The sequence below is a fragment of the Lathyrus oleraceus genome, chromosome 1, assembly GCF_024323335.1.
Source record: "Lathyrus oleraceus cultivar Zhongwan6 chromosome 1, CAAS_Psat_ZW6_1.0, whole genome shotgun sequence".
Lineage (NCBI taxonomy): Eukaryota > Viridiplantae > Streptophyta > Magnoliopsida > Fabales > Fabaceae > Lathyrus > Lathyrus oleraceus.
Genome location: NC_066579.1, coordinates 29,885,705 through 29,957,793, shown reverse-complemented (window position 1 = coordinate 29,957,793; position 72,089 = coordinate 29,885,705). Strand labels below are relative to the sequence as shown.

At 38.2% G+C, this 72,089-nt stretch overlaps 1 protein-coding gene and 1 long non-coding RNA gene across 2 annotated transcripts; both read left to right on the top strand.

Annotated features, from left to right (window-relative positions):
• Window positions 1–15,799: 15,799 nt before the first annotated feature.
• On the top strand, window positions 15,800–17,017 carry LOC127115398 (uncharacterized). Its single transcript, XR_007800712.1, has 3 exons — window positions 15,800–15,861; window positions 16,539–16,761; window positions 16,926–17,017. It is a non-coding gene; the product is annotated as an uncharacterized LOC127115398 (long non-coding RNA).
• A 4,465-nt stretch (window positions 17,018–21,482) lies between these two features.
• On the top strand, window positions 21,483–24,514 carry LOC127088614 (uncharacterized). Its single transcript, XM_051029324.1, has 9 exons — window positions 21,483–21,770; window positions 21,865–22,182; window positions 22,266–22,382; window positions 22,484–22,801; window positions 22,895–23,152; window positions 23,397–23,692; window positions 23,785–23,967; window positions 24,056–24,166; window positions 24,241–24,514. The coding sequence occupies exons 1-9, from the start codon at window positions 21,483–21,485 to the stop codon at window positions 24,329–24,331; spliced, it is 1,980 nt and encodes a 659-aa protein (XP_050885281.1). The 3' UTR covers window positions 24,332–24,514.
• Window positions 24,515–72,089: the final 47,575 nt, after the last annotated feature.

Genomic DNA, 72,089 nt, shown 5'->3' with positions numbered 1-72,089 from the left:
GTACTTGCATCAGATGAAAGTTCACTTCACAAGCACTAGGTTTTAGAAAAGTTGGTATTGGCCAAGTCCTTTTGCATAGAGAGTGTTGCCTAATTATAAGTCCAATAGCTCAGATTAAAACCAACAGTCCACATAAATATTTTGTAGGGTTTTTATTGTGCATTAAGGTTAAAAGACCACAAAACCAAACAAGATACACAAACAAGTATATGCAATCACAATATAATCACAAAGTAAGGCTCAAGTGAGAAAAGTGAAAATGGCATTAAAATAAACAAGTTAAATGATATGAATAATGACAAATGAATAAAGACTTGAATTTAAAGTGCATAAAAGTAAAGAGCTTGAAATTAAATGTTAGTTAAATGTTAGTTGATTAGAAGATAGTATTGCTTTTGCTTTTTGTTGTTTAAGTCATTCTTTGGAGAACACTCAACCCACTATTCACAAGCATGGATCCTTGAACTAATACATCTTCCAAAGGAAGGAAAAGGGGCCAATTTTCCATACAATACCATGAAAGAGGGGGGGGGGGACTTACTATCTCACTTACCAGAATGATGTGCCTTTTGTGTCAAAATTTAGCGTTATGTTAAGCAATCGTAATTGGACTTATGTAGAAGTCACAACTATTTGAGATCGGGCAATAGAAATTTTAGTGTTAATGCATGTTACAAATATGGTATTGTGAATCATACTCCTAAAACATACCACACTTAAAAGAAAATGGAAAACGGGTGGACCTAATCTCATTCATACTTATGTTAATTTTGCAATCAACTAGCCTTAGGATATAGAGATATCATAGGTCAATAAAATGGATGGGGATAGAATGGGATTGAGATGAAGAGGGAGGGAAATTGAAATCAACACAAATTGGTCAAAGGAGGACTTTGATCAAATTAAAATCATTCATTCATTTTGGGAGATGAAATGTACATTTCATCAATCCCTTAAATCCAATGATTTTAATTCACCAAAGTCAAATCAACTTTGACCAAGGCCCAACAACAATAGTCTAACTCAACAAGTCAACTCAAATAGCTCAACACAAATTATTTGCAATTAAACAATTAAAAATCAATTAAAAATGCATTAAATTAAATTATGGTTGGTCAAAATCCTAAAACCTCATCAAAATACCAAATAAATGGCCATAAGATTTATCATAGGTCAAAAAAAGTCAAAGGACCTTGGAGAAAAAAATTCATTATTTTTAATATGAATTAATGAAAATAACTCAAATAAAATAAAAGTCAGAAAATGCTAAAAACGTGGACCACTTGATCTCCCTCATTAATTGAGGTGGCAGATCAAGTGGACCGGATCACGCATTCCATGATGGACTTTAGTAAATGTGCCACACGCGTGGTAATCAATTTGGACGCTTAAGATTAAAATAAAATAAGAGGATCGTGTGGTCTGGAGACATGCCAACGCATCGCCGGAGCCAGAGCTCTGGTCTTCTTCTCCGGTGGACCTCACCGGACTGGTCCACCCTCAACCATCACCAAAATGAAAAAGGAGGACATGAATTTAAAGTAAAAATACTTAGGAGCTCGAATCTGGCCTCAATTTTACCTAACTCCAAGTATATATAAAGATACAGGGAGTTGAATTTTGAGGACCATGATCTGAGTTGCTTCGATTTGATCTCAAAGTAACTCAATCTTGTTGCCTACATTGGTAGGACTTCAGACAACCAAAAAAACAATAAGAGTTATGGAGAGTTGAGTGAGAATCGAAGAGATAAAAAAATTCAAAACTTCACCTTCACTGCAGGTTCAGATGGATACGATCTTGCTCTCAATTGTGCTTGGCCTTGCTCTGGATGCTTGATGAAGTGGAAATGGATTAAGAAAGAAGCAGGACTCTTGGAGATTTGAATCTCAAAACAGTGGAGATTCAAACTCGATATTCAATGAAAACCCCTAAGGTTATCCTTTGAATGTGAGGGTTTAGGGTTAGAGATTCAAAACTGGCGCGCAAGGGTCCTCAAGTTTGATCATAGACACTTCTATTTATAGGCCAAGGCAATGATATTTGCACACTTCTTTTCAAAGTTCAAAAATAGTAAAATGCCTTTGCATGGATGCATGGGTGTGTGATAGGCCCATGTAATGATGAATTTAGGTCCAAAATCATGTGCAAGCAATGCTGAAGTCATGTTAACAAGCCATGCATTCATGTATGGAAAGTGGAAGTTCAAATATGCCAAATGGTCATTCAACTTTAAGCCATGCGCACATCACTCATACTTTATCCAAATCGGATGAATTTAAACTTTTTGGAAAGGTTAGATCAAGAAGAACAAGTTTCATGTTGAAGACTTTTTCATTTGAAGCTTGGATCATGATGAATTTTGAGGTGGAAGTTTGGAAAATCAAACATATCAAAAAAAAATTCTAAGTACCAAGCCATATGTTCACTTCTTCCACCTTGAGTAACTTTTTCTATGGACTTCAAATAAGAAACATTCCTTCATAAAAGTTGTATCTCTCTCAAATTCCTTCACATTAGTCACAAATTTGCCCTCATTTGGATTTATCATGAAGGAGTTATGCATTTTAGAAGTTGAGGAAAATCACTTGTTCAATGGTATTGGTCCAAAATTACCTATAATGTTTCCTCATATCACATGCATTTAAAAGTTGAATTTGCACTTCCTCCAAACATAAAAGTTAAATTAGACATATTTAATTTTATCATGCAACTTTAATGGATTTCATATCATAAAACTTGAGAAAGTTATGATCTTGGGAAGTTGACCTCCAAATTAGGGTTTAGACAAAATGACCAATAATCTTTTACCATAAAAAATGAATTTCCAAGAAAAATTAGCTCTATACCTCAACATGAAAGTTGTTTGGAATGTCATTTAGAGTAAATTTTATCTTAGAATCATTTTCATATGATAAAAATTGTAGGAGATAGGGTCTAGGGAACCCCAGTTTTGACTAGTTGAATTCCTCTGGTCAACCACCATGAACAAACTTGCTAGATTGATATTCTTTTGAATTTTGGGACTCATGGAGGATCATATATGCATAAGATAATGAAATTTGAAATATCCCTTGAAATATTTGATCAAATGTTGAAGAAGCTTGTTGAAGAAATCACATAAGATACCTAGATGAATTAGGGTTTCCAAGGCAAACCAACTCCAAACTCTTGATAATTTCTTGATCAAAATAACATGTGAAGATCATGGGGATTCATATATGATACTTAGAGCCATAGTAAACCAAATCTTGATTGAGCTTGTTGCAATGAGGGTCTTATACCCTAGATATGAGCTTGATAGATCAAAGGTGAGCATGTGCCCTACCTACAAAAGAGTTAGATTATAAAATGACATATTTTTTTTGGTATTTTGGTTAGTGAATAAAGAATAAACAAAGTATGATACAATCAAATGTGCTTGGTGATCTCTCCCAATGCAAACCCAATGAATGAGGGGTAAGGAGGATGCCAAGTTGTGATCCCAATGCTAATGCATATGATGATAAGAGCATGAGGGATCTTAGGGTCAAAATTGGGGTTTTACAACTGCCCCTATTTAAGGACGTTCTAGCTGAGGAGATGAAGGTTAAAATCTTCGCATCGACTCAGTAGAATGGGCTTAAATAATAACATATAGAAACAAATTTTGGTTCCTAAGAGACCTCATGATGCATATGATATGAATGTTAAAATAATCTCTGTGGGGGAAATGTTGCCACAAAGGAAAAGAATCTGGAGAGACTGAAAGTCCGCAGGAGCATAATGCATTTCGTAAGGAAAACTCACTGGGGAGACAAAGACTCTGAGGAAAAAAGTTGTATGTAGGCCAGGATACGACTTTAAAAACTGATGGGGGAACAAGGGGTTCCATGAAAATAAATCAATGGAAAGACTCAGTCGGGGAATAAAAGGACATGCGGGAGAAACAAATAGATCAACACAAAACTGAAATACTCGATCCAAACAAGAAAATGGAGATCTCACTGAGGAAATAAGCACTCAAACTCAACTGGGGAAGAAATGATCTTTAACACAGGAGGAACAAAAATATATTATCCATTACCGGCTACTGGGTAAAGAGATAACAAAATCTGACAGGGAGGACATTTGTTACCAGTTAGGGTAAACATATTAAGGATGACTCGCTGGGGATAACCAGGAGGTGCATTCGTTACCAGTTACTGGCTAAGAATGAACTGTTGGAGAAAAGCCAAATAGGATTTACAACTATCGGTTACTGGGTAGAAGAACAAAGAAAGAAGAGAATATTTGTCATTGATTAAAGTGAACATATCAAGGATAAACTCAAAGGAAAGAAAATCCTTTCTCGGTTAGGATGAACATATCAAGGATAAACTTGCCTGGGGACATTAGAAAGGATATCTGTGACCGGTTAAGATGAACATATCAAGGATAAACCGCCTGAAAAAGTAGGAATTACATCTATTGAATACAGGATAGAAGACCAAAAAGAGAATATCTGTCATCGGTTAAGATGAACATATCAAGGATAGACTCCAAGGGGAGAGAATAGGAATTATATTTATCAGTTACTGGATAGAAAACCAAAAAGATAATATCCGTCATCGATTAGAATGAACATATCAAGGATAGACTCCATAGGGGGAAGCAGGATTTATGACTACCGGTTATTGGGCAAAAAACCACAAAGAGAAGGAAACTCGTCACCAATTAAGATGAACATATCAATGATTAACTCGTTGTGGGATAAAATAGGGATTACAACTACCTTTATTGGGTAGAATACCAAAAAGAGAATATTTGTCATCGGTTAAGATGAACATATCAAGGATAAACTCCGAGCAAGGGAAGAAAATATCCATCATCGGTTAGGATGAACATATCAAGGATAATCTTCCTGGGAGACGTGAAAACAAATCCGTTGGGGAGAAAAGATTACTCTTGCCGGGTATTGGACAAAAGTGAAATACTTGCAAAAATGAGAAGAATATTACCAGTTACTGGGTAATAAACCCTCAGGGGGACCAAACGCATCTATCTAGGTAAGATCTAAAAAGAAACGGTCAATCAAAGACTCAACCCAATGAGGATATAACTCAAGGGGAGTGATTCCATCCAGACTATCAACTGGGGAGGAAATTGAAATAATAATCATCCATGAGGAAACAACTTAGTGGAGAATGAGAAAGGTTAAATTCTTTCTGCTTAATGGGCTGAGAATCTATAATTGAAAGAGGACAAACAAACCAAATCTGCATTGGGGGAAAGTATACCATCATAGCAAAGGATCAGAAAAACAATGAATCACAAAGTGTAATAATGCAATAATGAAATATATGAATGTATATGTATATGTATATATGATGATTATGTTGACAAAACGATCATAAAGGATACAAATGTCACTGGTCTGAATCATCGATACAATTCCTAGCCAATCCACACAGGAAGGAAACAACTGGAGTGAAACAACCATCTCGAAGGCTCAACCCAGGCTGGGGAGAAGGAGAGGATCTCCTGAGGAAACTACTACATCAACTCTGCAGGGAATTTTAGGTCAACACCATATAAAATGGGGGGGACAACCTTGCAGAGGATAACCATAAAAACTACTATGAATCAGGGATAGTTCTGACGACTTGCGGTAAAGCAAAATTCTGTCGAATCTTATGCAAACTACTAGAATGACGCGCCTACAACTCAAGGGAGGCCAATCACAAACTCATTTGGGGAATTCAGCAAAATTCAGATGTTGACATGCTGTTGGGGATGAAAAAGGGGTCACACCAAATGCTCCACATTTAGGGCTTACCGTTTTTCAAACCGTTGTTGATATTCCCTTAAATGATATTGATTGCTTTTTAAAGTAACTGCTTTTATATTTTTAAGAAAACATGATTTCGATTTAAAATTTAATTTCAAAAATGATCATAATAAAATTCTATCCTATTTAGCTGAAATAAATTAGAGTAGAAACAATTAGATAAAAACTCAACTTTATTTAATGGAATGGTAGTCTGTAAATGACAAGACTCCATTAGATCTTTACAAATGTTGAAAAATGGTAATTTACATGGAAAAGGGCTACATTGAATACAATGGTCACTAATCCTTCTACCAACTTTGATGTCCATTGTGCTCTTGGCGTCAGCTGGGAATGATGAATCAAAACCGAACGTTGTGCTCAAGAAAGTCTTCAAAATTGAAGGTCAGCGGGATGCAGTTACTTGCCATAATCCCTATTTTTTTTTGCATAAATTGCACCAAGGTGGGGTACTCAATTTATCGGGATAATTATTTCTGTTTTAATGTCTTTAACTTTTTCCTGGATCACCCTTTCGGGTTTTCAATCCACCGAGACACTCCTTTTTGGCTAAGCCACCCTTGCGGGTTTTCAACTTAACGAGTTGTTCTTTTCTTTTTAGGCAAAGTATTTCTTGAATGCATATGTGTTCACAGAACGAGTGAACTCTTCACCATCCATAGTTGTAAGAATTAAAGCACCTCCTGAAAAGGCTCTCTTAACAACATATGTGCCTTCATAATTAGGAGTCCATTTTCCCCTAGAGTCTGGTTTGAAAGATAGAATCTTTTTTAGCACAAGGTCTCATTCTCTAAATACACGAGGCATAACCTTCTTATCAAAAGCTTTCTTCATTCTCTGCTGATATAGCTGACCATGACACATGGCAGTTAACCTCTTCTCTTCAATCAAATTCAGTTGGTCATACCTGGTCTGACGCCATTCAGCTTCAGTAAACTTGGCTTCCACCAAGACACGCAATGATGGGATCTCAACTTCTACCGGGAGCACAGCTTCCAAGCAATAAACAAGTGAAAAAGGGGTTGCCTTTGTTGAAGTGCAGACGGATGTACGATACCCATGCAAAGCAAAAGGAGCATCTCATGCCAATCCTTGTATGTTACCACCATCTTCTGAATGATTTTCTTGATGTTCTTGTTTGCAGCTCCAACAGCCACATTCATCTTCGGTATGTAGGGAGAAGAATTATGATGTGCAATCTTGGAGTCTTTGCAAAGAGCTTCCGCCATATTATTGTTCAAGTTAGATCCATTATAAGTAATGATCTTACTTGGCACACCATAACGACATATAATTTGATTCTTGATAAACCTCACAATAAATTGCTTGGCTATATTCACGTATGATGCCACTTCAACCCACTTCGTGAAGTAGTCAATAGCCACTAGAATGAAACGATTTCCGCTCGAAGCTTTGGGCTTAATCATGCCAATCATATCAATTCCCCACGTGGAGAAGGGCAATGGGAAGGAAATGATGTTCAACAGTCTCGGAGGAACATGAATCTTATCTACATAAATATGAAACTTGTGGCATTTGTTCACAAACTTGCAACAGTCAGATTCCATTGTCAGCAAATAGTAACCTGCTCGCAACATCTTCTTAGCCATAACATGTCCATTGGAATGAGTACCAAAGGAACCTTCGTGGACTTCAGTCATCAACAGGTCTGCTTCGTGTCTATCCACGCATCTGAGCAGAACCATATTGAATTTCCTCTTGTACAATACATCACCATTCAGGTAGAAGTTGCCAGTTAATCTCCTCAAAGTCTTCTTATCTTTCAAGGATGCCCTAGGCGGGTAGATCTGACTTTGGAGAAAACATTTGATATCACAATACCGCGACTTCTCGTCTTTGACTTCTTCAATAGAAAACACGTGAGCTGGCCTATCAAGATGCATTACAGTCAAGTTGAGAATCTCATTCCAATACTTCACCACAATCACTGAAGCCAACGTTGCAAGAGCAGCTGCCATCCGGTTTTCATCTCAAGGGATATGATGAAATTCAACCTTTGTAAATAAAGTTGAAATCCTTCTCGCATAATCTCTATATGGTATCAAATCGGGTTGATTCGTCTCCCATTCACCTTTGATCTGGTTCATAACCAAAGCTGAATCTCCATATACGTCTAAATACTTGATTCTAATATCAATGGCCTCTTCAATCCCCATAATGCAAGCTTCATACTCAGCCATATTGTTTGTACACATGAAAGACAATCTAGCTGTAAACGGAAAGTGAGTTCCTTGAGGAGTAATGATTGATTCCCTAATTCCCTTACCATATTAATTAACGGTTCCATCAAATACCATGCCCCGACGGGAACCAAGTTATGGCTCTTCTTCAAGCAATGGTTCATCATAATCTTTCAACTTCAAGTACAAAATCTCTTCGTCAGGAAAATTATACTGCACTGACTGGTAATCTTCAATTGGTTGGTGAGCCAAATGGTCAGCCAAAACACTACCTTTGATTGCCTTTTGAGATCGGTATTCGATATCATACTCTGATAACAACATCTGCCAACGGGCAATCCTCCCAGTTAAAGCAGGTTTCTCAAAAATATACTTGATTGGATCCATTTTGGATATCAACCAAGTGGTGTGATTCAACATATACTGACGCAGACGCTTAACAGCCCAAGCCAATGCGCAATAAGTCTTCTCTAGTATAGAATACCGAGTCTCACAATTGGTGAACTTCTTATTGAGGTAGTAAATAACATACTCTTTCTTTCCAGTCTCACCTTGTTGACCAAGAACACAACCCATACTCTCTTCAAGCACAGTCAAATACATGATCAACGATATTCCTTCAACAGGTGGAGACAGAATCGGAGGTTCAAGCAGATACTCTTTGATATTGTCAAAAGCCTCCTGGAAATCTTCGATCCAATCACAAGACTAATCTTTCTGAAGGAGCTTGAATATAGGCGCACATGTGGCAGTCATGTGCGAAATGAATCTTGAGATATAATTCAAACGGTCGAGAAAACCTCTGACTTGCTTCTCAGTTTTGGGCGCGAGCATCTCTCATATTGCTTTGACTTTGGCATGATCAACTTCAATACCCTTCTCGCTGACAATAAAGCCCAACAACTTACCAGAACGAACACCAAATCTACATTTATTGGGATTCAAGCGGAGTTTGTACTTCCTCAATCGCTGGAATAACTTTAATAAATACTCAACATGTTCTGCTTCATTAATGGATTTAGCAATCATATCATTAACATAGACTTCGATGTCTTTATGCATCATATCATGAAAAAGAGTAGTCATTGCTCTTTGGTAAGTTGCACCAACATTCTTTATACCGAAAGACATCACTCTATAATAGAATGTTCCCCAAGGTGTAATGAATATGGTCTTCTCCATATCTTTGGGTGCCATCTTGATCTGATTATATTCGGAAAATCCGTCCATAAATGAAAAGACTTTGAATTTAGTTGTATTGTCTACCAACATATCAATGTGTGGCAAAGGGAAATCATATTTTGGACTGGCTTTATTCAAATCTCTATAATCAACACACATAAGGACTTTTCCATCCTTCTTTGGAACAAGCATGATATTAGCCACCCACTGCGGATATTCAGCAGTAACGAGGAAACCAACATCAATATGCTTTTGCACTTCTTCTTTAATCTTCACTGCCATGTCAGGATGAGTTCTTCTCAATTTCTTCTTGACTGGCAGGCATTATGGCTTCAATGGAAATCTATGCTCCACAATCTCAGAATCCAGACTAGGCATGTCTTAATAGGACCAAGCAAACACATCTGAATACTCTCAGAGAAGATCAATCAATCCCTTCTTAACTTCTGGGCATAATCGTGATCCAATCTTGATTTCCTTCACATCATCCTCGGAACCCAAGTTGACTAACTCAATCTGTTCTTCAAATGGATGAATGGTTTTTTCCTCGTGCTCAAGCAGACGAGACAATTCATTAGATACTTCTTCATCACTTTCTTCCTCGGTCTTAAACACAGGGAATTCAAAGTTTGGAGAAGGAGTAAGATCATTGTATTCAATGGGTTTAGGAACCATCATGCATAATGATTTGATATTTTGATTTTAGAGAAGTGAATTGTGACCAAATATTATGCAGATGGACAATTATATTTATTTATTTATGTTTTTGTGATTACCATTTTTCAGAAAAAGCAAAAAGTAAAAATAAAACATCATAGATGTGGATAAATAGAATTGCATTTTATTAATGATCAAATTTGAAGATGCCAAACAATGTTCACTTCTCCCTTAGGCATAGGAGAAGGATTTTCAAAAAATAATAAAAGCAATTACTTTGAATGATGCACAATAACAGGAACATCGACATCGGTCCAATTGTTGCAAGCTTTTCCATGCATCACAAAATTGGTGCAATCTTCATCTTCATCCCCCTCGATCACGGCAACTAAGTGTTGTTCATTACCATGAATGAACCCTCCACTACGGAATCTGGGTTACACATCTTCAACCTTAATCACAGACTTCCCTTGTAGGAATCCCAAACCAGCTCTGCTCTTGTTCTCGGTGACCTCTACCATCCGGCCCCACTGATCAGAATTACCGTCTTCAACAATCTTCTGCGCGTCTTTGAAGGAAGACATGGGTGCCCCAACTCTCCTTTCTTCCGCAATAGATAGAGCTTGGAACGGAGTTCCAATCTCATCCTCAACTTTAACATACGAGAAAGACAACATGTGGCTCACCAAAATAGTCTTCTCTCCACTAACGATAACAAGCTTACCATTCTTCACGAATTTCAACTTCTGATGCAGAGTTGAAGTAACAGCTCCCGCCTCATGTATCCATGGTCTTCCTAACAAGCAACTATAGGCCGGATGGATATCCATTACTTGGAAATTAATTTGGAAATCACTCGGACCTATCTTCACAGGAAGGTCCACCTCACCAATTACAGTTTTGTGAGAACCATCAAAAGCTTTGACGATCACGCCATTGTACCTCATCGGAGCTCCTTGATATGATAATCTGGAAAGAGTTGATTTGGGGAGTACATTCAGTGAAGAACCAGTATCAACCAACACATTTGACAGCGCATCCTCCTTGCAGTTCATCGATATATGTAGTGCCAGATTGTGATTCCTACCTTCCTCGGGGAGTTCTTCATCACAAAAGCTCAGATTGTTGCAGGAAGTGATGTTTGCCACAATATGGTCAAACTGATCCACTTTTACATCATTTTCCACATAAGCTTGATCCAATACTTTTTGTAATGCTTCTCTGTGCGCTTCATAATTCATAAGCAGAGACAACACTGAAATCTTTGAAGGAGTTTGGAGAAGCTGCTCCACCACATTAAGTTCACTTTTCTTTATCTATCTCAGTACCTCATCATCATCATTAGGCTTCAAATTGTTGGATTCATCAGACTGACATCTTGGAGCACTAACCGGATCTACTGCAGGCACATCAACCTTCTTACTGACATCCTCTACACTCTTTGGGAACACAAACCTAAAAACACGACCGCTACAGATCACTTTTGTCACATCAGCAATACTCACGACAGAACTGGTTGTAGGCAAAGGAACCTCTTGACCATTATCCAACATAGTAGCATTGTATTGATATGGAACAGCTCTATCGGATGCATACGGGACTAGACCCGCTAACCGTATTACCAATGGCGATATCGGTCTATTGATACTGTTACTGCTGCTGCTTTCAAATTAAATTACCACTCTCTCTGGAGTCTTGAACACGGGAACTATAACATTCACATCGTCACCTAAATGACGGGACTGAAAAATCTGGATCATACATTCATCCATCAACCTCTGGATGTCTCTCTTCACAACCACATAACCTCGGGGGTTCACACTGCAAATTGCACAACCATCATGGTCATGCTCACAATCACTCACCATACAGATATATTTGTGCATCGTCACCAAGGACCTTCTAATGAAACAAACATCATATACCTTGAACTCCCCAGAATAATCGTCCACCATATTGACAGAAGGATTACCATGAGCGGGTAATGGGTTAGCTTTGACATTTGGCGTACGGTCCTCAAAGGACACCATACCACTCTTGACCAACTTTTGGACTTCATACCTCAGGGGGTAACAGTTCTTAATATCATGGCCAAGAGCCCCTTGGTGAAAGGCACATTGAAGCTCTGGCTTATACCACCATGGAAGTGGTTCTGGAATCTGTGGAGGATTTCTTGGTTGTAGAAGATTCTTGAGAACCAGAGATGGATACAATTCAACATAAGACATATGAATAGGGTCAAAAGAGACTTTCTTCCTCTCGAAATTCCATTGTTGTTGATGATTATTGTTGTTGTTGTTATTGTTGTTTGTTCTTTGATGTGGTTGTTGTTGATGTTGTTGTTGAATTGGTATTGATTGATTATTGGAAAATACTTGAATAACAAATGATACTTGATGATGGTATTGACGGGGTTGTTGACTTCTTCTGACATGAGGCCTCCTCTGCCTCCCAATGGATACTGCATTGGTCTCACCTTCTTTCTTTCTAGCAAACCCGCTGCCGTACTTCTTGCTTGACGAAACCTCCTCTTTAGACAACCGTCCCCATGGACACCTTCTTCTAATCTCATCCAAATATTCAACATTTCGGTAAAGTCACTGGGGGAACTAGTAATCATTCGCTCATAGTAAAATGAGCTCAGGGTCTTGAGAAAAATCTTGGTCATTTCTTTTTCTTCCAAAGAAGGGGTGATCTGAGCAACAAGCTCTCTCCATCTTTGAGCGTACTCCTTAAACGTCTCCTTGTCCTTCTGAGACATCGACCTCAACTAGTCCCTATCCGGCGCCATATCCATATTATACTTGTACTGCTTCACGAAAGCCTCACCCAAATCATTAAACATGCGGAGCACTATCCAAACCCATGTACCACCTCAAAGCGGCACCAGTCAGACTGTCTTGGAAATAATGAATCGGTAACTGATCATTATCAATTTGCATCGATATCTTTCTAGCATACATGACGAGATGACTAAGTGAACATGTATTCCCTTTATACAATTCAAAGTTAGAGACTTTGAACTTCATCGGGATCTTAACATTGGGAACCAAGCAGAGTTCCATAGAACTCTTACCAAACAAATCCTTTCCCCTAAAGGTCTTCAACTCCTTTCGCAGCTTAAGGAATTGGTCTTTCATTTCATCCATCTTCTCATAGAAATCCGGACCCTTAGATGACTCAAAATGGTAGATGGTATCCTCAACACGAGGCAGGGTATGAACAACTGGAGGCAGAACAGACATGACCGGACTCGATGCCGACATGGAAGCAAAAGTAGGCGCAAACCCTTCAGGCACAAAGTTCGGAGGCATTCCCCACGGGAATCCGGCAGGCATAGTGGGAGTGAACTGAGTGGCAGACACGATTGAAGAAACAACCTTTGAAATGACAGTCCTTTGAGGAGGGGGAGTTGCATGCGTTGGAGAAGATTGACTTTGAGTAGCTAGAAATGACTCCATCATGGAAGTTAGGTATTCAATCTCATCTTTCAACTCTTTGTTCTCTTGTTCCAAGGGTTCCATGATTCTTGGATGATTGGCGCGGATATTGTATCGATGAGTCAGCTTGGTTGAAGCATATAAGAATAACCAATGAGACATCTGGCAGAAGAAAAACATGCTATGTAAATGATGCATGAAATGTAATGCTTTAATTGTTTTTATTTTCAAGGAATATACTATTTTATTTGCAAATATATGATAATAACAATTGCACAATCTTGATTGACCATAAAAATCTCTTTTATTTATATAATTGGAAGGATTACACTGAGTACAATTTCAGAAACTAAAATACAAATACAAGAAAAAGGGAAACTAGTTATCCTAAGGATCCCCTAACAACAGTGGTGTCAGATGATCTGGCTGCAGGCGCGTACTTCCTTCGGATGCGTCGGATCTCGGACTCAAAAGAAGTCTTCATCTGAGCCTTCTCAAGGACAAGTTGATGAATAATCTTCTTCCAAGCAACGAAAGGCTGAGCTATACTCGAGGAAGATGGACCCTCTGGCTCTCTCTGTCTCTTCACTATTCGGTCTTCAAGAAGCTCAATAAGTGCATATTTATCCTTAGACTCAAGTTGTAACTCCTCATGCTTTCTGCTCAAAGCATGGAACCGCTCTTCCCACATATCTCTCTCTTGCTTCATCTTGGAGAGCGCGTCTTCCAACTCCTCTACATATTGGTTAGGGAGAGTTAATGGCTCAACCACAACCAAAGACATGGGTCTTTCACAAACATATGGCATCTTCAACTCCAAAGCTCTCTTCTTCATCCAAAGAGTGTAAGCTTCCAATGTTACACAGTTGCACGGACCAAGCTCGGACCTTCCTTTCCTATGCACGTTATGCCGAGCATGTACCCTCTTCTGCTTCAAATGTTGGGGATCTTTACTCTCTTGATAGAAAATACCTTCTAAGTGAGTGTTATTAGGTTTGTCTCTCAAGGGGAACCCAAGTTGACGACGGGCCAGAGCAGGGTTGTAGTTGATTCCTCCTTGTGTATCAATGAGAGGCACATTATAGAATTCACCACAACTATAAATAATATCCAAGCTACTCAATCAAGAATCATACCAAACTATATAATCATTAGTGAGAGACATAAGTCCCTAAGACCACCGTAGACATTGTTTGTTCTCCATAAAAGTAGGCGTATGAGGAAAGTGCGAAATAAACCACTTGTACAGAAGAGGAACACAACACACAATAGTTCCACCACCTTTAGAATTCCTTAGATGCAAAGAGAAGTACATATCTCCTAACAGAGTAGGCACATGATTCCCAATCAAGAAAATTCTAATGGCGTTAACATCAACAAAACCATCAATGTTAGGGAACAAAGCTAAACCATAGATGAGTAACACGAAGATAGCTTCAAAATCGTCCACACTACCGGCTTGAGCAAAGGTAGTAGCTTCCTTGATGAGGAACTCAGAAGTCAACCCAAACATTCCTCCTTTCTTCACCCAATGAGCCTCAATCTCAAACTTCTTCAGATGAAGGGCTTCGGCTATAATATGAGATATGGGAATCTCCTCTAATCCACTAAAAGGATCTTTTTTAGAAACAGGTATTCCCAAGAGATGAGCATACTCCTCTAATGAAGGCACAAGCTGATAATCAGGAAAAGTGAAGCAACGTTAGAGAGGGTCATAAAACTGAGCCAACACACTCAAGAGTCCTTCAACCATATCAGTAGATAATACAGATAGAAGATTCCCATCACTACGCCAAAAAGTGCTTTTGGCAGCACCAAAAAGAAAGCGCTTTTTAAAAAAAGCGCTGTAATAGCTTGAAAAAAAATTCGCCTATGTAAAGAAAGCGCTTTTAAGGTAAAAGCGCTCTTATAGGTCTCCACTTATGAAAGCGCTTTTAAGGTAAAAGCGCTCTTATAGGTCTCAGTCTCACATCTATGAGTTTCACACTTATGAAAGCGCTTTTAAGGTAAAAGCGCTCTTATAGGTCTCAGTCTCACATCTATGAGTTTCACACTTATGAAAGCGCTTTTAAGGTAAAAGCGCTCTTATAGGTCTCATGGGTTTCACACTTATGAAAGCGCTTTTAAGGTAAAAGCGCTCTTATAGGTCTCAGTCTCACACACTTATGAAAGCGCTTTTAAGGTAAAAGCGCTCTTATAGGTCTCATGGGTTTCACACTTATGAAAGCGCTTTTGAGGTAAAAGCGCTCTTATAGGTCTCATGGGTTTCAGACTTATGAAAGCGCTTTTAAGGTAAAAGCGCTCTTATAGGTCTCAGTCTCACATCTATGAAAGCGCTTTCATGGTAAAAGCGCTCTCATAGGTCATTTATAAAAATTATAATAAATCTAATATTACAAAATCCCTGACTTTCAGAAATCCCTCTTTCACTCTCTCTCGTTCGAAGCTCTCGCTGCCCTGGAAAAAATTCCACAGAGTACCTGGAAATCTCAACGATAAACACTGCAAATTTGAAAGAGACTGCATTCGAAAGAGAAGGATTCAATACCTGGAAATCTCATTGCGTTTTAAGGTTAGGTTTTCGTGTCTTTCTGTTTTGCCCTAGAAGTCAAAGAATAGGTGGTCGATTTTGGTTTGAATGGACTTGCATTGCTACATTATGGGTTATTTATTTGTCAGTATCGATTATTAGAGTTTGTGACTATGTTTGCTTAATATTCTGTAACTTACCGAAAGTTTCATCTTGTTCTGATATAAATGATATTCTGTAACTTGCATCGCCATTGACTTAGAAATAATGTTGGGAGTTCTAATAGAATCAGTGCCTTTTCAACATTTGTTTAAATTTGCTGAGAAAGTAGGAAGGAATGAACTGATATGTTTGCACCATTGTATCCTCATATTCTAACTATTACTGAAATTTCAGAAAGTGATTTTGATGTTAAATGTTGGATACTCAAATGGAATAACTTTGTCTGCTACAGTGATATATGTGATATGGTTTCAAGAACTTAGAGCAATGTCTCATATTTTGGCAATCCTATTACATGTTGGTTTGAATGAACAGTTAAACTTCAAAATGTACATTCATATTTTGGCATAACTTTGTTTGCTACAGTCATATTTTGGCAATCCTATTTAATGTTGTAAAATGATGTTTTAATATTATGTGAATTTTTAAGATGGTCACTGTAGTGTAAAATGAACCCTGATGGACTATATGTACATTTTTCATGTGCTTGTCTGCAGGTTGTTGAGTATCGTGGTGAGCAAATAGGAGGTCTTGAGGATCTGAGGGAACCATATATGTTGTTTTCTTCCTTTATAGATAAATTCTTGCTTAGCTTTTATTACATGGTTTGCGTCTAATTGAAAACTTCACGTCTTTGCCCATTTCAGGTTCTTACAAAATCGGTACTGCGTCTGAATCTGTTAATGCAGCTTACATATTTTCTAGAAAAGATCTTTCTCGGTATGTCTTTCAGCTTAGATATTATACAAACCCAAAGCATGTGTTTAATCATTTAGTATCTAGAATGAATCATTATGTTCAATTATTCATGTTAAGCTAATGAATCAAGTTACCAAAATATGTTAGTTATGTATGTTGCTTTATTATTTGACCTTGATATGCAGGCCTGCTATACAGATTCCCTGCGCAAGCAAAGCTGTTGTAGCTGTCCGGTTCTGTCCTATATTTTTTAATCTCAAAGCGACAAACTCAGGTACTTGTGCACTTAGTATAGTTCTGTTTACAACCAGTAACTATGTACAACCAGTTATATGTGGTACTGTTCCAATTAAACTGCCTGTGTGGGATGTATTCCGTCTTAAATCTATATGACCTCTTACTAGTAAAGATCATGAGTGGTGGCCTAGAGGTTCAAAGTGATTGGTCTGAGCTAATTAGACAGTTTTATATTATTTAGCTCTAGTTATGCATTAGGAAGCAGTTATGATATTTGGAACTGTGTTTTGGTCGCAACAAGCTCTTGAGTTCTTGGAAAGGAGACAGACAAAAGACTCAAAATAGTGGAACTTAGACGAGTTTCACCCAATAAAAGAGTGTTAGAGTTGGTATTGTTAGCACTCCTTTTATTAATATTAGTCCACGTAGTTTAACTATTGATATACCGGTTCGTCCATTGACACACTAACCTTATATCCCCATCGAGTTGATAATTTAATAAAATTGATAATGTGAATTGAATTTCTTGGTTCTTGAATTTCTTGGTTCTTACTTGTGAATTGAATTTCTTGAATGATCGATTACTTGGTTCTTGAATTGTTCATGTGCATCATATAAGTTTCTTGAATTGTTTTATACGTTATGACTTATCCTTGATGTTGTTTTATATGTACAGCGCTCATTCCCTGTGTTTCCGTGAGTTTGACCTTCTCGACGTTGCTGTTCGGTAAATCCGAGGTAAATTTCTTCCTCAAATTACTGGTACACTGTGATGAATTTGTCTGAAATTGCGTGAATATGTTGTGTTTTCTTGCTCCGTATTCATTCCGTGTATACTTTGGGTTTTGACAGAAACGCGTTATACCGTTTTGTACCCTAATTACTTTGCGTTAAAACCATGGATAAGACATGGATGTATTCCAATCGATTGTCGAAAGAGTACGAGAATGGGGTATCGAAATTTGTTAAGTTTGCTATTGCGCACGCCAAAGACCCCAATCGAATGACATGTCCTTGCTTGAGTTGTTGTTATGGGAGTCAGGTTGACGCGGTTCAGTTGGCATCGCATTTACTACGGTATGGAATTGATAGAAGTTATACATGTTGGAATTTGCATGGTGAGAAAAGTAACGAGAATGTTGAATCGGGGTATAATACGACCTATGCTTCAAACGACGATTGCACAGATACATATGATTATGATCGAGTCGAAGAGATTGCAGAAGCGCTTGAAGAAGATCTTAAGGACTGTCCCAAAATGTTCGAGAGGTTGGTAAGCGATGCAGAGAAACCGTTGTATAATGGTTGTACAAAATTCACAAGATTGTCTGCGTTATTAAAGTTGTACAACTTAAAGGCGGGCAATGGATGGTCGGATAAAAGTTTCACAGAGTTATTAGCTCTTATGAAAGATATACTACCAGAGGATAATGTTCTTCCCAATCGAACGTATGAGGCCAAAAAGATGTTGTGCTCTATTGGCATGAGCTATGATAAGATACATGCCTGTTCAAACGATTGCGTTTTGTTTCGAAACGAGTATGCATCGTTAAATGAGTGTCCTAAATGTGGTGCCCCTCGATATAAGAAAAAGTTGTCTCCAGCAAAAGTCTTATGGTATTTTCCTATAATTCTGAGATTTAGACGCATGTATCGTAGTGAAACCGATTCAAGACACTTGACTTGGCATGCAGATGAAAGAATTATTGATGGAAAGTTTCGACATCCGGCAGATTCACCCCAGTGGATGAAAATTGATAATGATTATCCTGAATTTGGAAAAGAAGCAAGAAACCTTCGCTTGGCATTGTCTACTGATGGAATGAACCCACATGGTATTCAAAGTATCTCGCATAGCACATGGCCTGTGATTCTTATGATTTATAACCTACCTCCATGGCTATGTATGAAGCGTAAGTACATGATGTTATCTATGTTAATTTCTGGGCCTAAACAACCAGGGAATGACATAGACGTATACTTGACACCCTTAATCGAAGATTTAAAGTTTTTGTGGGAGAACGGTGTGGAGGTTTATGATGGGTATAGGAAAGAAATCTCATATTGTTGAAAAAAAAGAAGGTAAACAGCTAATTGGAAATAAAGTTGTGACAGTATCAAGGGTCGAACGAGATCAAGTGCATTTGTATGTTCTGCACAATGAGATTGAGGTTGAGCCGTATGTTGAAATGCACAAGGGTGTTCTTCGAGGTTTAAATCCGAATAGAAATGAGAATTGGATAGTACGAGAGCACAATCGAAGTTTCATACCATGGTTTAAGGAACATATTTATTCAAAGTATCGTTCAGATCCCGCTTCAATAACAGAAAGGTTGAGATGTTTAGCATATGGTCCAAGTTTGGTTGTGTTTTCTTATAGCGCATACGCAATTAATGGATACACATTTTATACCAAAGAACAAGATGATAAAAGTACTATGCAAAATAGTGGTGTCACCTTGGTAGCTGAAGCAATGCACATATCAAGTGTGAAGGACTTAAACCCGAAATTTGCAAATCTGTCATATTTTGGGGTTATCGAGCGCATTTTGGTGTTTGATTATGAGAAGTTTCAGATTCCTATATTTGGTTGCAATGTTGGTGTAAGCCCTAGAGGCCAATACATTTTGGTACTTGTATCGAATAATAAAAGGCATTCTCTTTATTATGGTTGATTAATAAAGTCCCTGGAATAGATAGTCCATTTAATGTATTAAGTGTGACTTAATCATGAGAACACATTAAACATAAGGACACTATTCCTAAAGTATCCGTAGTCGAGCTTTAGTGTGAAGTGGGATAACATTAAAGCATTAAGACTATTATGTTTGTAGACTGATGATCACATCTCATGGATCATGGATAAAGAGTTATCAAGTCTTAAACATAGGTATGAATATTAAGAGTAATATTTATACCGGATTGACCCGCTATGAGAATACTATATAGAAAGTTATGCAAAGTGTCATAAGTTATTCTCATGGTGATAATAGTGTATTCCACTCTTCGACCTGAAACCACTATGGATCCTAGATGTAGAGTCGAGTGCTTTATTGCTGATCCAACGTTGTCCGTAACTGGATAACCATAAAGACAGTTGATGGGTACTCCACGAAGCATGCTGAGGGACATGAGTGACCTAGATGGAATTTGCCCATCCTGCATAACAGGATAAATGTCTATGGGCCCAATATTGAACTAGACAAGGATGACACGGTCTATGCCTTGTGTTCAATATAGACATAAGGGCAAAAGGGTAATTATACACATAATTATTATCACAGATGGTTTTGTCAGATCACTTGACATTTTCGTGTCTTGGGTAGCAGTGATGTGTTGCTAGATACCGCTCACTGTTTATTATATTAAATGTGTGATTTAGTATAATTGCCAACGTCACGAAAACCTACAGGGTCACACACAAAGGACGGATTGATGAGAGATAGAGTAACTAAGGAATACCGTAAGGTACGGTGCCCTTAAGTGAGTTATAGAACATCGTAAGGTACGGTGTACTTGAGTAGAATACGAAATATGGTAAGGTACCATGAGCTTAAGTGATTTTGGGCATATTATAAGATATGGGCCAAAATACACTTAAGTGGGCTTTTAGCTTGAAGCCCACACAAGTGGTTCTATAAATAGAACCCTTGTGCGGAAGCAAAAATTTGCGGTTGCATTATTTTCGTTTTCTCACTCACTCTCTCTCTCACTCAAAGCCTTCATTCATACCAGCTAGCACTGAGATTGAAGGAATCCATTCGTGTGGACTGAGTAGAGACGTTGTCATCGTTCAACGTTCGTGATCGTTTCGTGGATCTGCATCAAAGGGTTTTGATCGCTACAAGAGATCTGCACCAAAGGTTTCAACCGTCACAAGAGGTAAATATTCTGTCACTGATCATGACCATTCGTAAGGATCTCTAAAGGAGAAAATTTTAATTTCCGCTGCGCTTTGGGTCGCAAATTCTCCTTCATGCAAGTGGGTTGAAAATAATAATGGCATACGAGTGGATAAGTCAGGATTTTTGCAAGTTGATCTTAATAGGGTGGGTTACACAGATGAGCCTTTCATTCTAGCCTCTCAAGCTAAACAAGTATTCTATGTCACTGATCCGACAAGTACGAAATGGTCTATAGTGCTTTTATCTAACAAAGTAATTGATGAAAGAATTGGAGATCAAGGTGATATTGATGTTGAGATTGAATCTTTTACCATAAATGATCAAAATGAGAATGAATCATGTATTAGAAATGATCATAATGAGGGTATTTGGATCAATCCAACCGTCCGCGTTGTTAAAAGAAAAGTAGAACATATTCCTACCAAGAAAAGAAAGAGACGTTACTGAAAAAGGTAATAGTATAATTATAGCCTATGTCATTCAAGAAAATTTAATTATAGCCTATGTCATTTTATATTATTCAATATATATATGGATTATTGATTATGGATTTTTATATTTTTCATTTCATTTTTATATTTTTTCTTTATTACAGGTTAAATGGCTAGTGATCAAGAAAACTCACAAGATGCAAATGCTCCTGATGATACTTCAGAAAAAGAAATTACACGAGGCATCACTATTATGAAGAGTATCATTCGTGATAGAGATAAAGCAGTAACATATAATGTAAATTGGAATGCTGATAACCAACTAATTGGGTCTAATGCTGCAAAGTTGGCAAGCTACATTGGTACACTTGTTCGTATGCACATTCCAATCACTGCTACAAGATGGAGTAATAAAGAGTTGGGTAGCGCTAAAGATAAGATTTGGACTGAGATACTGGTACAATATATGATTGTTTATATTTTCTTTATATTGACGATAATGTGTTTAAATTACTTATACTAACACACTCTATTCCAATATTTTTTCGTAGAGGTCTTTTAACATTGAAGATACAACTATCCGAAAAAAGTATATACTTCAATTGGCCGGAAAAAGACACAGAGGGTGGAGAACGTTTTTAACAAACAAGTATCTTAAGGACAAAGAAAAAAATTTTGTTGAATATGATCCGGAATATCCAGTGAAGTATGCGATCTTCATTACAGAAGAAGAATGGGTTGCTTTTGTAGCCCAAAGAAGAGACGAAAATTTCAAGAAAGTGAGTGCCACAAATCGCGAGAGAGCGTCAAATCCCACGTATGCATACAAAAAAGGGCGTTTGGGATATGCACGCTTAGAGGAAAAAATTGTAAGTATACAAAAATGCTACGATCTTATTAATTGTCTCAATGTGTTATAATTGATTATCTTATTATTTGTGTCAATGCGTAGTTAGACGAGACGAAAAGTGACGCAACATCACTTCCGCCATATGTTTTGTGGAAAGAAGCTCGTGTGGGAAAGGATGGAACTGTTAGGGATGACGTTCAACATATTTATGATGAATGTGTAAGTAGAACATTGTGTCTTTAATTAAATCAAAAGTTTAATAATATATAATTAATTTTTTTATCTCCACTAATAATTTCCGATATGTAAATGAATTTCAGGAGACCCTATCTCAATCGATAAGCACAGCTGAGGACCAGGAGAACAGGAGCGTACTTAGTAGAGCACTAAATGTTCCTGAGTATCCCGGTCGGGTGAGGGGTAAAGGGCATGGTTGTACTCCAACTTCCTTGTATAAGAATCCAAGGAGAAGAAATCCTAGCAATCAAGAAGTGATGGAGACGTTGCAGGCATTACAAGCGCAAGTTCTTCAATTGCAAAAGGATAATGAGAGATATAGGTGTATGGAAAAGTGCAGTTCACAGTTGAAAGAAACTAGTGAGAAAGCCAGTATCAATTGTCAAAATAAATTTCCCGAGGTAATTATATATGTTATTTTGAAATTAAAATAGCACATTTATGTTAATTGAAATATATACACATTAAAAGTAACATATTTATTATTGGTTTAGGGCATTTCATCTTGTCAGCTATACTTATCGTCACCGACTTATCGCCTAGTTGGCAAGGGAAAAGTGCACAACACTTCGGGAGATTTACTTCACCATAGACCGCTCCCGGATGGACACCTTAAAGTATCGGTTGATGTTGTATTAGATAAGGATGCGTTGCTACCGATACCTGACATTGTTTCAGAGACAACATTGCTGCGAGATGCAATAGGATCATTTGTTGCATGGCCCTTGGATCTCATTTTCATTGATGATGAGGTATGTTGAATTCAAAAACCACTATGAATCTTTTAGTATTCAAATGTCAATTCTGAACCGTTAAGTTAATTTTTTTTACATGGTAATTTTAGACGCCTACAAAACCCGCATCTAAGGATAGAGGGATTTTGCGGCACAACGAGTCTGTTGCATCACAAAAAAAGGTATATTAAAAGTGTTAATTATATGATCCGAATCAAAAAATGCATGATTTTATAATTTACCTATGTTATATGATTTATAGGTATTTGCTCAAGGGTCACAACAACTGAGCCAGAAAATTGGTAGTCGACAGAAAAACAAAAGGGATCTTCCAGTGACTTATTTGCCAAAAAAAGGTGCTTTTGTGCCTCGATACCAGATATCTCTTGAAACACTTGTTGACTCATCAGATATGGCAACAGCTGGTGCTATTCGCTTACTGGATATGGAGGAAGATATCTTTGGTTATTCATGCACTGAAACAATCGGAAAAGAAGATCTGGAACATATTTTTCGGCATCAAGAATTAGGCGTCGGTGTTATACACACATACATCCGGTAATCCGATCTATATATTATTTAATTACTTGAACAATTTATTTACACATTTCAATAAAAATAGTCTAATGTTTATTATGTTTTTATTGAAGGTTCTTGTATGACAATTTCATGCGCGGGAATGATCAATTGTCAAACAGATTCCGTTTCGTGTCTTCCTCCCTGGTCAACAAAGCATTAATTTGTAGGGAACCGGATTCATGTAGAGAGTACTTAGTCAAGAGATTCATGGCCAGCAGTACAAACAACTTGTATCTTTGGCCGTATAATTCAGGGTTAGATTTTAATTCTAAGTTTATTCTAATCTTTAATTGTTTCTTTTACGTAAAAAATTTCCATATAAACTTTTGTTTTAATTTATAGGTGTCACTGGTTGTTGCTTGCTATTGATCCTTTAAAAGAAGTGGTATATTTTCTGAATTCGATAGATGGTGAATGGACAAATTATCCGGATATGAAGCAATTAGTTGATACGTAAGTGAGACTGTTCTAAATATTCGTGTATATTTATGTGAGATTGTTCTAAATATATGTTTTTATTTTGTTAGATCAATAAAAGTGTTCCGATCTCAAAGACAAGCTCGAGTACCACGTACTAAATCCAGCAACATTACGTGGATAAAAGTGCAGGTACTTTAATTTTCACAATTTTGCTTATAATAGTGATGCTACTTGATAAGAAAAGATAACTATACATTCTTATTTTTTTTTCTATGTAGTGTCCTCTACAGCGCAACGGTATCGATTGCGGATACTTTGTAATGAGGTTTATGAGGGAAATCATTAATATGAATCAAATAGAGATTCCAATCACGGTATGGATTTATAACTTAGGATTTGTTTTAATATTTATCGAATATTTCATATTATTTATTACTTTTAACTAAATCATGCATATTATGTTTTGTTATGTAGTACTTTGATGAATACAAGTGTGCTCATTACACGAGACTGCAGTTGGAACAAATCAAGGAGGAATTGTGTCAATATTTTATTGAGAAAAGATTAATTAGTATATAATGGTTTCAAAATAACATGAATACTTTGATGAAGAATGGTTTCTGGTTGGCAAGTGTATAGTTCTTTATATTTTTAACAGATTAGTTATGACTCCAAATAGGCCGTATAACATATTAGTTTTGACTTGTGTATAGTTCTTTATAATTTTAGTGATATCTTTAATTTCATGGATAGATTAATGTGTTCATTCTTGTGTTGGTTTGCTTTAAAAAATTACAAATGCTTGAATTATGACTCCAAATGTGTTCAGTGCCTATCTATCCTTGTGTTGGTTTGCTTGAATTATGACTCCAAATGTGTTCATTCTTGTGTTGGTTTGCTTGTGTTGGTTTAAAAAATTACAAATGCTTGAATTATGACTCCAAATGCTTGAATTAAAGAGGCTTGATTTACAGGTTTATGGGATTATTCCCAAAAAATATTACAGGTTGAAATGGTAGGCTTAAACTGAAGGCAGCGTTTTGTTATTTTACTAGAGGAAAAGACAGCGCTTTTTAGTAAAAAGCGCTGCTAAAGGTTGTCAATAGAGAGCGCTTTTTACTAAAAAGCGCTGCTAAAGGTTGTCAATAGAGAGCGCTTTTTAGTAAAAAGCGCTGCTATAGGTTGTCAATAGAGAGCGCTTTTTACTAAAAAGCGCTGCTATAGGTTGTCAATAGAGAGCGCTTTTTAGTAAAAAGCGCTGCTATAGGTGGTATATAGACAACCTTTAAGAGCGCTTTTTACTCAAAAGCGCTGCTAAAGGTTGTCAATAGAGAGCGTTTTTTAGTAAAAAGCGCTCTTAAAGGTTGTCTATATACCACCTTTAGCAGCGCTTTTTACTAAAAAGCGCTCTCTATTGACAACCTTTAGCAGCGCTTTTTAGTAAACAAAAAGCGCTGCTAAAACCTATAGCAGCGCCACCTACGGCAGCGCTTTTAAGCGCTTTTAAAGGCCAAAAAAAGCGCTCTCATAGGTCTTTTTTGGCGTAGTGCATGACGTTGCTTGAAGTCCAATGGATCTAATATAAAAGATGATAGCTTCCTTAATTCTTTCAAGTCTGGACATCTGAAACTGTACTTCTTAGTATTCCTTCATCCACAATCCATGGTCTGAAAATATTTGCAAATAAAACCTCAGTTCCTTAAAGTCATTTTTAGTGTGATGAATGTTATGATGCGCATGAATGCATGAATGCAACAATCACAAATAAGGGATCATATACAAGGCAAACAAACAAAAGTCAAAGGATGAATCAAGTCATTGTCAAGATCAATCATACATTTTGGTGGATTATGGTTTTCACCTTATCAACACCCAAGTTCCATTGATATTGAAAAGACTTGATTGGATCAACCAAGAATCAAGGGTTTATTGTGAGTCACGAGCATGGAGTCTGGTTAAGGACCATCCCAAAGGAGTGTACTAAGGATAAAAACATGTAGATCATATTCTAAAAAGTTCCCAGAGTCTTAATTCCATCTATCAGATATTACAGGTTAGGATGACTGACTCATCAATCCATAATATTCTCAAGAGAAACTCGTCTGAGTGTAGTATCACGTAACAATTGTTATCAAGTCTACACTTGAACAGTCTCTGTACTACGTCCTAAATAGGCCAAGATGGGTTAAATGTTCTATGGCCCTCAGCTTCTCGGACCCCAAATTAGAGAAAGTAATGCCTAACCACAAATAACTTGTGTGATATTAATAGCTCCAAAAGGGTCTCCACTGAGTAGATGGATCTCAAGCCAACTTGTTAAGGACTACTCCACACAAGTCAAACATGACTATACCATCCTCCTATTTTAATTGCACTCAAGTTCAGGTTAGAACTTATCTCACCACTCAGAGATCACCAAGCACAACAAGCAGATTATATCACACAAACAAATATACAAACATCAAATATACAAATATATACACATAAAAAATTAGGCTAAACCCACTGAGGACTACTCCCCAGCAGAGTTGCCACTTAATTTCTGTAGCGGTAAATTCATGACCATTAAGATATGGATAAACTTAATGTCAATAAAACCAAATTCGCCAACACACTTTTATTGTTTCCAAGGGAAAAGGGAAAAGTATGAACAGAACCCAAAGATAAGAAGTTTTCAAATCAAAACTAATAAAATGCTAGAGATTACAGGTAAGGGGGTTGGTTACACAGAGGGAAGGTGTTAGCACCCAAAATGTCCTAGGTACTCATAGGGAGCCCTTTTTGTGTGTACATGTGTTTTGGTATGAAAAGATGTTTGCAATAAATAGAGTGTGGGGATGAGAAGAGAATTCATTAATTATATTTTTGTGTTTGACAAGACCTTCAGACTTGTGCCTACGTACCAACATAAAATGAGGGATCAAAATCCCGTAGCTCGTGGTAACAATTTCAAAGTGAGTGCATTGCTTTTATCAAAATTTTAAGTTAAATAGAAAGCAAAAGAGCCTAAAAGGGTTTGAATGAGTGTTAGTTCTTTTTGTCTTTTGAAATTTTAAGTCAATATGGTTAGATTTATTTACAAGTTTGATTAAGAAAAGAGTTTGAAAATGCAATGGCATAAGGCCAAAGTTTCTAATTTGCAATAAAGTCTAAGTTTAGAAATCACAAGCAAAGAAGATTTTGAAAGGGGGGAGAGATTTGAAATTTAAGAAGTGGGAGGAGATGAAGAGACTAATCTAAGCAAAAATTTAAAAGTTAAGAGTTGAAAATATCTGACCATTGGGATGCAATCCAATAGACAAGAATGTCATATAGAAACCCAATTTTCCCTTAGACTTTAGAATCAAGCAATATCAATACACAAATATCAAGATGAAGAGCAAGGCATCAAATAAAGATAGCCATATCCAAGCTTAGTAACTTCATGATCTTCTTCATAATTTCCCATGTATCAGATAACATAATCCTTGAATGGCTTAGAGATAAGCATTAGACATAGGTTCAAAGTAACAACTTCAATAAGACCATGTAGCAGATGAACTCAAATGGGATCTCAATACTTGCATCAGATGAAAGTTCACTTCACAAGAACTTGGTTTCAGAAAAGTTGGCATTGGCCAAGTCCTTTTGCATAGGGAGTGTTGCCTAATTCTAAGTCCAATGGCTCAGATCAAAACCAACAGTCCACACAAATCTTTTTTAAGGTTTTTATTGTTATTATGCGCATTAAGGTCAAAACACCACAAAACCATAGAAGATACACAAACAAGTATATATAATCACAAAGTAAGGCTCAAGTGAGCAAAGTGAAAATGACATTAAAATAAACAAGTTAAATGGTATGAATAAAGACTTGAATTTAAAGTGCATAAAAGTAAATAGCTTGAAATTAAATGAGTTAGATGTTAGTTGATTAGAAGTTAGTATTGCTTTTGCTTTTTGTTTTTTAAGTCATTCGTTGGAGAATACTCAACCTACTATTCACAAGCATGAATCCTTGAACCAAGACATCTTCTAAAGGAAGGAAAAAAGGCCAAGTTTCCACTCAATACCATGAAAGAGGGAGACTTACAATCTCACTTACTAGAATGTTATGCCTTTTGTGTCAAAATTTAGCGTTATGTTAAGCAATCGTAATTGGACTTATGTAGAAGTCATAACTATATGAGGTCGGGCAATAGAAATTTTAGTGTTAAGGCATGTTAGAGATATGGTATTATGAACCACACTCCTAAAACATATCACACTTAAAAGAAAAGGGCAAAAGGGTGGACCTAATCTCATCCATACTTATGTTAATTTTGCAATCAACTAGTCTTAGGATATAGAGATATCATAGGTAAATGAAATGGATGGGGATAGAATGGGATTGAGATGAAGAGGGAGGGAAATTAAAATCAACATAAATGGGTCAAAGAAGGATTTTTATCAAATTAAAATCATTCATTGATTTTGGGAGATGAAATGTACATTTCATCAATCCCCTAGATCCAATGATTTTAATTTAACAAAGTCAAATCAACCTTGACCAAGGCCCAACAACAATAGTCTAACTCAACAAGTCAACTCAAATAGCTCAACACAAATTATTTGCAATTAAACAATTAAAAATCAATTAAAAATGCATTAAATTAAATTATGGTTGGTCAAAATCCTAAAACCTCATCAAAATACCAAATAAATGGCCATAAGATTTATCATAGGTCAAAAAAAGTCAAAGGACCTTGGAGAAAAAAATTCATTATTTTTGGAAACTTAAAAGTATTTTTAAACAATTAAAAATATGCATAAAAACAATTAAATCATGAAAAATATTAATATTGATCCAAAAAATAATTTTAATTCAGAAAATGAAAAAGAAAAATATTTTAAATTTTTTGGTGGAAGTCCCATATTTTTCGGATCAATATTAAAATTAATATGAATTAATGAAAATAACTCAAATAAAATAAAAATCAGAAAATGCTAAAAAACATGGACCACTTGATCTCCCTCATTAATTGAGGTGGCAGATCAAATGGACCAGAGCGTGCGTTTTATGATGGACTTTTGTCAATGTGTCACACGCGTGGTAATCAATTTGGACGCTCAAGATTAAAATAAGATAAGAGGATCATGTGGTCTGGAGACATGCCAACGCATCACCGAAGCCAGGGCTCAATCTTCTTCTCCGGTGGACCTCACCGGACTGGCCCATCCTCAACCATCACCAAAATGAAAAAGGAGGACATGAATATAAAGTAAAAATGCCCATGAGCTCGAATCTGGCCTCAATTTTACCTAACTCCAAGTATATAGAAAGATACAGGGAGTTGAATTTTGAGGACCATGATCTAAGTTGCTTCGATTTGACCTCAAAGAAACTCAATCTTGTTGCCTACATTGGCAAGACTTCAGACAACCAAAAAACAACAAGAATTATGGAGAATTGAGTGAGAATCAAAGAGATGAAAAATTCAGAAATTCACCTTCACTACAGGTTCAGATGGACACGATCTTGCTCTAAATTGTGCTTGGCCTTGCTCTGGATGCTTGATAGAGTGGAAATGGATCAAGAAAGAAGCAGAACTCTTGGAGATTTGAATCTCAAAATAGTGGAGATTCAAACTCGATTTTCAATGAAAATCCTCAAGGTTATCCTTTGAATGTAAGGTTTTAGGGTTGGAGATTCAAAGCTGGCGCGCAAGGGTCCTCAATTCTGATCATAGACACTTCTATTTATAGGCCAAGGCAATGATATTTGCACACTTTTTTTCAAAGTTCAAAAATAGTAAAATGCCTTTGCATGGATGCATGGATGTGTGATAGGCCCATGTAATGATGCATTCAGGTCCAAAATCATAGCAATGGTGAAGTCATGTTAACAAGCCATGCATTCATGTATGGAAAGTGGAAGTTCAAATATGCCAAATGGTCATTCAACTTTAAGCCATACGTAAGTCACTCATACTTTGTCTAAATGTGATGAATTTGGACTTTTTGAAAGCGTTAGATCAAGAGGAACAACTTTCATGTTGAACACGTTTTCATTTGAAGCTTGGATCATGATGAATTTTGAGGTGGAAGTTTGAAAAATCAAACATATAAAAAAATATTCTAAGTACCAAGCCATATGTTCACTTCTTCCACCTTGAGTAACCTTTTATATGGACTTAAAATGAGAAACATTCCTTCATAAAAGTTATATCTCTCTAAAATTCCTTCAAATGGGTCACAAATTTGACCTCATTTGGATTTAGCATGAAGGAGTTATGCATTTTAGAAGTTGAGAAAAATCACTTGTTCTATGGTATTGGTCCAAAATGACCTATAATGTTTCCTCATATCACATGCATTTAAAAGTTGAATTTGCACTTCCTCCAAACATAAAAGTTTAAGTAGACATCTTGAATTTGATCATGTAACTTGAATGGCTTTCATCTCATATAAATTGAGCAAGTTATGGTCTTGGGAAGTTGACCTCCAAATTTGGGTTTAGACAAAATGACCAATAATCTTTTACCACAAAAAATGACTTTCAAAGCAAAATTAGATCTAGACCTCAACATGAAAGTTGTTTTTAATTTAATTTAGAGTAACTTTACGCTTGTAATAATTCTCATATGATACAAATTGTAGGAGATAGGGTCTAGGGAACCCCAGTTTTGACCAGTTGAATTCCTCTGGTCAACCACCATGAACCAACTTGCTAGCTTGATATTCTTTTGACTTTTGGGACTCATGGAGGATCATATATGCATAAGATAATGAAATTTGAAGTATACCTTGAAATATTTAATCAAATGTTGAAGAAGCTTATTGAAGAAATCACATAAGATACCCAGATGAATTAGGGTTTCCAAGGTAAACCAACTCCAAACTCTTGATGATTTCTTGATCAAAATAACATGTGAAGATCATGGGGATTAATATATGATACTTAGAGCCATAGTAAACCAAATCTTGATTGAGCTCCTTGCAATGAGGGGCTTATACCCTAAATATGAGCTTGATAGATCAAAGGTGAGCATGTGCCCTACCTACAAAAGAGTTAGATTATACAATGACATATTTTTTTTGGTATTTTGGTTAGTGAATAAAGAAAAAACAAAGTATGATACAATCAAATATTCTTGGTGATCTCTCCCAATGCAAACCCAATGAATGAGGGGTAATGAGGATGCCAAGTTGTGATCCCAATGCTAATGCATATGATGATAAGAGCATGAGAGATCTTAGGGTCAAAATTGGAGTTTTACAGCAAGTTCTTGCATAACTCCGCATTTCGTCTTTGTTGATTTCATATTTGATGAGGCTTGAATCTTACGAATCAAATCATTGATTTCCGAAATGCGGACGTGATGCGAAGAGATACAATGATGAAGTTGTGAAAACGCGACTCCATGTTATTGATTCCGAAAATCGCGATGATGTTGAGGATTGGAAGCGAGTAGAATTGGATGAAGAATTCAGTGAATTTGTTTGTCGTGTTTGTTGTTTCTTAGTTCATGAGCATTCTTGGTTTGCGACGTTGAGTGTAAATCTAATTCATAAGATACTTCATCATCTTTGCTTCTGTGCACGGCAAGGCGAGATGTAGATGAAGGATGAACGATTTATCAGGATCTTTAGAACAAGTCAAGACTTTCTCGAGGAAACACTAAATGAGGTAACAGAGTGGAATCGATGCTGAGTCAGAAAAAAAATCGTCATGAACTGATCCTGCGTGTTTGATCTATGTGTCGTTGGAGGGAGCTTAGGCTTGGGGCTTTAGGTGGCCCAAGTGTTTTCAGTCCACTCTTCATACACGTTATTCACACACTCTGATTCCATATTGCACATGGTTTTTTCATGCTCTGACTTGGATTATTGGGCCTCAGGCCCATGGATGTTTGTGACCCCATGTGATACATTGAACCTCCTTAATTAATTAGTTATTTTAGTCAATTGATTACTTCCAATTAAGCTTAATTAATTTATGTTTTTAGCTTAAATTAATTAATCATGTTTGTCATATAGAATGATCACAATTAGTTAATTTTGATTTAGTTAATTAATTTTAATTAATAGGATAGTTCTAATACGATTAATCAATTAATTGACACATTTAAAAAAATTTAGGTTTAGTTATTAAACTTAGTCTAATTCCGTTTCAGCATATATTCATGTATCATTTCTAATTGATTAACGGATTTTAAGTAATTCTAAATAATCTTGTTCTTAATCTTAATTAGTTCATTTTTGGTATAATGACTATTTTGCCCTTAGGGCTTAGAAACTTTGATTTTTTAATACATGTCCCCTTAGTTTAGGACCTTGATTATAATTGTCTGATTTCTTATCTTAGTTGATTAATTCAATAGACTATTATACATAGTTCAACTATTATTTCAATCCTATTGGGTAATGTTTACCAAAGGTCACTTTGGTCAACCAAATCCTTTATAATTGTGTTGTAAGCCCCAAGCCTATTTCAATTGATCAAAAGACCTTTGATCACTTGTTATGGTAAGTTCATTGCGCTCAAGTTATTGTGGGTATCTTGAATCTCAGGAGCTCAAGACCTCAAGGTTCAAATGCAAGATCAAGACTTCATGTCAACATCAGTTAAGCATAGCTAGCAACATGGACTACCTCTCAAGCACTGCAAAGGTATCAATGTTTGTCAATCATAATTCAGAGTGTGTGGCACGAGCCTTAAGAAATAGAGAATGAATGAGAGTCGAGAATTCCATTAACTCATTCTGAATATCCTTGGGTACGGGACGCTTGACCCAGTTTCTCATCGTATTCACCTCTATTCATATACTTTAGCATAATTTGAATTACGTGATTATAAAGTCTACTTCTACAACAAGTAGCATCACATTAATAAGATCAACACACATGATCTCCTGTGAGCAACTTATCAATTTTGATTCGAGTTGCACACTATGAGCCTTAAGAAACAAATAATGGATGAGAGTGGAGAATTCCATTAACTCATTCTGGATATCCTTGGGTACAGGATGTTTGACCCAGTTGCTCAAGGTATTCGCCTTTGTTCATAGAGTTTAGTATAATTTGAATCACACAATTGACAATTATTATTCTTTAAGCGTATCAACCTTTCAAACACTTCAATAATGGGGCACTTTTGCTATTAGTAACTTGTGGTGTACACCCTCTTTCAATCAATTCTTTGCTTTGTAAGGTGGTAAACCTTGGTCTGTTCTTTGCCTTGAGAGGTGGTAAACCTTGGCACTAGCCTTGAGAGGTGTTAAACCTTGGCATTTGCCCGGTAAGGTGATAAACCTTGGCACTTGTTCCTTGCCTTGTAAAGTGATAAACCTTGGCAGTCCAATTCAGTTCCTTGCCTTGAGAGGTGGTAAACCTTTGCACTTGTTCCTTGCCTTGTAAATTGATAAAATTTGGCAGTTCAATTAATTTCCTTGCCTTGAGATATGGTAAACCTTGGCAATTCATTTCAATTCTTTGCCTTGAGAGTCATGGACTCTGGCATCTGTTTTTATTTTCCAAGAGAGGTGATAAACCTTGGCAGTATAATTCAGTTCCTTACCTTCAGAATTATAAACTCTAGTAGTGATACCTGGCCTAGAAGGTTGTGAGCCTTGACACTCCTTTTTCAGCCTTGAAGGGTTGTGTACCTTGGAAAATCAATCTTGCTCCCTTTTGTTTCAGCCGTAGTAGGCTGAACTATGAAATCTTTAATTTTCTCATTGCACGATGAGAATACATAGTAGGAGAATCCAGATTCTTCGCGAGCTACCTTATTTATTAATCCATCATTCTTTATTCATAAATCAATACCATCTTTTTTAGATCAGATATACTTCTCCTTGGACTCCATGTACATCCTTTTTGGACGATATAATGGCATCCACCTCATGAATCAAGAGTTGTTTGGCTCGTGCCCAAACATTTATTCTTTCTTTTTTGGCTAAGACTCATGTTTACTCTTTGATTCAGAGTCTATCTCCTTCATGGATCCAAGATACCATTCTTCTTTAATCTCGAACTATTTGTTCCCCATCCAGTGATACACTGTTGTTCCTTGTACCCAATAATACTTTCTTTTGGGCCCCGTGTACACCCTTTTAGGACGATATAGCGGCAATCCATCTTGTGAATCAAGATTTGTTTGGATCGTACCTGGACATTTAATTCATTCTTTTTCGGTAAGACGCCTGTTTACTCTTGGGTTCCAAGTTCACTCTCCCTTTATGGTTTCCCTTGATTCCATTATATTGGTGCAAGTAATACTTTTTATCACTTATCTTCTCCTTTGTTCTCGTGGTTTTCACTAACTACGAATGCTCTAACTTTCTCATTGCATAGTGAGAATACGTAGGTACGAGGATATGAATCCTTGGCGAGCATATTCCTAATTATTTCCCCTGCCTTAGGACATAATCCATATCTTTCATGATCTATTACCTACCTTCAATCATTGAACCATTCACGCCAGTGACATATTGTTTCTTTGAAACTAAAATACAGTTTTCTTTGGAATTCCATATACACCCTTTTAGGACCATATAATGTAAATCCGCATTTACACCTAGAGTTGTTTGGCTCGTACCCAGACATTTAATTCATTCTTTTTTGGCTAAGACGATGTTTCCCTCTAGGGTGAAAACTCCATTTATCATATGGATTCCAATACACCTTTATCTTTGGTTTCAAACTATACCTCTTCAGTCACTTGTTACCAAATATTCAATCTTGTGACTTTGGTCATTCATTCCATTCATCTTCATGATGCATTCATTATTCTACCTACATTCACTCCATGTGATATACCTATTCTTTGAGCCAAATACACTATCCCTTTGAGCTCCATATTATGTCAGCTTGTGAACCAAGAGCTGTTTGGATCGTACCTAAACACTTAATTCCCTTTGTTTTCAACTATACCATATAGTGGCAGACACTTCTGGCTAGTCCACATATCGGTCAATGCCAGTTATACTCTTGGGTTCATATTTCATCCCCTTTTGGAGTTCAAACAACATTATCCTTTGGTTTAGAAGATACCTTGATCACACTTCTTTTCATCTCCCACCACTAGTTCTTTGAACTACGGAGCTCTAAATTCCTCATTGCATTATGAGGATACGTAGGCAGGAGGTCCCCAATCCTCACCGAGCACTTTATTTATTTCCTTCCCCTTCCTCATTCTTTTGCGAGTAACTTTAGATATCACACCTATTCGAGTAAGAACAATCAAAACGGTTCCCATGGAATACCATGGATGTTAGGGGTGCTAATACTTTTCCCTTGCATAGCCGACTTCCTTACCCATCATATCTTTCCCCCCCGAGTTTATCGATGTTTTTCCTTTCCTTCGGGAATAAATAAAGTTTGATGGCGAATATGTTATATGTTCGAGCGTGCAATATGTTCGGGTATATTTTCTCTAGCTTTAATGGGTACCAAAGATACCTAAGGATGAATATGAGGAGTAGTCATTGGTGGGAACATATGAGCATAGTGCACAAAGCTAGAATTGACTATCTGATTAGGAGTATGACCATAATGAACTCCAAATGAGACATAGAGTGCCCTAGTATAGGTGTGTAACTCCTCAAAATTTGCCCTCCTCTCTTGGGACTAGCTTAGCATATTTCATTTCATTTTGTAGGACTTTAGGCATTACATCTTTGCATATCATGTGAGGTAAGCAAGTCATCCTCCTAGGTCTTTCTCAGAAGATGGAGAAGCTAAGAGATGCAAGCCTGAGGGTCTCATAAGTTGATCACTAATCATCTGAGGTTTGTGCTTCAATTGGGGTTTCTTGGTTCCTCAAGAAGGTTGAGTATTATCTTGGTTGAAATGGTACATCATCATCATCATGATTCATTATTCCTGATCAGATTCCTTGGGATTAGGGTTTTGACCTCTAGTCAACCCTAATCAGTTGCATTCTTCTAGTCAGGGTTCTGCAAGGAGATGAGGTCTTTATTGAGATGGAGATTTTCATGTGATTTTATTGAGCTTGTATAAGCTAGGGTTTCATGGTGGAGCCATTTCATCAAGTGTTGAAGGCTCAAAGTCAACAGGGCATGACCAAGTCAACTGCAAAGTCAACTATGGATTTGGAGGTGGGAAGTGGTCAGTGATGCCTCATTCATGTGCAAACGAGTCTCATTTGACATTTCAAACATCAACATTGAAGAATTTAAAGTCAGGTCAGAACTTTCCAAAAATAGAAAGTGACCTATAATTTGAATTTGCCAAAAATGGAAAGGTTTTAGCCTAACTTCAACTTCAAATTACATCATCAAGAAAGCTTCAAATGAAATTTTGTTGAACATGAAAGTTGTAGATCTTTCTCTCCCATTTCCATCAAGTCCAAGATCATCAATTTCTCATGTGTGGTTAAGGAGATATGATCAAATCATGGAAAACTATGCATGGAACTTCAAATGGACATAACTTCTCAACCAAAACTCCAAAATGGATGGCTCTTTTTGCATTATTCTTCTTTTGACCTCTAGTTTCCAAATCATGCATTGCATTGCACAAATTATATTCATATGAGCATTTGATAATTCATTGGCTTTTTGGAGGGAAAACTTAAAATTCAAATTTGGTGCATTGTTTGAACTTTTGACCATCACCATTGGCTCCAAAATTGAATTTTAAGTGAAAATGAACCAAAATCGTGCACTGTTCACACATGCATTCCATGCATGAGGGTGAAAAGCAAATTTGCACTTACACTCCATAACTCATCAATTTCATTAGCATTTGGTTTAAGCTTAATTAAACATGATTAGCAAGGCATATAGATAGAAAACCCTAACTGTTTTCAGAGGAGGATTCATAATTTCAGATCTAGATCCAAATCTCTCAAAATTCTCTCTCAAAATTTCTTCAAATTTATTCAAACAATATCCATTTCTCTTGCTTGATTCATCATCCTGAAGTATCATTTAGCAAGATTGGACGTGGAATGGAATGAAATCGTGCCTGTTTGTTCATAATGGAAGCTTGGAAGCATTAATGGTGAATTCAAATTCTGGTGAAATCAAGAGCAATTGAACCTCAATCTCTCCTCCAATCATTCATACAAGCATCATAGAGGAACATTTGAGCTATCACAAGCCTTGAATCAAGCCAAATCCAGATCTGCTCTTCAAGAGGTTACAAAATCGATCCTCTTAATTCTCAAAATTATTGTGATGTTATTGTAGATCTCTTTATGTTGATCATGCTGAGCTTTGAATCATGATTTTTGGTGCAAAATTGAGTTAGTTAGGGTTAATTAAAGTTCCATGCATGAAAATAGATTTGCTCGATTCTCTCTTAGCATGATGATTTAAGCTTAGCTATGCATTGATCTTTGATCTCCATGGAATATCCTACATGATGATGTCCTTAATTGTGAGTTCTGGAGATTTTGTTCTTGGACATTGATGAACAGTTACTGTTCATCTTCTTCACGAGGAAGAAGATGAAGTTTCAGCATAGGCAACGGTTTTGATTTCAATTGCCACGAAAATCCGTTGCTGAATGTGTTTGCTAGGGCACGCGTGTGATTGGTGCATGCGTTTGGCCATGCTGGTCTCTGATTGGTCCGCTTGCCTTGACCGTGCCATTGGCTGCCACCTCATTAGTGAAACGACCGCGTTTCACTTGCTGGCGCCAATTATTTCAAATTCAAATTAATTATTTCATATTAATCCATTTTAAATGTCACATGTTATTTCATTTTGTTCTCAATCTTTAAAAAATCATATCAAATTGAAAATTAATCCAAAAATTACCAGGTTTTTTGCATTGTGATCCTTGGTTTCTCTAGTTTTTTATCATCATGATTTTACAAGTTGTGCTTGGCTGGATAATTTTTTGTGCTTGAATGTTTGAACATGTATGCTTATTTGACCTTGCCATGCTTATACCTTTGTGAAATGCTTGTTTCTTATCCAATGATTCTGAAATTTTGTATGATGAAACTAGACACATTGCTTGACATTTTGGTGTTGATTTGGTATTTTCATCAATTGTCATCTCTGTTTTATGATTGTTCTAAGTTGGTGTGACAATTTGTGTCACACCTTTTGATGTTCAACTTATATGATGTGTTTGCCATGCCAAATGATGTCCAATGCTTCTGATTTTTTGTGTAATGCATGTTATGAATGTCCTAGTTGATCATGAATTTTTCCAGATTTATTTGAATCATTTCTGATTTAATTGAGATTTTTCATTCTGGTGGATCACATATGAGCCTTAAAATTGCCTTGAACTTCATTTGATCATGAAATGCTTTTGGTTAATGATATTGATGTGAGACCTTTTGGATTGTGTCAAGATGTGATTGAAGTTGATTCATGTTAAATTTCAGCTCCTGCTTTAAATTTTTTTCTCCATCTTTGACCCTAGTCTTTGACCTAGTGGTTTGTTGCTTATGTTTGAGCTTTGATTTCAGGTTAAGCATTCAAGTTCCATGGTTAATGATGCTCCATTCATTTGAGCATTGATGTTTGCTTGTGATTACTAACATTGTGTGTTTTTGTAGGTTGATGGTAACTCATTTGAGTTTGCCTTTTGGCTTACACCTTTTGTACATTGGGATTGTCTGTTGCTTATTAACTGTTATCTGTTTGTCTGAACATTGTACTGATTTGTCTGATGTTTCCACAAGTACTTAAGTTGCTTTAAGTTCATTGTGAACTTTGCTTTGCTTGGTTGCTTAACCACTGAGGTATAAATCCTTTGACTTCATGTAGTCTGGAAGACCTGTCCTGTCATGTGGGCAGGCACCTGTCTGAAGCCCTCCTTAAGAGGCAATGCTTGTGAATGTTTACTTTTGTGCCAAGCAGGTAAAGACCTCTTAAGAGGCAATTGGCAGATAAAAGATATGTGTAATCCATCTCCTGCTACTCAGTGTGTCATTCACCTTGCTCACACCATTGTGTTGATGCATTATGGATAATAACCCAAGATCTATGTTGTGTCAGTCATCTGTGGAGAAGAGTTCCTACCTTCTGAACTCCCACACATTTCTATTTGAGTCAAGCTCTCCCAGGCCAGGGATAAGAGTTGTGAGGTCTTACCCTCACTTCCCATTTCATCTGCTTCACCCTAACTCTCAATGTTAAGGTTAAGAGCTAACTACACCTGATTCCAGTTGGCTTGTGTTTCACGACCTAACCTTGTATGAGCCCAATTGTGTGCATATAGTGTGTGTGCTTGCTTTTTGTGCTTGTATGTATTTGCCTGTGCTGTCTAGGATAGCTTGCTCCCTGTGCAAGTTAGATAGAAACCTCAACCTAAGACCATTGCGGATTATATGATAACTATTAGGCTCGAGTCAGTCTCCCTTCTAGTTTGTCATTTCCCAGTCTCTGGTTAGGTTAGAAGTTCTTTCCCTGTTTAGGGGAACTACGTCGCCCTGATCCTCATACCAGATGAGGTACGTAGGCAGGAGATCGTACGAGATCTCTCCGGGCACCCTTTTCCTTTTTGTGTGTGTTTGCTTGACAGCTAGCAGGCTCGAGTACCAGACTCCCTGTTAGCTTGTTTGTTCAACTTTTTTGTTGCTTTTTGACGACCCAACGTTCGGTTAACCCCTTTGTTTTGTGTTGGAGTCTGACATAAGTCCAGCGATTGGCAGTTGGTTTCCTGTGTGTGTTTGTTGGTTCGGAGTCTGATGTAAGTCCAGTGATTGGCATTCGGTTTCCATGTTTGCCTGTTTGTGTGGAGTCTGACATAAGTCCAGCGATTGGCAGTCGGTTTCCTGTTTGTGTTTTGTTTGGCGTGCGTTAGCCGAACTACGGTAGCTCTGATTCTCATTCCAGATGAGATACGTAGGCATAGGATGCGATATCCTAGCGAGCCCGTTCCCCCTTCCTTCCATCTGTGTTTCCTTCTAGTGTGTGTGTGCAGTTTGTGAGCAGTGTTTAGCAACCTTTCTTCTATTCTTTTGTGCGTGGATCCCGTCGAGTACGACGGATGCGTAGGGGTGCTAATACCTTCCCTTCGCATAACCGACTCCCGATCCTTGTAATCTCCGGTCGCGAGACCATGTCTTTTCCAGGTTTACTTCGAGCGTTTCCTTTCCCTCTTTTGGGATAAATAATGCACGGTGGCGGCTCTGTTTGTTTTGTTTTGCCCGCCGGTTGTTTTTCGCGGATGCGACAAGGTGTACTGAGGTGCAGTAACAGTAGAAGATGATACCCCAAGATAGGCCAAAGGCATTCCAGGGTGATATCCTTGATTTTGATGTTGCACAACAGACTAGACCATAGAAAGATGAACTTGCACATGAATCAGAGTACCCTTGTTTTCAAACCCCTTCTTAGTAAGTTCCTCAACAGTTACAGGCGTGAATCACATCAACTTCTGATTAATGAGTTCTTGAACTCTAGCCTTAAAATGATTACATTTCTCAATAGAGTGCCCCACATGTCCGACATGAAATCCACACGTGGCATTGTGATCATGCTTGGGATGAGAGGGAAACCTAGTAGGTTGGATCCGTTTAGGCATAATTGCCCTAATGTTAACTAGTATAGGTAGCGGATATGCATAAGTCATAGGAATTGGATCATTGCAAGGATGTATCCCTTCCTGATCATTGTTCTTCTAGCTGATTTGCTTCTGCTTCAGTTTCTGGTTGCTTTGAACATGCCTCTGATGTGGCAGGAGATACCATTCTTGAGGAGGAAATGGCAGAATACCTGTATCCACCTTATGTTTCTTACCTTTCTTAAGATTGTCTTCAGCTTGCTCATTAATCACAACCTGATTTAGGAAGTTCGTTGTCATTCTATCCAAGAATAACCCCAAGACCATGTCAACTCTGTCAATGTTCTTACCCTTTTCTGCGATTCTTCGATGATCGATGTCGGCGAATCGTTGTCTTTCTGACGAAGGAATGAATAAGGTGAGTTTTCTGGTTAACATGCATGAAATGAAAATGAATGAGTGTGTATGTTGTGAACAAAAATGCAAATAATTATGCACATCCATAGATTCAAATCCTTGTCGGTGTGAAAATCTAATTTTAAAAGTCCTACATATGTACAACAATGCAATAATGGTATGCAATAATATAGGTTAATAGTACAAATAATACGGATAATCTGCGCATACTGCCTGATGTAGGATCAAAGGTCCGACGTCCATGAGAAAAAATATATGTAGAGTCTATGGTTTCCTGCAGAAAAACCCATATCCTCATCACAGGTAGGTTTTATCCTTCATAGGAAACCTAAAAAGGTTCCTAGAGTCAATGACCCATTTTGAGATACCATTGCCTTAGACGACTGACTCATCGGATAATGATGCTCCCATAAGGATCTACTATAGGTGTGACGTCTTGTGTCAACTATGATCGCATAATAAATCCATGGAGGTCAAACACGACTCTAGTCACATTACTATCATGTGTATATGCTCAAGCTCGGGCATAGAACTTCTCTCTCATGTAACCTAGCCCCAACCCAACAAAAAGTATAACAAATAATATCCATAATATAAAGCAAATGAATATAATGATAAAGATAGTAAAGCGCAAAGATAAACATCCTAAGCAAGCTAAGAAAGCAATCAACACTGGGCTTTTTTAATGACTAGAAAACACTCCAAGTAGCAGAGTCCCTAGCTGAAGCTAGCGAACCCGAACGCATCACACGCTTGAACATACAATAGAGTTGCCATCAAACTTTATTTATTCCTGAAGAAAGGGGAAAACATCGATAAAACTTGGGGGAAAGAGATATGCTGGGTAAGGAAGTCGGTTATGCAAGAGGAAGGTATTAACACCCCTTACATCCATGGTACTCCATGGGAACCGTTTTGATTATTATTGCTCGGATGGGTGTTATATCTAAAGATTACTCATAAAAGAATAAGGGAAAAGAAAAGAAATAGATAGAGTGATCGGTGAGGATTGGGGCTCTCTTGTCTACATATCCCCATAGTGTAATGAGGAATTCAGAGCTCCGTAGTTCATAGAACTTGTGGTGGGAGATGAAAAGAGATTATGATTTAAACTCCAACAAGGGATGAATATGGACCCAAGAGAAAAAATGGTATGAACCAACAAGTGAGGGGCCTAAGGCATGATATCACTGTATTGGAATAAACGAAACGAAAGGAATTAAGTGTTTGGTTTTACAACACAAACAAATCTTGGTTCACAAGGAGGTATGAGATGGAGCTCAAAGAGATGGTGTATTTGGCTCAAAGGTAGATTACATCACATGAAGTAAATGAAGGTAGAATATGAATTTATCATGGAGATGAATAGATAATTCCCTAGGGCATAGAAAGGAATAATTAGGATTATATTCGCCAAGGGTTCACATCCTCATGCCTACGTATTCTCACGGTGCAATGAGAAAGTCAGAGCATTTGTAGTTTTGGAACCACGAAAACAAAGGAAAGTAATTAAATAAGTGTTTGTCTAGGCAACAAGGACTGACTAGACAAACACAACTAAAAAGGTATGATTGAAGTGATGAATAATATAACTTGCACCAAAAGACTATGGTAGCATGGGAATCCATAAAGGAGTAAACTGGCTTTGAACCAAAGAGTAAACAGACAAACCAACAAGTGAGGGGCCTAAGGCATGGTATCACTGTATAGGAACGACCAGAAACAACGAGAATTAAATGTCTGGCAATAAGCCAAACAACTTTTGATACAAAGATGGACAATTGTATTAAAAGGGTGAGTATGGACCTATAAAAAGTGTTGTTTGAATACAAGGAAAGATATATCACTTGTTGGGGAACAAATAATTTGAAATCAAAGGAGAACGGTATCTTGGTTCCATACAGGAATAAACTCTGAACCGAAGAGTAAAACTGGTATGAACCAACAAGTGAGGGGCCTAAGGCATGGTATCACTGTATTAGAATAACCAAAAACAAAGGAATTAAATGTTTGGAAATAAGCCAAACAACTCTTGATTCACAAGGTGGACTTTGATTAGGTCGTCCTAAAAGGATGTGCATTGAATCGAAGGAAAAATGACATTTGATCTCAAAATATGGTATTGATTGATGAATGAAGAATGAAGGATTAATAAATAAGGTAGCTCGCGAAGAATCTGAATTCTCCTACCTACGTATTCTCACAATGCAATGAGAAAGTCAAAACTTTCGTAGTTCAACCCACTAAGGCTGACAGCAAGATGATCGAGGCAAAAAAAGTGATTGTTTGATAATAGAATATGAAGAATGTTTGACAGTTCTTTGATAAGAAGTGTAACACCCCGATAAAAATAAGATAATTATTTAATTTAAGTTAATATTACATTTATTAATTTAATTAAATAATTTGGAATATTATTGGATTATTATTATTATTATTGGAATAAAAGTTGGAATTAGAAAAGGTCCCATTTGGTAAAAAGAGGTTTTCACGTGAAAACAGAAAAACGACTCAAAAGTGGAAAAGGAAAAAGGGCAAAGAGCCAGAGAACAAGGGTTGAAGAGAGGAAGAGCTCGAAGCTAAAGGATTGCCGGATTAACTCAGGTAAGGGGGGTTTATCATCGTTTAATGGGTATTATAGGATAACATGTAATGGGTAGTGATAAACCATTGATTTGACTCTGATTAGAATGATGTATGTCGAAATTTGTGAAGTATTGGATGAACGAAATTTGGATTATGGTTGAAGGAAAATTCGTAAGGATTAGATGGAATAATGTTAGAATTTGTGAAATTGAATAGGGTATGATTTGTGTTAGATGATATGAACGAATACTGTGAAAAATTGGACTGTGGAAGGTTAGATCTGAGAAAATTCGTAGCAGAGAAAACCATAGCAGATCTGGAAATTCTGGTTTCTGGTCATACGCGTATGGCACTAGGCAATACGCGTATGAGATGGTCTGGTACGCGTATGGCACTAGGCAATACGCGTATGGATGAGGAAGATGATGTTTTGAACGTAGTTTGGTCTCTGTTGGTACGCGTATGGGGAAGTGATACGCGTAGCATACGCGTATGAGATGGTGTTACACGTATGGGATTTGGTCAGGAGATGGGCCATACGCGTATGGGACTATGCAATACGCGTATGGGCAGATTTGTGATTTTTCTGGGCTGTTGTTATGCAGTTTTTGGTTGTTCAGCTGAGTAATGTAATTTGGCTGATGTATGATATAGTAGGGATCATTTCCCGTTGTTTTGAGCAGTATAGGTATTAGTAGAGTGTGCTAATACTGTGATTATTAATTGGCATGACATGATATGATTTTGTGATAATATGCTGATGATGTATGATTGTATGCATAATGCTGTGAATGTATGTATTATGTGGAATGGACTGTTTATGGCTTAGAGTGTGAGCATATGTCCATTTTGGACTGTTGTTGATGTTGCATGACTAAGTGATTTAGCTTGCATATTGTGGCCTTTATGGTGGTAGCTAATTCCCATGGTGAGGAATTAGTGAGTGAATTATTTTGGATTGTTGTTGATGTTTGCATGCTAGGTGATTAGCGTGCATAGCATAGCCCTTGGGGTGGTAGCTAATTCCCATGGTGAGGAATTAGTGAGTGAGTCACTAGGTCTCAAATGAGTGGGACTAGTGAGCTTGGTAGCCGTATCTGGATTTGATCGGTGAGGTTGAACTATATGTTCACGAATAGTCGGTACCGCATGCATGGAGTCTCATTGCATAATGTATGTATGGCGTATAATATGAATGGATGTATTCCAATATTATACGTATGTTTTGTGGTTGTGTTGAGTTGAGTATGATGATGATGATGATGATTATGAGTTGATATTGCCGTTGCTGAATATGTGTTATGATTAGGGTGATGAAATGTGTTAATTTACTTAACATTACATGATATTTTATAATGCTTATTATATCGATTGAGGAACTCACCCTTACAACTATTTTTCAGGTAACGAGCAGTGATTGAGTAGAAGCTAGTACTTGGAGTCTAGTGTAGTTCCTTAGTGGGTCATGCTCTGGTAGATGTAACATCGGGACGGGATGTTTTACCTTATTCTCATTGTTGGTTGTTGAATGATCTTACATGTAAAGTGTTACATGGTTTGCATGATTGATAGATCTCTATCCGCTGCGTATTGTGCAATGTTTTATTTTGATAAATAAATGAGTATGACCAGATATTTTGGAACATGGTGTGAAGTGTCAAGTGTGACACCCTTAATTGCATACTTACTCTGATTTATATTTTGTTGATTTAATTAATTATTGGGGTATTTTAGAAGGGTGTTACATTAGTGGTATCAGAGCATAGTCGGTCGAGTCGAGTCGTAATTATTCTGTTCCCCTGTACGGGATAGGTGTTGTGTAACCCTATCAGTACTTATTGTTTTAGCTTGTTGGGTTTTCAGAATAGAGATGGCTGGAAGAGGTAGAGACGATGCTGCGATTGCTGAGGCTCTGGGTATGCTAGCTGGAGTACTTGGAGGAAACCCGAATGTTGTGGGAATGGGAGCTGCTCGTCAACTGAGTGAGTTCCAGAAGAACAATCCTCCAATGTTCAAGGGAGCATACGATCCAGATGGCGCTCAGAAGTGGTTGAAGGAGATCGAGAGGATCTTCCGAGTGACTGAGTGTGCCGATAACCAGAAGGTCAGGTTCGGTACGCATATGCTGTCAGAGGAAGCAGATGATTGGTGGGTTGCTACCCGCACTGAGTTGGAAGCTGCTGGGAATGCTGAGATCACTTGGGCGGTGTTCAGAGAGAGATTTCTGAGGAAGTACTTTCCAGAGGATGTCAGAGGAAAGAAAGAGATAGAGTTCCTAGAATTGAAGCAGGGTAACCGGTCTGTTACTGAGTATGCTGCTAAGTTCACAGAGCTGTCGAAGTATTACACTCCCTATGATGAGGCTACTGGGGAATTCTCGAAATGTGTGAAGTTTGAGAACGGGTTACGTCCCGAGATTAAGCAGGCTATTGGGTATCAACGGATTAGAGTGTTTTCTGATTTGGTTGACTGTTGCAGGATTTTTGAACAGGATACCAAAGCCAGAGCGGAGAGCTATCAGCAGAGGGTTGATAGGAAAGGCAAGAATCAGAATGATCGTGGGAAACCGTATGCAGCTGGCAAAGGTTTCCAGAGACAGAGTGGGATGAAGAGGCCTAGTGGGGGAGACTCTAGTGCCCCTGCTAAGTGTTACAGATGTGGTCAGGCTGGACATCGTGTCCATGAGTGTACCAGTGCTGAGAGGAAGTGTTTCAAGTGTGGAAAAGGTGGTCATTTGGCTGCAGAGTGTCGGTCGAAGACTGTGACTTGTTTCAACTGTGGAGAGTTGGGTCATATTAGCCCACAGTGTCCTAAGCCGAAGAAAGAGAACCAGTCGGGAGGCAAGGTCTTTGCTTTATCGGGTTCTGAGACTTCTGCAGATGATCGTTTGATCCGAGGTACGTGTTATATTAATGGCTTTCCTCTTGTAGCTATTATTAACACAGGTGCGACTCATTCCTTTATATCTTTGGATTGTGCTGTGAAACTTAAATTAGAGATATCTGAGATGCATGGAAGTATGGTGATTGATACTCCTGCGAAGGGTTCAGTGACTACTACTTCAGTTTGTTTAGCTTGCCCTTTGAGTATTTTTGGTAGAGACTTTGGGATGGACCTTGTGTGTCTTCCACTAGTACAGATTGATGTTATCCTGGGTATGAACTGGTTGGTGTTTAACCGAGTTTATATCAACTGTTTTGATAAGACTGTGATCTTTCCTGAGATTGAGGAAGAAAAGAGTTTGTTTCTATCAGCGAGGCAAGTGAATGAGGCAGTAGTAGATGGGGCAGAGTTGTTTATGCTGTTAGCGACCTTGGAGGCTAAAGATAAACTGGTGATTTGCGATCTAACCGTGGTGTGTGATTTTCCTGATGTGTTTCCTGAAGAAGTGAATGAATTACCGCCAGAGCGCGAAGTTGAGTTCTCGATTGATTTGGTACCTGGTACTAGGCCGATATCGATGGCTCCGTACCGTATGTCTGCTGTTGAGTTAACTGAATTGAAAAGTCAGTTGGAAGATCTGTTGGATAAGAAATTTATTCGTCCGAGTGTGTCACCGTGGGGTGCACCAGTGTTATTGGTTAAGAAGAAAGAAGGTACTATGAGGTTGTGTGTGGACTATAGGCAACTGAATAAAGTGACGATTAAGAATCGGTATCCTTTGTCGAGGATTGATGATTTGATGGATCAGTTGGTTGGTGCGAGTGTGTTCAGCAAAATAGATTTGAGATCTGGGTATCATCAGATACGTGTGAAAACTGAGGATATTCAGAAGACTGCTTTCAGAACAAGGTATGGACATTATGAGTATTCTGTAATGCCTTTTGGTGTGACGAATGCGCCTGGAATATTTATGGAGTATATGAATAGGATTTTCCATCCGTACCTAGACAAGTTTGTTGTGGTGTTTATTGACGATATTTTGGTGTATTCGAAATCTGAAGAAGAGCATGCTGAACATTTGAGAGTGGTTTTAGGAGTTCTACGAGAAAAGAAGTTATTTGCTAAACTGTCCAAGTGTGAATTTTGGTTAGAAGAGGTTAGTTTTCTTGGTCATGTGATTTCAAGAGGTGGTGTTGCTGTTGATCCTTCTAAGATAGAAGTGGTATCTAAGTGGGAAGCTCCGAAGTCAGTTTCTGAGATAAGGAGTTTTCTTGGTTTGGCAGGTTATTATAGGAAGTTCATCGAGGGATTTTCTAAGTTGGCGTTACCGTTGACGATGTTGACTAGAAAGGGGCAAGCGTTTGTTTGGGACTCAAAATGTGAAGAAGGTTTCCAAGAGTTAAAGAGAAGGTTGACTACTGCTCCTATTCTGATATTACCGAGTCCATCGGAACCATTTGAGGTTTACTGTGATGCTTCATTGTTGGGTTTGGGTGGTGTTTTGATGCAGAATAAGCAGGTTATAGCTTATGCTTCGAGACAGCTGAGGGTTCATGAGAGGAACTATCCGACACACGATTTAGAGTTGGCAGCTGTGGTATTTGTTCTGAAGTTATGGAGGCATTACTTGTACGGGTCAAGATTTGAGGTTTTCAGTGACCATAAAAGTTTAAAGTATTTGTTTGATCAGAAAGAGCTGAATATGAGACAGAGGAGATGGTTAGAGTTTCTGAAGGATTATGACTTTGGTTTGAATTACCATTCGGGTAAAGCAAACGTAGTGGCTGATGCATTGAGTCGGAAATCATTGCATATGTCTATGTTAATGGTTAAAGAATTGGATTTAGTTGAACAGTTTAGAGACTTGAGTTTGGTGTGTGAGAGTACTCACAATAGTGTTAAACTGGGAATGTTGAAGTTAACGAGTGGTATTCTGGATGAGATTAGAGAAGGTCAGAAATCCGATGTGCTTTTGGTTGATAAGTTGACTCTAGTGAATCAAGGTCAAGGTGGTGAATTCAGAGTTGATGAGAATGGTGTTTTGAAATTTGGTAATCGGGTGTGTATTCCGGATGTTACCGAACTTAAGAAGAGTATTCTTGAGGAAGGACATCGTAGTGGCTTGAGTATTCATCCTGGAGCTACGAAGATGTATCATGATTTGAAAAAGTTATTTTGGTGGCCGGGAATGAAAAGAGAAATTGCGAGTTTTGTTTATTCTTGTTTGACTTGTCAGAAGTCGAAGATTGAGCATCAGAAGCCGCCTGGGCTAATGCAACCGTTGGCTATTCCAGAGTGGAAGTGGGATAGTATCAGTATGGATTTTGTTTCTGGTTTACCGAGGACAATTAAGAATTTTGAAGCTATTTGGGTGATTGTAGATAGATTGACGAAATCGGCTCATTTCATTCCGATCAGAATGGATTATCCGTTAGAGAGATTAGCCGAGTTGTATATTGAGAGAATTGTAAGTTTGCATGGTATTCCGTCGAGTATTGTTTCGGACAGAGATCCTAGATTTACATCGAAGTTCTGGGAAGGTTTGCAGAGGGCTTTGGGAACTAAGCTGAGATTGAGTTCTGCATATCATCCGCAGACTGATGGTCAGACTGAGAGGACGATTCAGTCACTGGAGGATCTTTTGAGGGCTTGTGTTTTGGAAAAGGAGGTGCTTGGGATTGTTATCTACCTTTGATTGAGTTTACCTACAACAATAGTTTTCATTCGAGCATTGGTATGGCACCGTTTGAAGCTTTGTATGGTAGGAGATGTCGGACGCCTTTATGTTGGTATGAGTCCGGTGAGAGTGCTGTGGTTGGACCGGAGATTGTTCAACAGACTACGGAAAAGATTAAGATGATTTAGGAGAAGATGAGAATTGCTCAGAGTCGTCAGAAGAGTTATCACGACAAGAGAAGGAAGTCACTTGAGTTTCAAGAGGGGGATCATGTGTTTCTTCGTGTTACTCCGATAACTGGGGTTGGTCGAGCTTTGAAGTCGAAGAAGTTGACACCTCGATTTATTGGTCCTTATCAGATTTTGGAGAGGATAGGGGAGGTAGCCTATCGTATCGCTTTACCGCCGTCACTTGCGAATTTGCATGAGGTTTTTCATGTGTCTCAGTTGAGGAGGTACATTCCTGATCCGTCGCATGTAGTCCAAATAGATGATGTACAGGTGAGAGATAACCTGACTGTTGAAACATCACCTATGAGGATCGATGATCGAGAGTTGAAGCAGTTGCGGGGTAAAGAGATTGCTTTGGTAAAGGTAGCTTGGGGAGGACCAGCAGGTGGCAATGTGACTTGGGAACTTGAGAGTCAGATGAAGGAGTCTTATCCGGAGTTATTCGCTTGAGGTATGTTTTCGAGGACGAAAACTCTTTTAGTGGGGGAGAATTGTAACACCCCGATAAAAATAAGATAATTATTTAATTTAAGTTAATATTATATTTATTAATTTAATTAAATAATTTGGAATATTATTGGATTATTATTATTATTATTGGAATAAAAGTTGGAATTAGAAAAGGTCCCATTTGGTAAAAAGAGGTTTTCACGTGAAAACAGAAAAACGACTCAAAAGTGGAAAAGGAAAAAGGGCAAAGAGCCAGAGAACAAGGGTTGAAGAGAGGAAGAGCTCGAAGCTAAAGGATTGCCGGATTAACTCAGGTAAGGGGGGTTTATCATCGTTTAATGGGTATTATGGGATAACATGTAATGGGTAGTGATAAACCATTGATTTGACTCTGATTAGAATGATGTATGTTGAAATTTGTGAAGTATTGGATGAACGAAATTTGGATTATGGTTGAAGGAAAATTCGTAAGGATTAGATGGAATAATGTTAGAATTTGTGAAATTGAATAGGGTATGATTTGTGTTAGATGATATGAACGAATACTGTGAAAAATTGGACTGTGGAAGGTTAGATCTGAGAAAATTCGTAGCAGAGAAAACCATAGCAGATCTGGAAATTCTGGTTTCTGGTCATACGCGTATGGCACTAGGCAATACGCGTATGAGATGGTCTGGTACGCGTATGGCACTAGGCAATACGCGTATGGATGAGGAAGATGATGTTTTGAACGTAGTTTGGTCTCTGTTGGTACGCGTATGGGGAAGTGGTACGCGTAGCATACGCGTATGAGATGGTGTTACGCGTATGGGATTTGGTCAGGAGATGGGCCATACGCGTATGGGACTATGCAATACGCGTATGGGCAGATTTGTGATTTTTCTGGGCTGTTGTTATGCAGTTTTTGGTTGTTCAGCTGAGTAATGTAATTTGGCTGATGTATGATATAGTAGGGATCATTTCCCGTTGTTTTGAGCAGTATAGGTATTAGTAGAGTGTGCTAATACTGTGATTATTAATTGGCATGACATGATATGATTTTGTGATAATATGCTGATGATGTATGATTGTATGCATAATGATGTGAATGTATGTATTATGTGGAATGGACTGTTTTATGGCTTAGAGTGTGAGCATATGTCCATTTTGGATTGTTGTTGATGTTGCATGACTAAGTGATTTAGCTTGCATATTGTGGCCTTTATGGTGGTAGCTAATTCCCATGGTGAGGAATTAGTGAGTGAATTATTTTGGATTGTTGTTGATGTTTGCATGCTAGGTGATTAGCGTGCATAGCATAGCCCTTGGGGTGGTAGCTAATTCCCATGGTGAGGAATTAGTGAGTGAGTCACTAGGTCTCAAATGAGTGGGACTAGTGAGCTTGGTAGCCGTATCTGGATTTGATCGGTGAGGTTGAACTATATGTTCACGAATAGTCGGTACCGCATGCATGGAGTCTCATTGCATAATGTATGTATGGCGTATAATGTAACACCCTTCTAAAATACCCCAAATTTAAATTAAAACAGCAAAACCTAAATCAGAGTAGATATGCAGTTAAAGGGTGTCACACTTGACACTTCACACCGTTTTCCAAAATATCCTGTCATGCTCATTATTTAATTAAAATAAAACATTTGCATAATTCGCAGCGGATAAAGTCTAACAACAATACAAAACATGTAACACATTACATGTAAACTTGTTCAACGATCATCAATGAAAAACAAGTAAAACATCCCGTCCCGATGTTACATCTACCAGAGCATGACCCACTAAGGAACTACATTAGACTCCAAGGACTAGCTTCTACTCAATCACTGCTCGTTACCTGAAACATAGTCGTAAGGGTGAGTTCCTCAATCGATATAATAAGCATTATAAAATATCATGTAATGTTAAGTAAGTTAACACATTCAATCACCCTAATCAGATCACACAATCAGTAACGGCAATATCAACTCCAAAATCATACTCAACACAATCACCAAAACAACACGTATAATATTGGAATACATCCATTCATATTATACGCCATACGTACATACATTATGCAATGAGACTCCATGCATGCGGTACCGACTATTCGTGAACATATAGTTCAACCTCACCGATCAAATCCAGATACGGCTACCAAGCTCACTAGTCCCACTCATTTGAGACCTAGTGACTCACTCACTAATTCCTCACCATGGGAATTAGCTACCACCCCAAGGGCTATGATATGCACGCTAATCACCTAGCATGCAAACATCAACAACAATCCACAATACTCACTCACTAATTCCTCACCATGGGAATTAGCTACCACCATAAAGGCCATAATATGCACGCTAAATCAACTAGCATGCAACATCCACAACAATTCAAGATAGACGTATGCTCACACTCTAAGCCATAAACAGTCTATTCACAATTGCATACATAATACATACATTCACAGCATTATGCACATCATCATACATCATCAGCATATTATCACAAAATCATATCATGTCATGCCAATTAATAATCACAGTATTAGCACACTCTACTAATACTTACACTGCTCAAAACAACGGGAAACGATCCCTACTATATCATACATCAGCTAAAATTACATTACTCAGCTGAACAACCAAAAACTGCACAACAACAGCACAGAAAAATCACAATTCTGCCCATACGCGTATTGCCTAGTCCCATACGCGTATGGCCCATTTCTCAGCCAATCTCATACGCGTATCACCCGTCTCATACGCGTATGCTACGCGTACCACTTCCCCATACGCGTACCAACAGAGATCAAACCACGTTCAAAACATCATCTTCCTCATCCATATGCGTATTGCCTAGTGCCATACGCGTACCAGACCATCTCATACGCGTATTGCCTAGTGCCATACGCGTATGACCAGAAACCAGAATTTCAGATCTGCAATGGGTTTTCTCTGCTACGAGATTCTTCAGATCCAACCTCCCACGATCCAATTTTTACACAGTATTCGTTCATATCATTTAACACAAATCATACTCTATTCAATTTCACAAATTCTAACATTATTACATCTAATTCCTACGAATTTTCCTCAATTATACCCATATCTCATTCACCCAAAATTCACAATTTTCAACATTCATCCTTCTAATCAGGGTCAAATCAATGGTTTATCACTACCCATTACATATTATCCCATAATACCCATTAAACGACGATAAACCCCCCTTACCTGAGTTAATCCGGCAATCCTTTAGCTTCGAGCTCTTCCTCTCTTCAACCCTTGTTCTCTGGCTCTTTGCCCTTTTCCCTTTTCCACTTTTGAGTCCTTTTTCTGTTTTCACGTGAAAACCTCTTTTTACCAAATGGGACCTTTTCTAATTCCAACTTTTATTCCAATAATAATAATAATAATAATAATAATAATAATAATCCCAATAATATTCCAATAATAATCCAATTATTTAATTAAATTAATAAATATACTATTAACTTAATTTAAATAATTATCTTATTTTTATCGGGGTGTTACAACTCTCCCCCACTAAAAGAGTTTTCGTCCTCGAAAACATACCTCAGGCGAATAACTCTGGATAAGACTCCTTCATCTGGCTCTCAAGTTCCCAAGTCACATTGCCACCTGCTGGTCCTCCCCAAGCTACCTTTACCAAAACAATCTCTTTACCCCGCAACTGCTTCAATTCTCGATCCTCGATCCTCATAGGTGATGTTTCAACAGTCAGGTTATCTCTCACCTGTACATCATCTACTTGGACCACATGCGACGGATCAGGAATGTACCTCCTCAACTGAGACACATGAAAAACCTCATGCAAATTCGCAAGTGACGGCGGTAAAGCGATACGATAGGCTACCTCCCCTATCCTCTCCAAAATCTGATAAGGACCAATAAATCGAGGTGTCAACTTCTTCGACTTCAAAGCTCGACCAACCCCAGTTATCGGAGTAACGCGAAGAAACACATGATCTCCCTCTTGAAACTCAAGTGACTTCCTCCTCTTGTCGTGATAACTCTTCTGACAACTCTGAGCAATTCTCATCTTCTCCTGAATCATCTTAATCTTTTCCGTAGTTTGTTGAACAATCTCCGGTCCAACCACATCACTCTCACCGGACTCATACCAACATAAAGGTGTCCGACATCTCCTACCATACAAAGCTTCAAACGGTGCCATACCAATGCTCGAATGAAAACTATTGTTGTAGGTAAACTCAATCAAAGGTAAATAACAATCCCAAACACCTCCCTTTTCCAAAACACAAGCCCTCAAAAGATCCTCTAGTGACTGAATCGTCCTCTCAGTCTGACCATCAGTCTGCGGATGATATGCAGAACTCAATCTCAGCTTAGTTCCCATAGCCCTCTGCAAACCTTCCCAGAACTTCGATGTAAATCTAGGATCTCTGTCCGAAACAATACTCGACGGAATACCATGCAAACTTACAATTTTCTCAATATACAATTCAGCAAATCTCTCTAACGGATAATCCATTCTGATCGGAATGAAATGAGCCGATTTTGTCAATCTGTCAACAATCACCCAAATAGCTTCAAAATTCTTAATCGTCCTCGGTAAACCCGAAACAAAATCCATATTGATACTATCCCACTTCCACTCTGGAATAGCCAACGGTTGCATTAGCCCAGACGGCTTCTGATGCTCAATCTTTGACTTCTGACAAGTCAAACAAGAATAAACAAAACTCGCAATTTCTCTTTTCATTCCCGGCCACCAAAATAACTTTTTCAAATCATGATACATCTTCGTAGCTCCAGGATGAATACTCAGGCCACTACGATGTCCTTCCTCAAGAATACTCTGCTTAAGTTCGGTAACATCCGGAATACACACCCGATTACCAAATCTCAAAACACCATTCTCATCAACTCTGAATTCACCATCTTGACCTTGATTCACTAGAGTCAACTTATCAACCAAAAGCACATCGGATTTCTGACCCTCTCTAATCTCATCCAGAATACCACTCGTTAACTTCAACATTCCCAATTTAACACTATTGTGAGTACTCTCACACACCAAACTCAAGTCTCTAAACTGCTCAATTAAATCCAATTCCTTAACCATTAACATAGACATATGCAATGATTTCCGACTCAATGCATCAGCCACTACGTTTGCTTTACCCGGATGGTAATTCAAACCAAAGTCATAATCCTTCAGAAACTCTAACCATCTCCTCTGTCTCATATTCAGCTCTTTCTGATCAAACAAATACTTTAAACTTTTATGGTCACTGAAAACCTCAAATCTTGACCCGTACAAGTAATGCCTCCATAACTTCAGAACAAACACCACAGCTGCCAACTCTAAATCGTGTGTCGGATAGTTCCTCTCATGAACCTTCAGTTGTCTCGAAGCATAAGCTACAACCTGCTTATTCTACATCAACACACCACCCAAACCCAACAATGAAGCATCACAGTAAACCTCAAATGGTTCTGACGGACTTGGTAATATCAGAATAGGAGCAGTAGTTAACCTTCTCTTTAACTCTTGGAAACCTTCTTCACATTTTGAGTCCCAAACAAACGCTTGCCCCTTTCTAGTCAACATCGTCAACGGTAACGCCAACTTAGAAAATCCCTCAATAAATTTCCTATAATAACCTGCAAGTCCAAGAAAACTCCTTATCTCAGAAACTGACTTCGGAGCTTCCCACTTAGATACCGCTTCTATCTTAGAAGGATCAACAGCAACACCACCTCTGGAAATCACACACCACGGCTAGATCACAAATCGCCAGTTTATCTTTAGCCTCCAAAGTCGCTAACAACATGAACAACTCCGCCCCATCTGCTACTGCCTCATTCACCTGCCTTGCTGATAGAAACAAACTCTTTTCTTCCTCAATCTCAGGAAAGATCACAGTCTTATCAAAACAGTTGATATAGACTCGGTTAAACACCAACCAGTTCATACCCAGGATAACATCAATCTGCACTAGTGGAAGACACACAAGGTCCATCCCAAAGTCTCTACCAAAAATACTCAAAGGACAATTCAAACAAACTGAAGTAGTAGTCACTGAACCCTTCGCAGGAGTATCAATCACCATACTTCCATGCATCTCAGATATCTCTAATTTAAGTTTCACAGCACAATCCAAAGATATAAAGGAATGAGTCGCACCGGTGTCAATAATAGCTACAAGAGGAAAGCCATTAATATAACACGTACCTCGGATCAAACGGTCATCTGCAGAAGTCTCGGAACCCGATAAAGCAAAGACCTTGCCTCCCGACTGGTTCTCTCTCTTCGGCTTAGGACACTGTGGACTGATATGACCCACCTCTCCATAGTTAAAACAAGTCACAGTCTTCAACCGGCACTCTGCGGCCAAGTGAGCACCTTTTCCACACTTGAAACACTTCTTCTCATTACTGGTACACTCATGGATACGATGCCCGGCCTGACCACATCTGTAACACTTAGCAGGGGCACTGGAGTCTCCCCCACTAGGCCTCTTCATTCCACTCTGCCTCTGGAAACCTTTACCAGCTGCATACGGTTTCCCACGATCATTCTGATTCTTGCCTTTCCTATCAACCCTTTGCTGATAGCTCTCTGCTCTGGCCTTGGTATCCTGTTCAAAAATCCTGCAACAGTCCACCAGGTCAGAAAACACTCTAATCCGCTGATACCCAATAGCCTGCTTGATCTCGGGACGTAACCCGTTCTCAAACTTCACACATTTTGAAAATTCCCCAGTAGCCTCGTTATAGGGAGTGTAATACTTCGACAGCTCTGTGAACTTAGCAGCATACTCAGTAACAGACCGGTTGCCCTGCTTCAATTCCAAGAACTCTATCTCTTTCTTTCCTCTGACATCCTCTGGAAAGTACTTCCTCGGGAATCTCTCTCTGAACACAGCCCAAGTGATCTCAGCATCCCCAGCAGCTTCCAACTCAGAGCGGGTAGCAACCCACCAATCATCTGCTTCCTCTGACAGCATATGCGTACCGAACCTGACCTTCTGGTTATCGGCACACTCAGTCACTCGGAAGATCCTCTCGATCTCCATCAACCACTTCTGAGCACCATCTGGATCGTATGCTCCCTTGAACATTGGAGGATTGTTCTTCTGGAACTCACTCAGTTGACGAGCAGCTCCCATTCCCACAATATTCGGATTCCCTCCAAGTACTCCAGCTAGCATACCCAGAGCCTCGGCAATCGCAGCATCGTCTCTACCTCTTCCAGCCATCTCTATTCTGAAAACCCAACAAGCTAAAACAATAAGTACTGATAGGGTTGCACAACACCTATCACGTACAGGGAAACAGAATAATTACGACTCGACTCGACCGACTATGCTCTGATACCACTAATGTAACACCCTTCTAAAATACCCCAAATTTAAATTAAAATAGCAAAACCTAAATCAGAGTAGATATGCAATTAAAGGGTGTCACACTTGACACTTCACACCGTTTTCCAAAATATCCTGTCATGCTCATTATTTAATTAAAATAAAACATTTGCATAATTCGCAGCGGATAAAGTCTAACAACAATACAAAACATGTAACACATTACATGTAAACTTGTTCAACGATCACCAATGAAAAACAAGTAAAACATCCCGTCCCGATGTTACATCTACCAGAGCATGACCCACTAAGGAACTACATTAGACTCCAAGGACTAGCTTCTACTCAATCACTGCTCGTTACCTGAAACATAGTCGTAAGGGTGAGTTCCTCAATCGATATAATAAGCATTATAAAATATCATGTAATGTTAAGTAAGTTAACACATTCAATCACCCTAATCAGATCACACAATCAGTAACGACAATATCAACTCCAAAATCATACTCAACACAATCACCAAAACAACACGTATAATATTGGAATACATCCATTCATATTATACGCCATACATACATACATTATGCAATGAGACTCCATGCATGCGGTACCGACTATTCGTGAACATATAGTTCAACCTCACCGATCAAATCCAGATACGGCTACCAAGCTCACTAGTCCCACTCATTTGAGACCTAGTGACTCACTCACTAATTCCTCACCATGGGAATTAGCTACCACCCCAAGGGCTATGATATGCACGCTAATCACCTAGCATGCAAACATCAACAACAATCCACAATACTCACTCACTAATTCCTCACCATGGGAATTAGCTACCACCATAAAGGCCATAATATGCACGCTAAATCAACTAGCATGCAACATCCACAACAATTCAAGATAGACGTATGCTCACACTCTAAGCCATAAACAGTCTATTCACAATTGCATACATAATACATACATTCACAGCATTATGCACATCATCATACATCATCAGCATATTATCACAAAATCATATCATGTCATGCCAATTAATAATCACAGTATTAGCACACTCTACTAATACTTACACTGCTCAAAACAACGGGAAACGATCCCTACTATATCATACATCAGCTAAAATTACATTACTCAGCTGAACAACCAAAAACTGCACAACAACAACACAGAAAAATCACAATTCTGCCCATACGCGTATTGCCTAGTCCCATACGCGTATGGCCCATTTCTCAGCCAATCTCATACGCGTATCACCTGTCTCATACGCGTATGCTACGCGTACCACTTCCCCATACGCGTACCAACAGAGACCAAACCACGTTCAAAACATCATCTTCCTCATCCATACGCGTATTGCCTAGTGCCATACGCGTACCAGACCATCTCATACGCGTATTGCCTAGTGCCATACGCGTATGACCAGAAACCAGAATTTCAGATCTGCAATGGGTTTTCTCTGCTACGAGATTCTTCAGATCCAACCTCCCACGATCCAATTTTTACACAGTATTCGTTCATATCATCTAACACAAATCATACTCTATTCAATTTCACAAATTCTAACATTATTACATCTAATTCCTACGAATTTTCCTCAATTATACCCATATCTCATTCACCCAAAATTCACAATTTTTAACATTCATCCTTCTAATCAGGGTCAAATCAATGGTTTATCACTACCCATTACATATTATCCCATAATACCCATTAAACGACGATAAACCCCCCTTACCTGAGTTAATCCGGCAATCCTTTAGCTTCGAGCTCTGTTAGGGACCAATTTGTACTACTTTTTATACCATTTTATTGGTCCCTTTTACCAAGTTTTGATTTAATTGCACACTTTTATCTTCATTATTTTGTATAAATGCAATTAGGTTTAATTTATTTTGTTTTGAATAGTTATTTCACATTTTTTGTTAGTTGTGTAGAATTGTGGATAAGCAAGACCTTGGATTGCAACAATACATTTTGGAGGAAGCTTGCCAAACAAGGAAGCTGGAGAAGCAACAGTTCGCGCCGCGAAGGCTGCGAATCCAGCAAGCTGACCAAGGGTCAAAAGTGTTGCTGTGCAGGAAAAGTTAATTGCCATTTTGATGTCTGCCTGGGAATTGCTTTTCTGCTTTAGATGACAAGGTCCAATTAGGGAAATGTCAACCTTTTTTGGTAGAGACAAAATACATTAACCTAGGGCATTGAAACATTATTGACTATCATTCATACATTGTTCTTGAGAGTTTTTTCAAGAGAGAAAAAAGAGAGTTTTTCTGCTTGAACTTTCTGTTTTGTAACAATGACGATGAGGAGCTAAACTCCCTTTTGTCAAGATTGGAGGTAGTAGCTATTCTCATCTGTTTATGTATTCACTTTGATTTATATATGAGATAAAGATTGTTGATGTATTGAATACTGTTTTTGCTTTAAGTTGAAAACCAGATTTGAGTAGTTGTCGAGAGAGATTACTCGAGTTTAGACATAAAACAAATTTTCAAGTAGTGAATAAGTTGTAGAGATAGATTTATTCATTACTATTCTTTGATATTGAACATTAAAGATTGCTATATTGATAGTTAGGTGGAGAGATCGTCTAAGGATCAATATAGTGATTATCACGATATCATTTAGACATAAATGACTTTGAGAGGATATTTGAACATCATCAATAATCTTGAATCTATTTATTTATCATAGGGAATCATAGACATTTGAAATAGTGAACTCCAATCTTGCCAAACTTCTATATTTGACTAAAACCACTTCATAGTTTCGTTAATTTTCACTCACAAAATATTTCTCCAAACAAAACAACCCTGTTACTTTCTAAACTTATAACATTTGAATTATAGAACGGCGGTAATATTACCCAATCTCTGTGGATACGATACAAAAAATATTTGCCGAAGATATACTTTTCAACAAATTGGCGCCGTTGCCGGGGATTGGTGTCGATATTACAAGCATTGCAATAATTCTTTGTTTTTAAGTTGTGTTACACTTATTACTATACCTCTTTTGTTTCACTTGGTTTGTTAGTTTTGTAGATTCTAGTGTATGCGAGGAAAAGTAACCGAGGAGCAATTTCAATTCGATCCTGAAATTGAAAGAACACTTCGGAAGCTCAATAGCAAAACACGAAGAAGAAGGAAACTAGCCGAAGAGAGGAACCGGAGAGAAGAAGCATCTACTTCCGCACTTGTTCCAATTGAAGAAGTGGTTGTAGAGGCTTGTGACGGAAACATGGCGGAGGATAATCGTACCGAAATGTCCGCTAATAGTCCAAGAAGGAATGCTCAATTTGCCCGTGGAGGAAGAAATACGGAGATGAAGACCGGAATCCTCCAACTTCTCTATGCAAATCCATTCACCGGAATGGATCACGAAGATCCGTATACCCATCTCATCAAATTCTATGAGATTGCGGGTTCTACGGGAATAGACGAAGCGGGTGAAGAAACATTATTCAAGAGGATGTTCCCACACTCCTTAGTGGGAAAGGCAAAAGAGTGGTACCTTGATCAAGAATCGAGAGTGATGACGGATTGGAATTTGTTAGAAGAAAAGTTTTTGGAAAGGTACTTCCCTCAATCCCGATTCATGGAAGCCAAAACGGCTATTGCGGTATTCACTCAAGGAGGCAACGAGTCTCTAAATGAAGCTTGGGAAAGATTCAAATCAATGTTGAGGAAATGTAAGGGACATGGTTTTGATGAGCTCACTCAAATCCATATTTTTTTAAATGGTCTCCAATCAACTCATAAGACACTTCTGGACGCCACCGCGGGTGGGTCGCTTATATCAAAAACTGCGGAAGAAGCTAAAGTCATTATTGAACGGATGGCCCGAAATGATCATCAAGGTCAACATGATCGTAGTCCTTCGCAACGTAAGCCTGGAGTTCTAGAGTTGAATACCAATGATGACATCCTTGCTCAAAACAAGCTACTCTCTCAACAAGTGGAGCTTCTTACTCAACAAATGGCCAAGCTTCCACAGCAAATAAAAGAGATTCAAGGGTTTCAAGTTCAGCATCAGGTAGCATGTTGCGAATTATGTCAAGGGGATCACCCTACTGGTTTTTGTCCTCCACCCCAAGAAGAAGTGAGTTATGTGAACAATCAAAATCAGGGCTATCAAAGACAACAGCCTAACAATCAAGGCTATCAACCAAGAAACAATCAAGGGTATCAACCGTCAAGGTTCAACAATCAGAATTTTCAGCAGCAAAGTCCTTACCAACAGCCAAACTCCCAGGGACAGCAGTCGCAAGGAGGAAATTCCAAGCTAGAAGACACTCTTCAACAATTCATGCAAGCTTCCATGGAAAATCAGAAGAGTAACGAAGCGGCAATTAAAAATCTGGAAAATCAAGTAGGCCAACTCGCGAAGCAACTGTCGGAACAAAACGCAGGCCCCTCTTTCTCTGCTAACACTCAACCGAATCCAAAGGAACATTGCAAAGCAGTCGTCACAAGGAGCGGTAAAGCGTTGGAAAGTGAAAAAGGTGAAGAAATTGTAGAAGAGAACACCACTGATGGGATGCTGGAAGAAACAGATATAGTTGGTGAAAGGGAAAATGATTCTGGAAATGCTCAATTCGCGCCGCGAACCACCTTCGCGCCGCGAAAAGAGCAGGTTTTGCCCACTGATGTGCAGACTGATCCAGAAGGGAAAAAAGATGCTGAATCAAAGAAAAAGAAGAAATCTGAGAAGGGAGTGAGCGTCATTCCAACTCAACATCTACCCTACCCACATGCTCCATCAAGGAAGGAAAATGCTAGGCATTATGCACGGTTCTTGGACATCTTCAAGCAACTCCAAATCAACATTCCATTTGCTGATGCATTAGAACAAATGCCACGGTATGCTAAATTTATGAAGGACATTCTTACCAAGAAAAGGCAACACGTGGAAGATGAGACCATACTTCTTGATGCACGGTGTAGCGCCATCATCCAGAAGACTCTACCAAGGAAGGAGTCCGATCCCGGCCGGGTTGTTCTACCGGTAACCATTGGAAGCACATACGTTGGGAATGGTTTGATAGATTTGGGCTCTAGTATAAATTTAATCCCCCTTTCCATTGTCAAACGATTGGGAAATGTGGAGATTAAATCAACAAGAATGACCCTCCAACTAGCAGACAAGTCTACAACCTCACCATACGGAATCGCCCAAGACATGCTTGTGAAAGTGGACAAATTTTTGTTTCCGGTGGACTTTGTAATAGTGGAGATGGATGAGGACCGCGATGTACCCCTAATTCTTGGAAGACCTTTTATGAAGACAGCTCGGATGATGATCGACATAGATGATGGGTTAATGAAGGTGAGAGTGCAAGATGAAGAGGTGACTTTTAACCTTTTCGAAGCAATGAAACATCCAACCGACAAGCATGATTCTTTCCGAATCGATGCAAGTGAAGAGGAAGTAGTGGAGGTCGTGAATCAAATCCATATTTCTAACCCTCTTGAAAGATCCCTTATCGGAGCATACAATGTGTTAACCGAAATGAGGAACGAGAGATCGAAGCGATGTTGCACGAGCTAGAATCTTGTGGTGAGCTGGCCTATCAAGAAGAATTAGTGGAAGATTTGGATGCAAAGAAGGAAACTGAAGAGCAAAAGTTAGAATTGAAAATGCTTCCGTCACACTTGAAGTATGTGTTTCTTGGAGATGAGTGTACTAAACCAGTGATTATAAGCAACACATTGTCCACGCAAGAGGAAGATAAGTTGATTCAAGTTTTGAAAAAGAACCAAGGTGCGATAGGGTGGGTGTTATCTGATTTGAAGGGTATTAGTCCGGCCTATTGCATGCACAAGATAATGATGGAGGAAAATTTCAAACCAGTTGCGCAACCTCAGAGGCGTCTGAATCCATCAATGAAAGAGGTGGTTCGGAAAGAAGTTGTCAAACTTTTAGAAGCCGGAATGATTTATCCTATATCTGATAGTGCATGGGTGAGTCCGGTACAAGTGGTCCCCAAGAAAGGCGGAATGACGGTGATTAAAAACGACAAAAATGAGTTGATTCCGACGAGAACAGTGACAGGGTGGAGAATGTGTATCGACTATAGAAGGTTGAACCAAGCCACAAGGAAAGATCATTTCCCACTACCCTTCATGGATCGAATGTTGGAGAGGCTCGCCGGCAAAAATTTCTACTGTTTCTTGGACGGATATTCGGGGTATAATCAAATTTCAGTGAACCCGGCAGATCATGAGAAGACAGCTTTTACGTGTCCTTTTGGCATCTTTGCTTACCGAAGAATGCCTTTTGGATTATGTAATGCACCGGCCACATTTCAACGGTGTATGCAAGCTATATTTTCAGACTTGATAGAAGAATGCATTGAGATGTTCATGGACGATTTTTCTGTTTATGGATCATCTTTTGAAATGTGCTTAAAGCACATTGATGTAGTTCTAGGGAGATGCGTGGAGACCAACCTAGTGCTCAACTGGGAAAAATGCAATTTTATGGTCACTGAGGGTATAATACTTGGTCACAAGATTTCTTCTGAAGGGCTAGAGGTTGACAAGGCCAAGGTGGAGGTTATTGAAAAACTGCCACCTCCAACTAACATTAAAGGAATAAGAAGCTTTCTAGGACATGCCGGTTTCTACCGGAGATTCATACAAGACTTTTCAAAGATTGCAAAGCCATTGAGCAATTTGCTCAACAAAGGTACGCCGTTTCTTTTTGATGAGTCATGTCTTAAAGCTTTCTTAGATTTGAAAGAAAAGTTGATCACCGCACCAATAATCGTAGCCCCAAACTGGAATCTTGATTTTGAACTCATGTGTGATGCTAGCGATTATGCAGTTGGTGCGGTGTTAGGACAAAGAAGCGATAAAGTTTTCCATGCCATACACTATGCTAGTAAGGTGTTGAATGACGCACAAGTTAATTATGCAACAACTGAAAAAGAATTACTAGCCATAGTATATGCACTGGAAAAATTTAGAGCTTATTTGATTGGTTCAAGAGTTGTAATCTACACTGACCACTCTGCGATAAAATATCTGCTTACCAAGCCGGATTCAAAACAAAGGCTTATTCGCTGGATCCTTTTATTACAAGAGTTTGATCTAGAGATTCGGGATAAAAAAGGTTCCGAGAACTTGGTGGCAGATCATTTGTCTCGATTGGTCAATGTAGAAATTACAAACAAAGAAGAAGAGGTGAGAGAAGAATTTCCAGATGAAAAACTCTATGCGATTCAAGTGAGGCCTTGGTTTGCTGATTTTGCTAACTACAAAGCAACTGGTTTAACACCGGAAGACCTCACTTGCAATCAAAGAAGGAAATTCTTAGCTGATGCAAAATATTATGTCTGGGATGACCCTTATCTTTTTAAAGTAGGAGCAGACAATATTTTGAGAAGGTGTGTAACAATTGAGGAGTCAAGAGACATTCTGTGGCACTGTCACAACTCTCCGTATGGAGGTCACTATAGTGGTTTGAGAACAGCCACTAAAGTACTCCAATCGGGTTTTTATTGGCCATCTTTATTCAAAGATGCGCACGAACATGCGAAGAGTTGTGATGCATGCCAACGGAGTGGAGGAATAGGAAAGCGGGATGAAATGCCTCTAACCAACATGCTAGAAGTAGAAGTTTTTGATTGTTGGGGTATTGATTTCGTTGGCCCATTCCCCTCTTCTTTCTCAAATGAGTACATCTTAGTAGCTGTCGATTATGTTTCGAAGTGGGTGGAAGCAATTGCCTCACCCAAGGCCGATGCCAAAACTGTGATCAAATTTTTAAAGAAGAACATATTCTCACGTTTTGGTGTGCCTCGAGTGTTGGTGAGTGATGGAGGCTCACACTTCTGCAATACACCCTTAGAAAAAGTTCTGCAACATTATGGTGTAAAGCATAAGGTGACCACTCCGTACCACCCACAAGCGAACGGTCAAACTGAGGTTTCAAACCGGGAAATTAAACGGATCCTTGAGAAAACAGTTTCGAACTCAAGAAAGGATTGGTCCTTAAAACTTGATGAGGCTTTGTGGGCGTATCGCACTGCTTACAAAGCACCTATTGGGCTGACTCCGTTTCAACTGGTGTATGGGAAGACTTGTCATCTTCCAGTTGAAATGGAGCATAGAGCATTATGGGCTCTTAAGTTCTTGAACTTCGACTCCACTCTAGCTGGAGAAAAAAGGAAAGGTCAACTCCATGAGTTGGAGGAACTAAGGAACGATGCATACCATTCTAATAAGCTGTACAAGGAGAAGACAAAAGCGTACCATGATGGAAAGGTCCGCCATAAAGAGTTTCATGTTGGACAGATGGTATTGCTTTTTAACTCAAGGTTGAAGTTGTTTCCGGGTAAATTGAAGTCTAAATGGTCAGGATCATTTGTTGTCAAGGAAGTACGGAATTATGGAGCCATTGTGATAGAGGACCCAAAGTCGCAAGAAAGCTGGACTGTCAATGGTCAAAGACTGAAAGTCTATCATAGCGGTGACATAAATCGTGATGTGTGTGTCCTTTCCTTATCTGGATCAAGCTAATCGAGGTACCGTCGAGCTCTTAACGACGTTAAACAAAGCGCTGGTTAGGAGGCAACCCAACGTTGTTAGTTGCATTTTAATTTTCTCTATTCTGTGATTTTTTGCTCTGTTAATCCTTTAAAAATTTGAAGTTCTGTTTTTGCAGTTCGCGCCGCGACCTCCTGTTCGCGCCGCGAACTGATTGAATAAATTTGAGTGGGTTCTGTTTTTTGCAGTTCGCGCCGCGACCACCTGTTCGCGCCGCGAACTGAATGAAAAAATTTTAATTGATTCTGTTTTCTGCTGTTCGCGCCGCGACCTCCTGTTCGCGCCGCGAACTTTGCGTGACAGAACCATTTAAATACTGTTTAGGTCATTTCTTTGTCATTTCAAACATTCCTCATTTCAAATCACTTTGCCGCGCTTTCGCCCAAATCTCAAAATCCCACCATTTCTCAAAATCTTTCAGTTTCCATTCTTCAAATCTTCTTCTTCTAGCAAGATTTATTGTTTCACAAGGTATGTAATCTTCAAATTCTCTTTTCCAACCCCTTTTCTTTGGGTTTTTCAATTAGGGTTGGTTAGAGATCAAATTTCTCTGTTTATTACTGTTTGGAATCGCGATGCATGTTTGAATTAGAATAAGATTAGGTTAGGGTTGAGCATTTTGGCTGGTTGGGAGTAGTTTTATCCCTCATTGGTGGAACCCTAGGAAGCTTTGGGGATTTTCTGAATTCGCAGAGTTCGCGCCGCGAACTACCCTTCGCGCCGTGAACTGTGAATTCCAGCAACATTTTCTTTTTGTTACTTATTGGCTAATGCTGTTCATATGTGTTATGTGGTTGTTCTGGTGTTGATTGCAGATGTCCAAGAGAACTAAAACCATGGCACCTCCTCAGGCCCGTTCAATCCGAAGGTTCATCAGTGAGGAACACGAAGCACGATTTGAGAGCCTCGTCAAGAGAACCATTTTGCCTGAAAGGTTTATTCGGCTAGCTCCAACCGGGGTGTATCACAGCGTGGTTGCGGCTTTTGAGCAACGAAAGTGGATGAAGTTATGCGAGCCGGAAGCCGCAATCAACTACGACCTTGTCCGAGAATTTTATGCGAATGCGATGCATCGCGAGGAGGGTACGACTTTCATCTACCGGTCCAGGGTAAGGGGCAAGATTGTTTCATTTGGAAGGGATGACATTAATTCTTATCTAGGTCATCCCTTAACTCTTGGAGAGGGTGAGAGTTGTGAGTACAGTATCATGGAGGTAGCCAACAGGTGGAATCTGGAAGCGGTCAATGCCACCCTATGTCTCAGTGGAAAATCTTATGAAGTGAATGATCAAGGGCATCCGAAATTGTGGAAAAGGGAAAATTTCAATTTGGAAGCTAGGGCTTTTTTGGTGCTACTGTTGACTAATATCAGACCAAGAAGCCACACCACCACAATTCCTATGGATGTCGGGTGTCTATTGTACTGCATCATGATCGGGAAGTCGGTGGATGTCGTAGCCCTCATTGCAGGAGAATTGAGAAAGATAGTGTTAAGCGGAACCAATTTCGGGGGCAAAGCTGGTGTGCTAGCTTATCCAGGACTTATCATGGGACTGTGCCGTAGGGCAAATGTTCCCATCCCTGAGGAAGTACACTTCTCGATCACCAGTGTGATCAGTGACGCTTATTTGAACAGGTTTCTGCAAAACCCAAATGAAAAGACTGATGCATCTGGTACTTCTTCCTCTCGAGCCCGAGCCAGATCCCGACCTCAACCTCAACCTCAAAGTACCCCAGGTTTTGATCAGATGGCATTTGCCAACTACTACTGTGAGAACTTTGAGGCCTCCAGGAGGTCTCAATCCTTTCTTTTCGATGCCATGCAGCAGCAGTTCCAGAACACGTTTCTGGCACCAGAGGCCCAAACTTTTCCATCGCAAGCTGACTATGCAGCTTATGCTAATTGGCCTGTGGGCAGGCCAAATTTTATGGGGGGTGCAGGAGGTAGTGCTGACCCAAATGAGGAGATGGAAGATGTTCTCGGAAGTGTAGGTGGTGATGAAGAGGAGGAGGATTGAATTTGTGGAGTTTTGAGAGTGTTGTATGTTTGAGTTTCTTTTTACTAATTCTGTTTTTGTTTTTGGGAATTTTGTAATGTACTTTTGGGTGGCTCTAGTTCACCATGACTTTACCTTAGCACTTTAATTTTTCTTTAGTATTTTTTTTTTAATTGCGTGAGTACTTTTTGAAATTTAAGTGTGTTTTTAATCAAATTGGTTTACCAACATCTCTATTTAATTGTTCTTACTCGTAAGTCAAGCTTAAAGCAACCAAGAATTGTTCGCAAAGAAAGAAGCATAGGCTACTTCGAGTGGTGATGATAAGAATTAGTGTCGGCATTTCAAGGTACACTTTATCGCTTTCTAGACTTAACATGAGTAGGTTGATGTTGTGTGCAAATTCCATTTCATAAATTCATTGAAATATATGTCATCTTTGAATCAAAATAGGACCTAACCATTTGTGAGGAAGCTTTCCATTGTGCACTAAAAAGCGGGAAACCGAGCATTATGTTAACTCATTCTTATCATGCTAAATCATGCATCAATCTAATTTTGTGTGAAATTTTTGAAAATGATAGAGGCATTGTTTGTGAGAAAAACTACTTGACCAAAAAGCTTGAATCAACTAACCTTGTGAGGAATAATCCTTAGTTAACCCCCTTTTGAGCTTATTTTAGGATTCATTTGATTGATCATTGTAAAATCAATTGAAAATTGTGGAATAAGTGAATCCTAATTTCTTTCGTATCAGTTGAAACCTTAAATCGAGTTGTTGAAAATTTTGCCTTTTGCTTATGTCTAAGTAGGGAGCATTATTGAATAAATTTGGTTTTGGAATCTAAAGTTGGGGAGAGTAAAGTGAAAAGTTGATTAGAAACTTGGAAAAGTGATTTTTTATGAAAGGGTGAAAATTTGAAAAGAAACATGAAAAAGAAAATACCCTTGAAACCATAGAGCAATAAAAAAAAAAAAAAAGCAAAGAAAATGCTCATGGTTGTGTGGAGTTGAAAAGAAAAAGAAAAAGATAGGGACCAAGGAAAAGGAAATTGTGTAGAGTTGAATGTTTGGGGAATGCTCCCTTAGTATAGGCAACTTTGTAAATTCTCTTAATCATATCCTTTCTTGTAACCTAAGCCACATTACAACCTTTGAAAGACCTCTTGATTCTCAATTTTCACATGATTTGGTATTTGTTGTGATAACCGCATGATTTGAGTTGTTGTTGATTTAATTGCTTGGATGAGTGAAAGTAACCCTTCATGTTATTCATCATTATTATGATGTGTGTGTAAGTTTGATTCAATTTTGACATATTTGGCTTTGAATTCCTTGGAATGATTTTTGCACTTTACCATTTCCCTTATTCATGTTTTGTCTAGAGTTGAGATAGGTGAATTGAGAAAACGCCAAACGCTTTTGAACCATTTGAATATCCTTGATAAATTCTTGTCTGAATCTTTTGTGTCATGACTTTGGTTGTAAGGGTGGAAACTTTTGTTTAGGGACAAACAAAATGCTAAGTTGGGGAGAGTTGTTAGGGACCAATTTGTACTACTTTTTATACCATTTTATTGGTCCCTTTTACCAAGTTTTGATTTAATTACACACTTTTATCTTCATTATTTTGTATAAATGCAATTAGGTTTAATTTATTTTGTTTTGAATAGTTATTTCACATTTTTTGTTAGTTGTGTAGAATTGTGGATAAGCAAGACCTTGGATTGCAACAATACATTTTGGAGGAAGCTTGCCAAACAAGGAAGCTGGAGAAGCAACAGTTCGCGCCGCGAACTTCCTTCGCGCCGCGAAGGCTGCGAATCCAGCAAGCTGACCAAGGGTCAAAAGTGCTGCTGTGCAGGAAAAGTTAATTGCCATTTTGATGTCTGCCTGGGAATTGCTTTTCTGCTTTAGATGACAAGGTCCAATTAGGGAAATGTCAACCTTTTTTGGTAGAGACAAAATACATTAACCTAGGGCATTGAAACATTATTGACTATCATTCATACATTGTTCTTGAGAGTTTTTTCAAGAGAGAAAAAAGAGAGTTTTTCTGCTTGAACTTTCTGTTTTGTAACAATGACGATGAGGAGCTAAACTCCCTTTTGTTAAGATTGGAGGTAGTAGCTATTCTCATCTGTTTATGTATTCACTTTGATTTATATATGAGATAAAGATTGTTGATGTATTGAATACTGTTTTTGCTTTAAGTTAAAAACCAGATTTGAGTAGTTGTCGAGAGAGATTACTCGAGTTTAGACATAAAACAGATTTTCAAGTAGTGAATAAGTTGTAGAGATAGATTTATTCATTACTATTCTTTGATATTGAACATTAAAGATTGTTATATTGATAGTTAGGTGGAGAGATCGTCTAAGGATCAATATAGTGATTATCACGATATCATTTAGACATAAATGACTTTGAGAGGATATTTGAACATCATCAATAATCTTGAATCTATTTATTTATCATAGAGAATCATAGACATTTGAAATAGTGAACTCCAATCTTGCCAAACTTCTATATTTGACTAAAACCACTTCATAGTTTCGTTAATTTTCACTCACAAAATATTTCTCCAAACAAAACAACCCTGTTACTTTCTAAACTTATAACATTTGAATTATAGAACGGCGGTAATATTACCCAATCTCTGTGGATACGATACAAAAAATATTTGCCGAAGATATACTTTTCAACAAGCTCTTCCTCTCTTCAACCCTTGTTCTCTGGCTCTTTGCCCTTTTCCCTTTTCCACTTTTGAGTCCTTTTTCTGTTTTCACGTGAAAACCTCTTTTTACCAAATGGGACCTTTTCTAATTCCAACTTTTATTCCAATAATAATAATAATAATAATAATAATAATAATAATAATAATCCCAATAATATTCCAATAATAATCCAATTATTTAATTAAATTAATAAATATACTATTAACTTAATTTAAATAATTATCTTATTTTTATCGGGGTGTTACATATAATATGAATGGATGTATTCCAATATTATACGTATGTTTTGTGGTTGTGTTGAGTTGAGTATGATGATGATGATGATTATGAGTTGATATTGCCGTTGCTGAATATGTGTTATGATTAGGGTGATGAAATGTGTAAATTTACCTAACATTACATGATATTTTATAATGCTTATTATATCGATTGAGGAACTCACCCTTACAACTATTTTTCAGGTAACGAGCAGTGATTGAGTAGAAGCTAGTACTTGGAGTCTAGTGTAGTTCCTTAGTGGGTCATGCTCTGGTAGATGTAACATCGGGACGGGATGTTTTACCTTATTCTCATTGTTGGTTGTTGAATGATCTTACATGTAAAGTGTTACATGGTTTGCATGATTGATAGATCTCTATCCGCTGCGTATTGTGCAATGTTTTATTTTGATAAATAAATGAGTATGACCAGATATTTTGGAACATGGTGTGAAGTGTCAAGTGTGACACCCTTAATTGCATACTTACTCTGATTTATATTTTGTTGATTTAATTAATTATTGGGGTATTTTAGAAGGGTGTTACAAGAAGCACACTAAAGTCTATGAATGAGGGAGAATGCTTTAAATAGCTAGGTCCCTCACCCCGTACGCAAAGTCACTTTATACGAGGTTAGGAGAAACTCCATCTCATCATTCCTTATTACTTAAGGCTCATGGTGCATGATACTTCTCATAACTGATAAGTTATTGGAGAAGAATCCTCATTGTTGCTCCTTGAATTGATGTTGCTTTGTATGAAGAAGACTTGACACTTTGTTTGATTTGCATTGCACTAAATTCTATGAATGATGGCGAATGCTTTGAATAGCTAGGGCATACGCCCTGCACGCAAAGTCACTCTAAACAAGGGTAGGAGACACTATGTCTCATCATTCCGCATTACTTAAGACTCATGACATACAATTTGAATCGTATTTACCAAGTGTTGACCTTTGATGTATCTTGTATATTCGCTGCTTGATGTGACTGGGATGCCTTGTGTGAAAGTCTGGCCTTGAAGCTTGGAGATCCATATGATTAAGGATAGTCCTATCAAGTGATCAAGGGACATTTTATCACTTGAATGAACTGTGGGATTATACATGATCAAAGGATTTAGTTGATCAAAATTGCTTTTGATCAACTTGAATCGAGGGTTTGAATTAGCTTGAAAATATTAGCCTAACCTAAGGTCTAGGATTATGCACAAGCTATTCCTAAGGGAGCATGCATATGTTAGTCAAAAACTTGATTAAAACTATCTAATATTCTAAGTTAAAAAATAGTCTTAAAGGAGCATGCATTTATATGGCTAAAACAACAAAGTGAATCCCTAAGGGAAAAATGGTCATTTTACAAGGATATTAATATTG

Coding starts and splice junctions, on each gene's coding strand:
- LOC127088614 (XM_051029324.1), top strand. CDS start 21,483: ATGGCTAGTGATCAAGAAAACTCACAAGATGCAAATGCTCCTGATGAT. Junction 22,383..22,483: donor AACATATTTATGATGAATGT/GTAAGTAGAACA, acceptor AATGAATTTCAG/GAGACCCTATCTCAATCGAT. Junction 24,167..24,240: donor ATGAAGCAATTAGTTGATAC/GTAAGTGAGACT, acceptor TTATTTTGTTAG/ATCAATAAAAGTGTTCCGAT.